The following is a 72,089-nucleotide window of genomic DNA, read 5'->3' on the forward strand; positions in this document are numbered from 1 at the left end:
GCCTGAAGCAGTCCGTAGCTCGTATTGGCGCAGCGGCGTCCTCCCAGGTAGGCCCCGCACGACGTCTGGTCTGGCGATAGTGAGCATCGCCCCGGTGTCCACCAGTACTCTGCATGGACGGCCTCTTATCCGTCCTTCAGCAATCAGCCCATCGTCGCATCTTCTGTCGACCGGTTTCAGGACGAGCCGAGGGGACGGTGATGATGGCGCCGACGTGCTCCTCCGAGCATCGGCCCCCTCTCTCTCCTGACTGTAGCCAGGTCGGTCGCAACTCCTCCGCAAGTGCCCAGGTTCACCGCAGGACCTGCAGGTGGGCACCCGTCGTCCCCGTTGCTCAGGCGGCTGTTGACTCCTCTCGTTGTCAGCCATCTCTCTCTCCGGCCGGTGGCCAGAGCGGTCGCAGTCCCTCCTTAGGTGTCCCGGCCTCCCGCAGGACCAGCAGATGGGCGCCCGTCGTCTCCGCCGCCTCGTTGACTGTTGGCGCTCGTCGACGTCGGCCACCTCTCTCTCCTGCCTGTGACCGGATCGGTCACAGTCCCTTCTCAGGTGTCCTGGTCTGCCGCAGGACCAGCAGGTGGGCGCCCGTCGTCTCCGCCGCTCCGTTGACTGCTGGCGCTCCTCGACGTCGGCCACCTCTCTCTCCTGCCCGTGGCCGGATTGGTCACAGTCCCTTCTCAAGTGTCCCGGTTTGCCACAGGACCAGCAGGTGGGCGCACGTCGTCTCCGCCGCTCCGTTGACTGCCGCTCGGGTGGCTTCGGTTGGCGCCCCCCAGCATCCGTCGCCGTGACGCTCCTGATCCAGTGCGGTGTTGAGACTCCCGCCGCCGACTTGGCCGCCTCCATCCTGAGGGCCGCCGCCAGAGCTGCGTTGATAGTGCGATGCTCTGCCAGGAGTAGCTGTTGTCTTATTTCCGGGTCTCGAACTCCACTGCCGAAGGTGTAGGCCGCCTCTCCAGCGATGAAATCATTAGGTAGGCCCCTGAGGGCCTTATGGGCCAGTTGTTCCACCGCCATCGCGAATTCTTGTAGGGACTCGCCTGACTGTTGGACCCTCGTTTTTAGTTGGGTCCTAAATGCTGCAGCAAGTTGATTGTCACCATAACGTCCCTCCAGGGCCGCCATTATCTCAGCGGCTGTCCCATCTTCTGGAACGCTGTGAAGAATCTCCGACGCCTGTCCTTGAAGCGCGGTCAGCAGCTGAGTAGTCTTCTCCGCTGGGGTCCACCCATTATGTGCTGCGGTGGCCTCGAACTGGCGACGGAATATCGCCCAAGAACTCGTACCGTCGAACTTCGGCGTCTTGACGTTGTGATGTCTGGCTGAAGGCGATGATTCCGCAGGGTCACTATATGGAGTCCTCAACTCTGTGGCCGCTTCTTGCATGGCACGTCGAACCTCCTCGGCAACTATCTGTTTTTGTTCTCTAGCCTGGCGATCCACCAACGCGAGAATGTGCTTGTTTTCTTCAGCATGTCGGTCCATCAACGTGAGTATGTGCTTGTTTTCTTCAGCATGTCTGTCCATCACCTCACTCGTCTTGTCCAGCAACTCGCTCGTCTGCTCTTGACGACGCTCGAGATCGCGGATTTTGCCGTCGAAATGGTCTACCTCCTGTCTCAATTCGGTTACTGTCTCGTTTATAGTTGTAAAATTCTTGTTTAGGTTGTCAAGATCGGCTTTGAGTTCGTCTTTCACGATGGCGACAATTCCATCTACGTGGGCTGAAACGCTTTCAATTTGCGTAGTGACGTCATCTTTCACTCCGCTTATGTCACTTTTCATCTCCGTTTTCACTTCACTTATGTCGCCTTTCACTTCACTTATGTCACTTTTCATCTCCTTTCTCACTTCACTTATGTCGCCTTTCACTTCACTTATATCGTTCTTCAACTCACTGATGTGCTTGTTCATGTCGTTCATGTCGTCTTTCATTTCTGCTTTTACGTCACTTATGTCCTTTTTCATTTCAGCTTTCATTTCCGCGATGGCTTGCAGGATCTGCTGTAGGTTCTCCATTGTCGATAATGTCCCGATTCTGACACCAATGTGAATTTTATTAGTTACAACAATATAATTTATTCGTCACAACAATAATTCCTTTCTACAATTCACCTTAAACGCTCTCGTCAACAATTGGATCTTCACTCAACACAGTATTCGTTATAGCACTCCACCGACGACAATGACAATTTACTTGGACTATTACGCACAACAATGAACTGTTAATCTTAACTAATATTTACAAAGCACTATTTACAAATCAGAACTACCAGTTCTCAGTTCACAGTTCTTCTATCTCAGTCACTCGAGTTCACGGTATCTCGAACCACAGACCTTCAGAGACAGTTCGCTGTACTCGAACTCGGGTCCCTCCAACTGCGGTCCACTGCACTCGAACTCAGGTCCCTCCAACTGCGGTCCACTGCACTCGAACTCAGGCCTTCGGATGCTGATACAGTTGCGGACGCACACTCGAGTCGAACTCCGGTACACAAGACTGGCTTGCTTGCTCTGGCTTTCTCACTGACTGGCTGACTAATCAACTGAAAACTGGAAACTGCTGTCGTTCCTTCGCGTCCGTAATTTATAACCACAGCGACGTAGCCTCGAAGGTTCCACGCGTCTCTAGAGATGGCACTCCAGAGAAATCCAGAGCCCTCTCCTCTCTACCAGCACCAGATGCGCGCGCACTCTCTCTCCACTTTCTCGCCGCGTTGGCCCTTTCCCCTCTTCGCCGCGCGCCATCCCATGGTGCTCCGCGCGATCTTCTCTCTTGCGGGACGGTGGTCGTGAGTTCGAATCTCACGTCGCTGTCACATTATTATTAATACATTGGATAAATTAAGCTTGAATTTAAATTTATATATATATATAGTTTATTTGGAAAACGTTGAGAGCAAGTATTAGCAAGTTGGTAGCGTTACTGAATTGAGTTAAAAGAGTACTTCACAAGTTGTGAAGCGAGGGCATTTTCTTTACGTCAGGTTTAAAGATTTATTAACGTAAGTGTATTAAGATAATATAGTAACGTGAGGTGGAAAATTCGCCATTATGTATTATTTTTCGAGAAAAATTTTCCGCCTTACAAACAGTTGCTTTCTTCCTTCCCTTACAACCTCAAGACCCCCATATGTATTCTTCACTCAATATTCTCATCACTTATCAGCTTATCAAATAAAAGTTGTGAGTCGTCTAACCATTGATGGCTGTGTTAGTACAGACTCCAAAACAACATCATTGTCATGTTTGTCTTGCCGTGAGAGTACTAATTAAGAAATAAGAGCAGGCGAATATCATATTTTGAGAACTTTACTAATATGATTTAAATTATCATGTCACTATTAGGTCCACATGATATGATGAAAGCCTTTCATTTTAAAATAATTACTATTGGCTGAGGAAAACATCATAACAGTTACGTTATATGATTCGTGATTTCTCTTCTTCGTTATATCTGTGGACTCCTCACTTTATTTTCCATAACGCATTCACAATCACAGCTCAATGAGCACCCGTACTGATCTGTGTTACTGAAACAAAAGCTGATCTGCTACTATAGGTACTGTACAGCCCTGTCGCGTTCCCCTCCAAGCCGATTCGCTCCCTCCAGGTAGGGGAATAGGAACTGCACGTTGCACAGAGACCAGTGCACAATGTGCAGGGTTTTGACATGCCTACTGTAAGTCATTATCAAAATGTAAGAAAATATAAATAACGTAAATCTGGATCCTGAGGCACACCAATATTTAGTGAGCATTCATGAATTCTTTGGCAAGTGTCATATAAGATCAAAAAATACAATATTTTGTGTAATAAACTCATTTCTTACTCACTGCATTAAAACAATCAATGACTGTATCATAAAAACGTTATAGTACATTTATTATATACCGAATTCCTATAGATACAGAGACAATCACATTCTGGTAAGCTTCTCTGACATGATCATTCTTGATATGGATCCCACTACGTGTCAGAGGGCGTTAGCCAGAGGCTCAATAGTGGCGCAGATAACTAAAACAATCAATCATTCAACTATGACAATCATGATCTCCTCTCGTGTCAACAACAGCTTAAAAATAATACAACTCAAGTTTCATGTACACTTTATTTTTACAGAGCAAAGTAAACACAAAGGGAATAAAAACAGTACATTGATTTCATATCACATTTGACGTATGGGTATGTGTACTTGCATATGGAAAGCCATACTGGGCGCAATTGTAATGCATAGTATTAACACTGCGTGGACGGTAGCCCCTCCTAGGGAGAGGAGGTTTGTCCATTGTCAATACTGTGTACTGTCTTTCTTTTTCATCCCTCATTTAGAGTTGCTATTATCAACTACATGGTTATAAATTTCCAAAAACCAATGCTGCTGGTACAGCATAAATAACTGAAGAAAAAAGTAAAATAATGTTCGTGCGAGATCGTGCGTATTTGCTTGGTTTCCGCACAAAACCAATCTGCGGAAAGTCTAAAATTCCACATTCAGTATTCCCAACCTAACACACATAACAATTTCCCTCTTCTTACCGCTTAAGTGACTTATTGATTATACTCCTTTAGGCTTTTAACATATTATTTTTAGAGACGTTCAATATAGTAATAATTATAAATTGGAAACTTACCACTGCAATTTCACCTAAATTGCGCTGTTAGCCTAATTAATGTTTTTAAATATTTGCAAAAATTAAGTAAACTCTACAACTCCACTAAAATGACTCTGAATAACTGCACAAATGTAACAATTAATTTCAATGTGCAGAATTAGATGTCAAAGATATTTTCCATTTCTAAACATCTCCTTGACCGGCAAAATTAAACTTGCCGATGTTATTACTGCAATATGTTATATAAATAATATTGTTAAAATATTAAAATGAAAAATAAATCATTACATAACCTTACCGTTTGTTTTAAGTTCGCATTTATAGACTGGGGAAAAAAAAGACAGACGTATATCACGGCCTGCTGGAGTATAGTAAACACAGAAAACATTTTAAAGCAACAATGTTGAAGATAGATATTTTTGTTTTGCAAATTTGCCGTCATTGAACAGAAACCAAGATGGAAATTTCAATGCAACTAATTAGAAATTACTTTTTCAGGTATGTAATAAACGATCTTCGCACAAAATAATGTACGATACACGAGCGGTATGTTTTCTTTCAATTCTCGGAAATTAAAATAGCTCAACTACGTTTCGCTTTTTCAAACGTTTCCTCGAACATAAAAACTTCAACATACCGCTCTTGTAACGCATATTACAATTTTCTGTAATTTTCAAGGTTATCTAAGAAGAAAAAAAGTGTTTTGTGCGTAACTTTCTTTCAAATAAGAATGTTTGTTGATGTTAAGTCAACTGTCCAAAGACAGGTTTGAAACGCACAAGTGATGCCAACAAGGCACCACTTATGAGGCAACTAGGCCAGGAAATAATGGAGTAGGGTGGCCAGTTCCTTTCCCCTTCCATTGAATACATCATCCACTAGTTACACATTACACTAGTCAGACTTCAAATGCATACAAACAATTAAAATAAGAATAGATAGTCTTCAACAAGGTGAAATAAATATTTATGTAAGTAAATTAATTTAGTTTATTTAGGAAGTTAATACGAACTGACAGAAATACCATACGCATCTTTAATTTATTGATTTCAATTAGGTAAAATCAAGTTGTATATATATGATCCTAAATCATATATGTAACAGATAACTCCTCGCTACGTTAAAATCGGCAGCACTTTGAAGAGAACAACCGCCAGGATCGCCACCCGTCCGTCGTAAACGAACACGAGATGGCAGCACAGTCGCTAGTGCAATTCAAATGGGTATTATGTTAAGGGTATTTGAGAATAAGGTTCTTAGGAAAATATTTGGGGCTAAAAGGGATGAAGTTACAGGAGAATGGAGAAAGTTACACAACGCAGAGCTGCACGCATTATATCCTTCACCTGACATAATTAGGAACATTAAATCCAGACGTTTGAGATGGGCAGGGCACGTATGGGGGAATCCAGAAATGCATATGGAGTGTTAGTTGGGAGGTCGGAGGAAAAAAGAGCTTTGGGGAGGCCGAGACGTAGATGGGAGGATAATATTAAAATGGGTTTGAGGAAGGTGGGATATGATGGTAGAGACTGGATTAATCTTGCTCAGGATAGGGACCAATGGCGGGCTTATGTGAGGGCGGCAATCAACCTCCGGGTTCCTTAAAAGCCAGTAAGTAAGTAAGTAAGTAAGTAAGTAAGTAAGTAAGTAAGTAAGTAGGTAAGTAAGTAGGTATTATGACGTGACTCCTTATGTAACAACTAGATGGCAGCGTAGTAAACCTGACAAAAGTCGTTAACCTCAAAGTCTATAACCCCGACATATCTGTTACATATATGATCTAGGATATAATGCAAAATACAGAGCACTCCGATCAATAATGAAGATTTGCTTGATATTATGGTTAGTATGTCTCTGAATTGAAGCTTTTCTATGTCTGTGTTTTCATAAAAATGATTTGAAGTATATGTTTTATGCTATTTGACTTTATTATTTTTAAATACTATATGTTGAAGTCATAGTTGTGGTTCTAGGAATAACATCCAATAACATAGACCCGTCCAAAAGGCTAATAATTGAATTCTCTCATACGAGGTTTATCATGGTGTATTCATATGTTGGTAGGCCTAAAGTCCGGAAAGTAACTATAACGTGAAATTCCATTTTCCGTACTGATTTGGAGTACGAAAAGAAGTCAAATTCGATATAGCGTAAGATTGCCTAATTCCGTGATACGTTTTTTTCACTGAATATCACAGGGTTGGGTATCTTACTAGGAAGTTCACCGATGTTTCAAAAGTAGGCGAAAGATGCAATCTTTCGAGAAAGATGTCTGACGCTAGGGTCGAACGACAAACCTTTGATTGGCGTTCAATTTAAACAAAGTATCAAGAGATTAGAGGTATCACGGAAATAGGCAACTTTACCCTAGTATGAAACAAAACTATTTTCATTTCTGTTCTATGGTACCACGAGTGACGTCAGAGCAAACTTATCAGCCAGAACATTAAAATATTTCTTCTTTACAGTTGGAACATGGACATTGCAAATTAAAAGTAACTTCAGTTTTATAAATATAGAAACTATACAGTGCATATCAAATTTTTAGTTATTTTAAGTAGAGGACTGATTCATTTCATAAAATTAAATTTAAGTTAAAAAAATAAATAAATATGTTAAAGTGTCTTCACCACATAAAAATAAATTAAACAGTAAATGACAATTTCCTAAGAACCGATTAATTAGAATGTCTACGGGCATTTACGAATTATATTTGTACTACAGTTAAAAAGGCGAATCATTATAAAGAATTATGACCGTGTCCTGCAGACTTAACTGCAAAGAATTAAACCGAGACTTACGTTCTTACATACAGAAACAAATTTCCATTGTGTCTTTCCCACAGCAGTTTGAACGACCATAGGCCACACGCGAAACAGCCATTGTAACAAATTGCAAATGCCATCAATCAGCCACCTGTCTTCTCAAGCTTACTTCGCGAAACTAGCTGGTCTCGCTCTCCGTGTACAGGTAGCGACGGTGGTGTTACCGCCAGTAAAATATGGAGCTCATTGATGCAATGTGAGGTTAACAAAAAGGGTTCGAGTTGAACTTACTCTTCAAGGGCTGCAATTGCCACAGTGCAGGAAATTTAGCAGCTGTTCGTTCTGTTCCCGGAAGGTGCAGACATGGCTGCCCGGAGATCGAAACTTTAACACACGTCTTGGGATTCTGTGAACAGGGATTGCTCTTGAGAATGTCTAGACACCATCTTATACGATCCAAAATTGCTGCCGCATTAAGAAATAAGGGCTGGATAGTACAAGAAGAAAACTCCTGTCTAGCTGAAAATGGGTCAACGAGACGAGTAGACATTTTAGCGTACAATCCTGACACTAAACAGGGCATCATTGTTGTTCCAACGATACGTTTTGAATTAGGACGTCATCAGTCAGACGAGGACCACCATGAGGAGAAGACTATCTATGAGCCTATAGTTAACTATGATGTCAAGTTCAAATATTTCTTAATTCACATTGAAATAATCGGTTTGCTCATAGGTGCTCCAGGAACTATCCCAGCTTTTTTATAGAAATGCGACGGCAATTTGCTCTGCCTACATATCTGAGGAATGACATTGTGATAACAGTGTTTGTCGAAATCTGATTAACCATATGGTGCCACATTAATGCAATTGTAATTTTTCATGCCTTTCCTTCGTTTATTTTTTATTAGTCACTACTTATTATTTAAATAAGTTATATATATATATATATATATATATTTTTTTTTATAATATACTGAGTCCTCGATGGAGGGCAGTTTGTAAATGAAATTATAAATAATAGGCCCTATGTATTACATACGGGATGCTATTAATGATTTCTTAGCCCATCATGGAGAAGTTACTATATCTTAAAACAAAATTATTTATTCAGCAAACGCTCTTTAACTTATATAGCTAGCAAAACGGTCACATATGCTTATAAATTCTAAGCGTTTGAGGCCACTGGAGAACACTTTTTTCATGTTAAAACATAATAATTTAAAATCGAGCATCTTTAATTGATTCTGAGCAATAATTATTCATCATCATTTTCTTATTAAATGTGTCTAAAATTAAAAACATAGTATCTGCAATTAACTTAGATCTAATTCCTAATTAATTCATAATACGTAAAATCATAATAGAACATAATGTTATAATTGTTATTATTGTAATTACTATTATTATTGTAATTAGCCTACTATTATTAGTGTAATTATTATTATTATTATTATTATTGTAATCATTATTATCATTATTGTTATTGTAATTACTGTCATTATTGTAATTACTATTATTATTGTAATTATTAGTATTATTATTATTGTTATTATTATTATTATTACTATTATTATTATTTCTATTATTATTGTAATTATTATTACTATTGTAATTACTATTATTATTGCAATTATTATTATTATTATTATTATTATTATTATTATTATTATTATTATTTCAGTACGTAGCATTCTGATTTTTCCCTCTTTGGTGATAACTGGTATTAGTTGGCAACACTGAAGAGACGGCGAAATTAGTCTTTTAGGAACTGCTCTTATGGGATCCACACTATACCTACTTCTCGCCTGCATTTCCTAGCAATTTACCTTCTCCCACCCGTGGGCAACATTACAAAGGGGTCCCAACCTGTTGATTTTAGAAGGATTCCTTATTACAAACCTCATACATAGGATGAGATCGTATGACGGAATTCTCAATTGTGCCCTTTGTGGGATAGAAGAGGAGACTGCCTGGCTTGTAATATATGAATGAGATTCATTAAGCTACAGAACGTATCAATTATTTGGCACGATAAATCCGGAGCAGAGAATATCATCAGAAGGGATAATGAGCAAACTCCTCAAATTGATTAAAGTTTCAGGCCTCTTTAATTGACTGAGCCTTTTGACATTAAAGTGATAGATGCAATAAGCGTGTTGGAACTCGTGTGCCCAAGGTTAACCTCAGTCACTTCATTTCCTGTAGGCTTATTATAAAATCAATACATATGATAGAAACTAATGTCGTGCAATGTTCGAAAATGAGAGGGAATATCAAGATACTACAAACTTCGCCCTACACCATAGGCATCCCAACAGTACGTGGAAGTGTAGCATGTAAACTAAAATAACCGAGTAGATTGAAAACCGGTAAGAGGCCTTACGTTCGGTTCATGTTTGCCGAGTCTCTGTAGAACTGAAGCTTCCTTTGCGTTTATTCAATATTTACCTTTCCTTACATATATTCGGTGCCATTCTCTTTAGTTGGCATCCTGCCTAGGTTTTTCCGTGGTTTTCCTAAGGCGCTAAGACAAATGTCGGGATGAGCCCTAAAAGAAATGGGCCACGGACCTGCACTCATATCCCCATTAATCTCCCTAATTCCTTTAAATTTATTAAATAAGTACATCTCTCCCCCCTCTTCGTAATTGAGCCATCATATAGCCAAATGGCTTGTCTCAAAATTGAGACGATTCAACAAGGCTCAGGACAACAATCACCTCCTACATAATAGCCAAATTGGCTAGTCTCTTATACATGAGACAACTCATCTCGCCTAAGGTATTGCGTGGTTTTCCTCAGGCGTAAGACAAATGTAGGGATGAGCCCTATAAGAAATGGGCCACGGACCTATATGCCCTTCCCCATATATATTCCACCCTTATTATAAACGATGTATGCCCTAGTTCAGATAATATAAATAGTCTATTAAATATACGAGGTCACTCAATAAGTCGCAAATTGAAAGGACAGGGACCTCTCAAATTGCAGATTAGATTTCACGGCGCTTCTTCCGACGGCCTTCACATGCTTTGTCATCGAACAACAGATGACGGCGTCTTGCCATCCTAACGGCAAATACCAGCCAACTCCTCCTCGCCCCGTTCCGTGATCAATTGATCAATCTCAGCCCCCCTCGCGTATTGGTACCTAAGAGGTTACGTCCAATTTCGGCTTCCCCTTCAAAATTTTCTAGAGCTCCCTCAGGGGAGCAGCGTAACCCGGAGTGAGACTAGTGGCCAACAGGCTTGGAGCTCACATATTTAGTTTTGTACAGCCCCCAACCCATTGCAAGGACGCGTTTTGCGTACCTTTTAAATTTTCCTCCCAATTCTCCTTCGATTTTTCATTTTTCGTTTTTTTTTAGTTGCTACTCTCCCTGCGCCTTTATGCTTTACCTGCAAAAAAGATATCAGCCCATATCTTTCGAAGTTACGCATAACGAGTTTAGGTAATTTTTCTGTTATTAATATGACTAAACATTCACACAAATATACGTATAAATAAATCAAACAAAATATATTTTAAAAAGTATATGTTCGAAGTACCGACTATTACGTGCAATGTAATGCTGTTATTCTTCACACCAGATAATGAAATGCGAATATCTCAAGATTTTTTACGAATTGCTAGTAAATTTTGAGACTTGTATAAGTGGCCTATAAAACACTTTTAAAGAATTAAAGTAAGCAAGAAAAGAATTTGACCGTATTTACTAGTTTTGATAAAATCTTTTCGAAATAAATAAATTTTATTTCCTGTTCACGCTAGGCGAATTTCTGACTGAAATAAAATCTACAGTCAATGATGAAGTTTGAAGCATCTTTCCACAACACTTAGGCCTAAGTGATTTACTACTCTTACCAAATACTGCTCTGCGAATAATGAGTCGTCATTTTGTGTACGCTTAAACCAATACATTTAAGGGAAATTTTTGAGAAGATTTTCTTCCTATAAGAAAATTGAAGAAGTGGATTCTAAACTGGTGTAACTCCGAATGATAAGTTATGAGAAAAATGACAAAAACTGGTAAAACAAATGTGACACTCCTATTCATTTTTTTTTTAAATATGATTTTACGTTTTTATAATTGATAATTGCTTAAGGTCTAAAGTAGTCCTCCACCAATTTTCATGCCCATAGACCTGTCTTAATCACCTGTCACAGTTAAAAGGATCTGCGTGCATTTACTTTCATCTATATAGTTACAAACTTTTAAATTCATTTTTCTCTACTTAGGTTTTTGTACAGTTCCCTTTACTAAAACTTCTACTCTTCCTACAAATGTTGTAGTAGGTGCATTATATTTTTGTAGACGTTTTTGAATGAGTGCTGAATAAAATTTCCAGCCTGCATATGTTTTTTTTTTCCTTCAAACGAATATAAGTCAAGACTTAGGAGAGTCTGTTAAATAAACTTACACAGTTATACAGAGTGTTTCAAAAATACGAGGCATAATTTCAAGTATGTATTTCCCACATGTAGACAATCAAAATAGTTCATTACAACATGTATCAGGAAATGCTTCATTTCCGAGTTATGGCCTTCACAACATTGAAATTCACCGGAAAGTTTTTCTTTCCTCCGGTCGTTGTCATTACAGAAGATGTTCAAAATGTCCACCTCCTGCTTGAATACAGAGCACACATCGATGTCTCATTGACCTGCGAACACGATCCCAAACTCCAGGAGTATTGCGTATGTCCTCAGAACATGCCACAATTCGATTCCGAAGAGATTCCAAATCAGGCACCGGAGACGAATAAAACAATGATTTTAAATGGCCCCACAAATAGAAATCGAGAGGGGTTCAGATCAGGTGAGCGTGGAGGCCAAGCAATTGGGCCACCTCTACCTATCCATCGATCAGGAAACCTTCGATCCAAGTACCGGCGAGCCGTACGACTGAAGTGTGCAGGAGCGCCATCATGCAAGAAGTGAATGTGTTGACGATTCATCAGTGGAATGTCTTCTAAAACATGAGGTATGGTGTTTTCCAGGAAGTTTGTGTACGCCTGCCCCGTAAGTCTGTTTACAAGTACATGGGGTCAAACTAATCGATCACCAATGATACCGGCCCACATGTTGAGGGAGAACCGCACCTGGTGATGAGATGGAACAGTTGCACGTGGGTTGGTTTTCATACGCCCATACATGCTGATTGTGGAAATTTGTTATGCCATCTCGTGTGAACTGTGCTTCATCTGTAAATAATACTAAGGCAGGAAAGTTCGGATTTACACCACACTGCTGCAAGAACCACTGACAGAACCTAACTCGTGCAGGGTAGCTAATCTGCTGGTGACAGGGCCTGTACACGTTGCAAATGATGAGGCTACAATTGATACTCTTTCAACAGTCTCCAGACATTCGTATGAGGAACATTGACTTGCAACGCTACCCTTCGTGTGCTGATAGAAGAAGTCATGTTCAGAGCCTCCAGAATCTCCTCCTGTACTTCTGGAGTTGTAGATCTTGGTCGTCCCCTTCCCAAAGCAGGAGAGTTAAATTTTCCATACTCGCACAGACGGTAATGGAGACGTACAAATATCTTCCGATCTGGACATTGTCGCTGTGGATACCTCTCCTGGTACAAACGACGAGCCAGCGCAGCATTGCCGTCCGCCTTACCGTACATGAAGTGTATCTCTGCCAGATCTTGATTTGAATACATTGCGCACAGTCTAACGCCTACACAACACTGAATGTAACCTTCGCCTCGGAATGAACTGTCAGAGTGCCCTCTTAATGTCTCCTTTGACGGCAACGACCTGCGGAAAGAAAAACGTTCCGGTGAATTTCAATGTTGTGAAGGCCATAACTCGGAAATAAAGCATTTCCGGACACATGTTGTAATGAACTATTTTGATTGTCTACATGTGGGAAATACATACCTGAAATTATGCCCCGTATTTTTGAAACACCCTATATATAGGTTTGAAAGGAATAAATTAAACGTAAATAAAACAAGTTAAAAAAAAGGACTTAGGACACTTTGGAATCCACCTCTTCCATTGAAAATGGAAGTTAATATAATCTTCTTTTCCATAATTTTGCCATAGACCTAGCAGTAGGGAGTGGCTTAATGTTGCTAAGCGTGCGTTTCGAGTGCTCCTTCGTATTTGTAAGAGACAGGATTGTCAATAGAAGAACCTCACAAACAAGTCATCTATAAAGTTATTCTGAGAAAGCAGCTATAAATTCAGAAACATGAAAGTTTAATCCCTTTTAGAGGCTTCTACTGGTAACGAGATATGTTCCACGGCAGAGCGAGATGCAGCAAAAAGCAAATTTAGGAAAAACTTCATATATAATACGAAGTGTCTACCTAGCTTCCCAGTATCATCTCCTATATTAAGGAAGTAGGATGATACACAGCGAAAGATCAAACCAATTAAATTTCAATGGTTGATTTCTTATATTTTGTTACTTTTTAACATTTGCTTTTATATGGTTATATAAAGGATATTTTCAGCTTCGACACTAACCCCTTGTGTTGTACTGGCATATTGTAAAACTCTTCTGTGTATATTTCAACTAGCTGTGACTATAATTGAAACTTTATAATACTATTATTTTTTTTAATGTTCAATATTTTAGCTGTGAAGCGATGTACGGATATACGAATACCATGGAATGTAAATAAGTACAATAAAATACAACGATCTAACGATTTTCGGGATATTTTGATAGACATTTCTCTGAAAGAAGGATAGGCCGTGGTAGACCAAATGCTGGCCCTCGAGCTCTCCTGATATCAACTTGAACTCTTTCCTTTAGGAATAAGTCAAGGATTGTGTATATTGTAACTTTAATTCAAAACAAGAATGTAACTTTTATTGTTACGGCAATAACCACTTTCTATAAATTGAATGTAAACACTCCCGTCAACAATGGGATTTCCACTCCACACAGTAACACAGTATTCGTTATTGCACTCCACAGACGACAATGACAATTTACTTGGATTATTGAGAACAACAATGTACTGTTAATCTTAACTAATGTTCACAAAGCACTATTTACAAATCAGAACTCTCAGTTCTCAGTTCACAGTTCGTTTGCCTTGGCTAGGTCTTCTAGCTCAGTCACTCGAGTTCACAGTATCTCGAACTCCAGACCTTCAGAGACAGTCCACTGAACTTCGAACTCAGGTCCCCCAACTGCGGTCCACTGCACTCAAACTCAGGACTTCCGGCTCCCACAGTTACGGACACAACTCAAGTCGAACTCCGGTCTCGAAGCTGGCTTCACTGCTACACAAGACTGCCTTGCTGTCCAAAACTAGCAACGACTGCAACTAACTAACTCAAGTTCACTCGCGTGTCGTATTTATAACAAAACCATAGTTTCCGGAAAGTACGATGCTGGAAATATCTACAGATGCCCAGAAGATGGTGCCTCTCGATTTCTCTGGATTTCTCTCATCAGTCGCAGGCGCATCACTTCCTCCTGTCTGCCGCGGTCGCCGTCTCTCCTCTCCTCTCTACGCCACAGCACATGCCCCAGGAAGCAGATGCGCGCGCAACTTCATTTGCCGCGCCGAGCCACCGCCGACCTTGCCCTCCTTCTGCCGGTCGCGAGATCGTATCCCGGCTGTCACAATATCAAATCTCTGTTTAAGTTCTTGTTACCATTCGTAGAAGGATAATAAAATTGAAGGTATGAGAACTGTTGTTGTCAGTAGCGGTTCCTCATTGATGTGTTTGAATCCCCGAGTCATCTATTGTTTTAATACAAACTTTTTAAAGTTAATGGATTCATTTATCCAGTAATACTTCTAGAAAACCTATTGCCCACCGCTGTGGATTAACGGCTAGTATTCTTGATCGTGAAAGGAGCGGACCCGGGATCAAATCCTGATTGAGTTTTTTTCGGCTTTTTCCCTCAACCCATTAAGAGCAAATGCTGAGTAACTTTCGGCCCTGGACCCTGGACTCATATCGCTGGCATTATCACCTTTATATCACTCCGACGATAGATAACCATAGCAGTTGATAAAATGTCGTAAAATAAACCAATTAAAGAACCTATTTCCTAGCGCTCGCTCTCGGCCGCTTAAACTTATACTACATTTACCAGCACCAGCAGACTATGATGCGTTTTCATACGATGAAATCTAGCGCATCCAAGAACGGTATAGCCAGTGCCAGCGATTTTGGCGCGTGTCCTTGAGTAAAAAGCCAGTCAGTGGGCACTTGTTGCCAGTGAAGCTGAGAACGGTACCAACCAACACGCCACTGCGTCAAAGTAATGACACTCGCACTTCGCATTTCTGGGGTATGTCCTTGAGTACACTGTTCAGTCAGTGCCATCTGTTGTTACTTCGGCTGAGAGTGGTACCACCTCCAAAACAGATTGAACGTCAGCAATCTGCGAATCACAGTTGTCAGCTTTCTCGCCCACATTTTGTGGCAAAGATAAGATACTCGCTTTCAACGTTCCCATTACTTATTTCACACGCCAGAAACGGTGGCACTGGCTGTATATCCAGCGAGAGGGGGGATAAGGAAGTAAGTCTTTAATGTTAGCACTTGGTATTTCTGTGATTATCGGGGTGCGAATTAACGAGGGGATAAGTGGAATTTCCCCCCTGTTGGAAAGTTATCCCCTATCATAAATTCATATTAACTTCCCTGCTAGGGATAACTTCTATCCCATAACTGTTTTAATACGAGTATACTTAATAAAGTATAAAGTAATCTAGGAAAATAATATTAATGTATTATCATTACCGGCAAGCTGACAACATACAATAACTTAGAAATTACACATCTTATCTTAAGCTTGCTCATGGATATAATTATCATTATGATCAAGATACAAGACAAGCAACTCAGTGCGATCAAGCGTTGAGCCGTAAAAGTGTGATCGTATAAAAAATATTATAATCATGGTTTATTCAACGACGCTCGCAACTGCCAGTGTCGTCGGTGTACCGGAATTTTGTCCCGCAGGAATTCTTCTACATACCATTAAATCTAGTGACATGAGCCTGTACCATTTAAGCACACTTAAATGCCATCGACCTGGGCCGGGATCGAACCCTCAACCTCGGGCACAGAAGACCAGCGCTATACCAACGGCACCACTCAGGGCGACGACCCAGTCGTGATACAGAGTTGAGTTTATTCATTACTTCACTATCCTAAGTTCCAATATTTACATTTCATCACAGGAATGTGAACAACTGCAATAATAATAATAATAATAATAATAATAATAATAATAATAATAATAATAATAATAATAATAATAATAATAATACTTACAAATGGCTTTTAAGGAACCCGAAGGTTCATTGCCGCCCTCACATAAGCCCGCCAGCGGTCCCTATCCTGTGCAAGATTAATCCAGTCTCTATCATCATACCCCACCTCCCTCAAATCCATTTTAATATTATCCTCCCATCTACGTCTCGGCCTTCCTAAAGGTCTTTTTCCCTCCGGTCTCCCAACTAACACTCTATATGCATTTCTGGATTCGCCCATACGTGCTACATGCCCTGCCCATCTCAAACATCTGGATTTAATGTTCCTAATTATGTCAGGTGAAGAATACAATGCGTGCAGTTCTGTGTTGTGTAACTTTCTCCATTCTCCTGTAACTTCATCCCTCTTAGCCCCCAATATTTTCCTAAGCATCTTATTCTCAAACACCCTTAACCTAAGTTCCTCTCTCAAAGTGAGAGTCCAAGTTTCACAACCATAAAGAACAACCGGTAATATAACTGTTTTATAAATTCTAACTTTCAGATTTTTTGACAGCAGACAGGATGATAAAAGCTCCTCAACCGAATATAAACAGGCATTTCCCATATTTATTCTGTGTTTAATTTCGTCCCGAGTATCATTTATATTTGTTACTGTTGCTCCAATATATTTGAATTTTTGCACCTCTTCAAAGGATAAATTTCCAATTTTTATATTTCAATTTCGTACAATATTCCCGTCACGAGTCATAATCATATACTTTGTCTTTTCGGGAATAATAATAATAATAATAATAATAATAATAATAATAATAATAATAATAATAGTAATAATGATAACAATCATAATAATAATAATAATAATAATAATAATAATAATTTTATGTACAGTAGAACCCCGATTATCCGTCAATCTATTAGCCGATTGGTGGATTATCCGTCAGTTTTTCGCTTTTTTTTCTGCACAAATATATAAAACACAAGTCTTTACCCTTACACAGTAGGCTGGTCTACTGATCGAATAGTCGTACTGTATAACTTCTATATAAAATGTCTTCTACTGTTGTCAAAAGAAATCTTCTTGTGTTAAGTATCGTTAAAAAAGTGTAAATAATTGAGTGGTTTGAGGAAAGAGAAACTGTGACTCATCTCGCAACAGGATACGAGTTTGGAATGTGTAAATTATGTAAATCTACAACACGAGACCTTCACTATTCATATCTTTCCACAGGCAGCTATTACAAGGAGTTGCCTTGCCCTTAAAAACCCGTCGTTGACAATGAGACTTAAATTAGTGAACTTGTGATCCACTACCTAGTGTCACAGTCTAGTATATACAGTCGCGAAACTCAATACGTAGTAAATATGCAAACATTAGATAGTTGCTCACCACTAGGATCGCTAATATCACCTCATTACAGGCAATGCAAAATAGAACCGTCACAGTCTATTGTTTCTAGCACCCTCAAAACTCAAGCTTCGTGACTATATAGTAGACTAAGCTAACGTGTTAAATACAAAGGCCATAGAGGAAATTACCAAAGTGTGTTATTCACTAAATTTATGATTTTTTTATGGAACGGATTATTCGATTTTTTCGATTAACCGTTCAGCCCACCCCCTTCATTACCACGGATAATAGAGGTTCTACTGTATACGGCAGCCGTGGCGAAAAGACCATGGTGCGCCGAGCCACTGTGTAAGCTGCAACGTGCATAGCACTTATGGAGAGAGGCGGACAATCGAAGGGGAAGTTGTTTAGGACGTGTAACGAAGAAAGAAATGAACAAGAAAACATAGGACACATTATCACAACCTAAAATTAACTGTCTTCAGAATGTCTCTGCGACAAAGTTTCAAAATCAGGAATTATGTCACTTACTGCCAATCGTAGTTGATCACGAAGGTATTTGTCTATCAGTCGTGATCTAAATTTGATTTTTACTATTTTCATTGTTGAAAATAATTTTTCACAAACGTAAGTTACAGCGAACATGGCTTCAACAGAGCAAGCGGAAGAACGAAGCTTCAAATATTTATTTTTTTCCAAAGATTTGAAAAGTTCAATATCTGTCAAGTCCTTACATCTAGCTTTCATTTAACGTCACATTGTAAATCTGTGAGTTTAAATTGAAAATCTAACCGCATTATTCGTACATCTGCTGTAAAAGGATCGACGTACAGAGATGATAATGATAATAATAATAATAATAATAATAATAATAATAATAATAATAATAACACAACCTTTTAATGTTTCATCAGTAACATGTAGTAACTTATAATGCCGTTTTATGTTATACAACCGTTTTCCTAGTAATATTTGTGAACAAATCATACATTTAATATTTTCATCATATTGTAAGCAAAAGAATGCATCCTCCCATCCTACTTGAAACTTTCGTTTTTTATAGAGGTACATGGTTTCGAGAGAGATATTGCGACGATACGCCACTCGCAGGTCCGAGACAAATACAAATAGAACGGAGTTTGACTCCAGTGAGTAAGAGGGTGGGGGTTGTAGGTAGGAAGCGAGAGAAAAGCACTGCGAGCCACAATGTGCTCGTGAGTCGCATTTTCGCCGCGGCTGGTATGCGGTATTCTCTAATTGTAGGTTCTCGTAAAGTAAATGTCCCCTGGCGCTGGGCAGGATAAGGATGGTAATGGGGCTGCCATACTTAGGATTCTATCCCCTTCCTCATCAGAAATCTTAATTCGCACCCTGGTGATATAGTGTTACTGTGCGATGATAATAGTTTCAGAAATTTTTTTATTATATTTTAAGTTTCTTTATGATGCGAAATATTCACGAAAATCCTTATTTGTTTCTTTTTTTACGAAATATTCAAGGAATTAAATCATATTAATCAGCGAAATCAGGGTAAAATAAAAACCATAAAATCACATCCCTACGTACTACTCATAGTCTTTTTATTTCTTTCAATTAATACAGTAACGTTAGTAGAGACGATATTTGATGCTTTATTTTCTATCCTTCAAATATTTGTTTTCCGAATAGCATGGATATTATTGACATATTGTTTGCCTTTACTCAAACTGATATACAGTTAAAACAAAGAGAGAATATCTGATAACTAACTCGCTGAATGCAGGCGTACTGAAGCAGACGAGAATTCTAAAAGTGGTGGAATGTGTCAATGAATTTTTTAAAAATATGGCTTATTGGTTCTGGTGCAAAGCATTTCACAATTATGTCATTGGCTCCTCTCAGCCGCTCTCTGCTTAAGGGGAGAAGATAATTAAATGTGGTGAAAAACCAGTACATATTTTCTTTCCTTTAGTGTAGCTACTCTTCGTAATGTGAAAAACATATTGTATAAATTTCAATGCGTCGTTAAGGCCCTATCAGACGCTGCTACGTCATTTTGAAATCTCTGGCGCACAGGACTTTCAAATGACACATAAGTTTTGTTGCAATTTCCGGTAACTTTTCTTTTTCTTATTTTTTCCTTTAAATATTTTTTGATACGTGAAATATTACACAATATTTAATACACTGCTTGTCAACTGCCGTGACGCCATTCTTAAATCTGTGGCGCACGGAGTGTGAAATGAAACATAACTTTAGTTGCAATTTCCCATAACATTAATTTTTTGTTTTATTTCAAAGAAAAAGTTATATCTCTTCGTAAGTAATAACATTGACATTTGGTACAAACCGTCTTTAGGCTGCAAAAATAGCTTTCAGGTAAAGCTCCCTGTGAGGCAGACTTGAATAATTTTAAGGGCAAAATTGTTCCGGGGCTGCGTATCGATCCCGGTACCTTTGGCTGAGCGCACCAACGCTCTACCGACTGAGCTACTCAGGAACTTCATCCTACACCGTCAGCTCACTCGAGAAGTATGTGGATATAAAGGGAAAAATTGAGACGGTGTCGAGTGAAGTTCCTAGGCAGCTCAGTCGGTAGAGAGTTGGCGCGCTCAGCCAAAAGTACTGGGATCGATACCCGGCCCCTGAAGAATTTTTTCCTTGAAATTAGTCTTTAGGCTATTAGAAAATTATCTGTGGAATAAAAATTGATAATTTCAAGGGCAAAAATGTTTAATGAAGTGTGTATAGTTGGAACAACTGGTAACAAGACAACAACTAATCATAACAGACTACTGTCATCTAGTTGTATATAGTACAATACAATTTTCAAAACAGTTCAATGTTTTAGTAAGTCAATTAATATTTTATTTTATTAGAGTACTTTATTCCTTCTAATCTTTATATACTTTCTTCTAATCGTGTAATAGTCAATTAAATCCCACTCGAGTTTTGGTTTTCTCTAGATAAATCAAAACCTCTAGTGAGATTACTTTAGATCAGCGGTTCCCAAAGTGTGCTCCGCGGAGCCCTAAACGGAAATTACTTCCATCAAGCGAAAAATACTTTCTGAGAAAGTAGTTTGCGTTCTTATTGCTACATGGAAGCATTAATATTAGATCTACTCGTCACTGGAACTATCTCGATCTTTCTTGCTTGCCAAGTACTCAGTGATTCAAGAAATTTATTTGTTTTTTTTTTTTATGTACTGGGCAGGCAGCGTTTGTTATTCGTGGTACGTGGAATCTACAATCTATTGACTGTTACGTTACCTCAACAATATATATACTGTGTATCTGCATGTTAATTTGATAGCAGATGTGTAAGCTAAACTTTCGTTGAACTGGAACTGTGGCTTAAGACGGGCTCCCTAAGACCTAAGAGTCATTAGCCATCAACCAGTGCTCAGTCAAAGGGAGATAACAACAGCTATAACCTTACTTCAAGGAAGATAATGCGAATTCCTGCGAATTGAGTTCGGAATATGTTGAACATGATCCTGTCTCAGAGTCTACGATGCCTAGTATAGAGGTATCGAAAGTAACAAACGAAAATATTGTGTGTGATTTATATTTGGACATGGGATTTACTGAGTTTGCTGATGAACATCTACAGTGTGTGATATGTAACAAAGTTTTTCCAAATAGTTCTATGTTCCCTGCCAAACTTAGATGGCATTACTCAATTAAAAAATTCACAAATAAAACTGCAGACTACTTCGAAAGAAAAAGTGACGAACTCCATGCAGTTCAGACAAAATTTCACCTCGTGTAAAAACATACAAGGAGAAAACACTGAAAACATCGTACTTGGTTAGTCATGATCAGGCTCTTACTGGTAAACCTTACCCTTGCTGAAACTCTTATGAAACCACTATTAGTGAAGGTAGTGAAGTGCATGGTGGACGAGAAAACTGCAAACTTGATTTCCAGTGTGCCCTTACCAAATAACACTGTGCATAATTGAATCCAGAATATATGAAAAGACGTAAAAATATCATGATTTCCCGTATGAGTTAAACTAAATTTTCGTTACAACTTGACAAATCCACGGTCTTTGCCGGATTAGCTATGTTAATGATGTTTGTGCGATATGAATTATCAGGTTTTTTTCCTGCAGCCATTGCCATCCTCTACAAGCGATACTGAATTTTTTTCCTTCTTCATTGGAAACTCGATACCGTGGGACAATTGCATTGACGTGTGCACAGATAGCGCAAAGGCCATGGTACGTCCTGTTGCTGGCGCTATTGCAAGGATAAAGAAAGTTTTAAAAATTGCACAAGTAGACACTGTGTACTACACCAACACGCCCTCGCAACGAAAAAATGCCAGCGTTATTAAAGCAAGTACTAGACAACGCCGTCAAAATTATCAACTTTGTTAAGGCACGACCTTCGCAGTGTAGGCTACTTAAAATCCTGTGTGAAGGTAAGGGTAGTATACACAAGTCATTGTTAGTAATATTACACACAGAAGTGTGATGGTTGTCGCGCGGTAAAGCGTTGTCCCGATCACGTGAACTTCGAACGGAATTTTCTTCACTTTTGAATTACCAGAACAGTTTGCTAACAGATTATTTGAATGGTCAGGAATGGTTGTACAAATTATGTTACTTGGCAGACATTTTTCAAAAATGAATTCAGCACATACATACAAGGTAAACGGAAGACTATACTCGATGCTGATGACGACATTGTCGCACTGAAGAAAAAGATAGCGTTCTACATAGAAAGCGTCGACAATAAGGATCTTACGTTTCTCATTGACTTCAAACTTTATAGAAGAAAATAACATAACAATGAATGTCTCATTCATAGCAATAATGAAAGAACACCTTGACAATTTGCTTCAAAATATGAATTCATACTTTCCAAGGGATACTCAGGAATCGATTCTAAAGAAATATGAGTGATTTTAGATCCATTTCCAGTGACGTCAAAACCAGCAGCCCTCACTGCTTCAGATATGAGGTCCTTATAGACATGGTTTCGAACAGCCACTGTCAAGAATAATTTAAAAGCAAACCATTTCTCAAATTTTGGGCTAAGTTAGGGGAGGATCTTTTGATATTAAGTTCAAAAGCTAAATTTCTCTCACTGCCTTTTGGTACTGTGTACCTCAGTGAAACGACCTTTTCGAGGTACACGGCTACAAAAACAAAATATCGAACTTGTTTGGACACAGAAGACGTTATATGTCTTCAACTAACTTCTATGACACCGGAAATTGACAAACTCTGTCGCAAGAAACAGGCACATTCTTCACTTTAACTTCGGGTGTACATGTAACATTGTAACATTTTTTAAATATCTTAACTACTTGTTAATATCATTTTGTAGATCTGTTAATATCATTTTGTAGATTTAGTACTTTTTTATTATAGATATTCATATTCGTGTATGGGACCGGTGCCCACCTAGCATCGTGATGCACTTGGGGAGCTACGATAGGTAGCGAAATCCGGTTGCGAATACCAGCTATAACAGCTGGGGGGGGGATCATCGTGCTAACCATACGATACCTCCATTCTGGTTGGATGATCGTCCACCTCTGCTTCGGCATGTGGACGTGAGGCCAGCAGCCGGCTGGTCGGTCTAGACCGTTCAAGGGCTGTATTGCCACGGATTATTTATTATTAATATTATTATTATTATTATTATTATTATTATTATTATTATTATTATTTTTTATATTCATATTCATACTTCCATTTATGTATCGTGTGAAATATGCTTCATAGAACGTAAACAGATAAAACTAAAAAGTAAACATTTCTTGGGGCTCTACGAGAAACTTTTGCTTCAAAAAGGGCTCCGTGGCTGAAAAAGTTTGGGAATCGCTGCTTTAGATAAAACATTAAAAAAGGAGAAAAAATATTAAATATAGCACAAAATGTGGTAAATATAACGGTAATCAGAACGAACATTAATATTATACTAATTTATCTTTCATATTCTTACAGAACATGTTGTTTGTTGTTTAGTCAACTGTCCGAAGACGGGTCTGAATCTCACAAGTAATACCAACATGGCATCACTTATGGTCCTAGCTAATTCACTAGGTCACAGTAAGGAGTACTGTAAGTTATGTGCTCTTCAGAGTAAACATTTAAACGATTTCCGGTTTCTTGAAGCGAATATCATTTCCTTTCGCGAGCATAGTTCGCTCGTTATCATGGTTTAGAGCGCTCTTCGCTCGAAGGAAATGCCCTCGAATGCGAGACCTTCAAACGAATACGATGGAGCGAAACATTTCATTGCAGGACTCTGATCGCTACATTAAGACGCTTAGCAAATCATACAAAAGTTGTAGATCTGTACAGTCCGCGTCACCGTTTGAAATAAGTAATGGGAACGTTAAGTACATGTGTTTTACCTTTTCCGCAGTCAGTTTGACAACTGTGTTTGGCAAATGGCTGAACTGACGTGCATAGGAAGTGGTACCATTCTTAGCTGACTAGCAACATGCTCACCAACTGGGCATTATACTCTAGGACACACGTCAAAAACGCTGGCGCTAGCTGTATCTCATGAATTGACACTTTAACGGGCACAACACAGAGTGGATATTTGTCGTCAGCTTATCGCTAATCCCGTGTATGATAGATTTGTCAGGAGAATTGTCACATTCGATGAAACAATGTTATATTATCATTACCCTAACACCTCAAAACAGTGGTTCGATCACCACTAGGCTGCCGTAGATAATGGAATAGCGATTTTATTGGTGATGAAAAACGGGAGAATCCCGATAAGAATCTCCTCGCACCTGCTTTGTCCACCCCAAATTTCTTCATAATCACACGGGGATCAAACCCGGATCGCCACAGTGGAATGCAGAGAGGCTAATCACTCGGCATGGGCGATGGTGCATACAAATCATGGCTCTAAAATATAAATTTAACCAACAAAGAAACTGACAATAAGACCAGAGTTGACTGTCCTAAGGGCAAGTATCCATTTGCGCATATACAGTACATTCTAAAATGTGACAGGTAGGGATAGAAAATCCTCTTCATAGTTTTGTACGACAATGTTTCTCGAACTATCAGTCCAAGCCCTCTTTTCGGGCGCCCCTACCCTTTCCAATGATTTGACAAGCTTTGATCCACCTGACTGTTTTCGACTGACCATTGGCTAATGTTGGTACCTAGCGGGGTTATTGCATTCGAGCATGGCATGCGTTCAAATTCATTTGACAATTTCCACAAACGTGCAACAGCATTTCTATTTAATTTATTGAACGCGCGGGAAATTTTTGAGCGTGACAGAATCCTAGCCATGCGAATTGGTAGAACACTGTTGCCAGGCCAGGGAGCTATAAAACAACTCCAACATCTATTTTTCGTGTGTTGATAACTACAAATATTAATCATTCTATTGCATCTTCAATCATTTTGTCTCAGTATTTCATTTCTTGAAAATTGTTTACTAAAATTATTTAATAAATCTGTTTTATATTGCGTTACTCCAGTGAAGCAGATTTTCATGAAAATATGAGTTGCATAGAATCGTAATATAAGCAGCCGATTATAGGAGATATACGACTGTTTCTATGTTATTTCTGTGACAATGTAGATTTTGATAAACGAAATCATCCTGAAATTTTATGTCATCTAATTCCTAGTAAGAATTCTCTCTTTCACTAAACAAACTTCACGCTCACCATCATTTCTATCCAAGTAATTCAAGTACTGTACAATAATAATCGTCTTCGAAGTAATCACATGTGGATTTGGCAGCCATTTTGTTTTACTTGGCCTACTAATCACTGCTTATCTCCTTTAACTGCTTGAATACGGCCGGTTAGATATTACCGTGGTTAATCTCCTATTTAAATCATAACCGAGGTCGATGCACCGTAAAAATGCTTAATCAGGGGTTAGATGGCAATTTTAACCGGCGGTTACAATAACCGACGTTGATGCACGTGGGCACTTAAACCAGAAGCAAGTCAATGCACAGATCGACGCATACTTAAAGAACTACGCCATTAAGCTTTCAAAACTTGGACTACTCATTCATTACATGGTAAGGACATTATTATTTACTTTGAACTTCTAGAATAGAAATGGGAATGGACATTATCATGAGTATAATCCTAGTTAGAAACACACAATATTTAATTAAAAGAGTCCAAAGTGACCAAAATACGTTTATGAAACTATATTTATTAAATCAAATTGCAAATACGACAGAAATGGCAATCGTAAAAATTAAAAATAGCATTTTTAATATAGGATTAGGATGGTTATGGGATAACTTTGCTATTAGAAACAGCGCAGCAAGTCTAAACTTAATTAAATCAAGATGTAAAAATAAATTATTTCAGTAGTATCAATGAAATGCGCTTCCTAATATTTTTAATGAATACAAAAAGATATGGGAACCGAGTAGTTATATAGATAATATGAAAATGAAAGAAAGATTTGGACTAGCCTGCTTCAGACTGAGAATTTGGAGATTAAGAACTAATAGAGGTAATAGACCTCAAGGCACGTGTCCATTGTGTGGACATAGAGAGGATGACATTCATATTGTTCTTTAATATCAATATACAAAAGAAATATGGATGAAACTTATAAATGAAAAGATCCTACAAATGAATAAAGAAATAGCTATAACAAAACTTATGAATAATAACATAAAGTTACAAGGGCAAATAGGTCTATAGCCTATCTTTTTTTGGTCCAAAAATTAGAATGGAGAGATTAAATAAAATAGCTAGTATTGAATGAGAAAAAATTGGATAAGGAAAAAGATTTAGTTTTTGAATAGTACTATCAATAAATAAAATAAAATAAAGGCATATATATTTAAAAGTTTTAAATACACTAGAATAATGGAAGATTTATATATGAAAGCTGCACATTGCAGATTGAAACGTGAAGTACAACTTAGGCAGGTGAACAAAGGCTGATTGTATCAACATACTAAAATGAGTTGAGGCTTGCACAAAACTAGACGCAAGTGCAAGATAAAACATCTTATATTAAATAGTTAAGTTTAGAAATTATATTAAAAATTGTATATCTATATGTAAATTATAAAGTATGTAATGTAAGGTTTCAATTATTAAATGTATATATTTTTTTTGTCTGTGAACTATAATAAATATCATATCATATTCTGAGCTTCCAAAAACGAACTCCGGGTCAGTAATAGAAAATGACTATCCTCTTCTGAATGGACCACCGTCCTGAAGATGTCGTGCAATATCTCTGCAGTTCGAGCAATACAGGGCAGAAGTTTCAGCACAACCCGCTGTTGTTTTCCTGATTGCAGCAAGATAGAAACACTTGGACATGTGCTGAGATCGTGTTCTAGAAGCGAACTTTTGACATCACAGAGTGAGACATTCGTTAACATCCACTTTATAACCCTCAGAATGAGAAGTCCACGAAAAGATACATTGTGGGTCTTCAGGTGGATGTTTTAGAAGAGCTACCATTGCGGTAAACAAGCGCGAGAAAAAACCCTTCGTCATTGATCCAACAATTCGTTTTGAGAGAGATTTAAATGGAGCAAAAAAAAGTTGATAAGGAGAAGAAAGCAATTTACGAGCCCTGTCTCCCCTGTCTCTCACAACATTATAACTTAGCACTAGACATATGGACAGTCATTGGTTTACTATTTTGTAACATGGGAGGAGTTTCAAAATTGACATGTCTTATTTAAAAAAAAATATTTGAAGGTTTGTCTCACTTGTTAAGTTATACTATATTAGACATAATCAGGAATTAATTGAAGATTCCACACACTCAAATATGTTTTTCTCATTAAAAAAAAATAAATAAAATAAAAAATTATGACAACCATTTCGTTTATATGACGCCACTCCATTTTCGGCCATTGAAGTGCAATGAAATTTTGAATTCGAACCAATCACAATCATAGGGAACATCGCGATAATTTCTGCAGCTTGACTTATCACTGTCAATTTATCGCATGGTCGTTCTTTTGTTTAGTCAGTGTCGCCAACTGTTTACACGTAAATCAATGAGCATGAATCCATTGTACTATATAAAGTGCGAAATCCTACTTCCACATCTACATCTTCATCTTCTAATTCCATGTCCATTGTATCTAAAGAAAATAATACTCCTTCATAACAATTGTCCATTTAATTAATGTATTAATCAGGTTATTTGTAATTTTACTATAAAATGTTTAAATTAAATTATGATTTCAGCAGATAATGAAAACGTATTTCTGTTATAATAACAAGAGAAAAGCGCAGTACATGTAATTAACATTTTTAAAACTGTATTTCGCTTTTCTCAATTGGCATTACTAAATAACATTTAATTTCCTTATTGCAGTAATCGTTATTCATCTTTTTCCACTTCACAATGTCTGAATAGGTTAAGTATTCATAAATGTACGATTATTCACATTCTGTGTGCGAATTTTAGGGATATACAGTGAACTCTCCTAAGTTTGACTGAACAGAATTGAAAGTTCAGTCCAAAAAGGGTAGTATTGTATTGTATTGTATTGTATTGTATTTATTAACATTCCATGGTATTCATACATGCTTACAGCAAGAATATGGAACAAGTCAAAAAACTTAATACTATTATAAAATCTTAATTTATAGTCACAGTCTAGATGAAATATATACAGACGAGATTTACAATATAATCTACTAGTACAACACATAGTTTTAGTATCAATTTCATGAAGTGTTATTGAATGTCATGAATTCACCAACAGAATAGAAGGCGTGAGAAATTAGGTACTTCTTTAATTTGGCCCTAAATAATTTTATGTTTTGAGTTTCATTTTTTATATCGATATGGAGGCTATTAAAAATTTTTACTGCCATATAACGCACTCCTTTTTGATAGCACGATAGTCTTGCCGATGGAGTATGAAAGTCATTTTTTTTACGTGTATTTATACTATGAACTGTTGAATTAGTTACAAAGTTTTCACGATTACATACGAGGAAGACTATTAATGAAAAGATATACTGACAAGCCATGTGCATTATTTGTAGTTTTTTGAAAATAGTCCTACACGACTCCCTAGATTTCGCACCTACTATTATTCTAATTACTCTTTTTTGTAATAGAAATATATTGTTACTATCTGTGGAATTTCCCCAGAATATTATTCCAAAACTCATTACCGAGTGGAAGTATGCAAAGTATATTGTTTTTAAGGTATTGATATTTACTATCTTTTGCATAGATCTAATAGCAAAACAAATCGTAATACAATCAACATTCAGTGTATTCAGTGTAGTGGGTGTGGCAGGTGAAATGAATACAAATTCTTACTGGTTATCCATCAACGAATACAGTACTATACTTGCATTTCCTGCCCGCCCCGAGACTTGTGTATGCGCTTCTAGTACCACAGTGGGTTTCGACAGTTCCGTCTCACAAACGACACAATTCTCAAATACAAAAAGAAGAGTTCATTAATTTAAAATCAGTGACTAATATGGATGTCCTAATCAATAAAATATTCTCTTTTCCTTTAACAAGAGTATCACTACAAGACACAGAACCAATTCCCATTCAAATGGCAAACCCATTTCTTAGTGCCCGCATAGAGGCGTGTGTAATTCTCCTACGTAAGCAGTCGAACTATGGGACATCGAAATTGTTTTTTGTCGAACTTAAGAGATTCCACTGTATTATTTACATTTTTATTTTATTTACGAAATAGTCCTAATAAATGTCACTCGAGGTCTGAGATTTCCCAAATAAAACCACTCGTTTCGCTCGTGGATTTATCGGGAAATCTCAGACCTCTTGTGACATTACTGTAGATAAATTCAAGATGAATACAAAAATCATTATTTAATTATATTATTTATATGTCTTTTAATATGTTATTACATTTCAGGATCCCTGAGGTCATCGATGTAAAATTCGCTGATGTGAAATTTTAATTTATATCCAAACCTAAGCTGTTGATAAAGCGTCGTAACATAACCTACTTAAAAAAATTAAAAATGTTTATAGCCTATCCTCTTAATGTTTTTTTTCTCTAAATTACGTGATAGTCTCACGGGACTACATCTGGAGAATTTGGGTAACTGGCGAAGGAATTCAAAGCCAACTTCGTCAACTTCCTGCAACGCTATCAGGGACTTGTAATTAGGCACATTGTCTTGCAATGTTTTTACTACGATAATTCTCCACAACCTTTCCTCTAAATTTAGTTGGTAATGAAGGTAATTATCAAAGTTTTCCGTTTTTCTAAGTAGTCCCTCTTAATAATTTCGTCCTTGCGAGAACATTTCTGCTGATGTTTTTATTGTTATTTTGTTTCTGGTCCGTAATGATGGAATTGTGTTTCGTCTGTAGTTACAGTACCGATTCACTACAACCAATTCACATTGTTTTAAAATGAATTCGTTTTTAATTTTGACAGGACAATTAATGTTGATATAGATAACATAGCCACCATGTCATACTTTATTCTAGTCAAGGTAGTTTTAAATGTAAGCTTGTATTGTAATTGATTTTAGATGATACTTATATTTGTACCTGAAGATGCCTCATTAGGGGCGAAAACGTTTGTATCAAGATTAAATAGGATGTAACACATCAATATATTTTTTCTCATATGTTTTTATTTCATATGTAATGCAATGCTTAAGCCATATTGACTGAATAATAATTAATCATATTTTGATATTTGTTATTGAAACAATCTTGTTCAGGATAGGGACCGATGTCGGGCTTAGGCCTATATGAGGATGGCAATGAACCTCCGGGTTTTTTTAAAGCCATTTGTAAGTAATTAAGTAGTAGGGTAAATGTTGGTAATATTGTGATACTAATTATATTATGATAGTTCTTTTTGAGAATATTTTTACAATTTTACTGAACGAGAGGAAGATCGGTTTTTAGCGTCAACGTATTAAGGGAATATTTTTGGACAGGTTTCTGCACAAAATCGGTCCTTCTCTCGCTCAGTAAAATTGTAAAAAATTCTCAAATACTACTATCATAATATTATTAGTATCACAATATTAACAATCTTTACCCTACTACTATTAATTACCGGAAAGCTCGGAGTAGAGAATGGTAATGGCAGATATTATAGAGAAGTACGTATTTTATCATGAGAAATTATAAGTAAATTTTGTTATAGAGGAGACTGTGGTACATTTAGCATAGTGTACCTTTGAACATTTTTTGTTTTTTGTTTGTTTTTTTTTTTTTTAATTTTTGCTGCTACCTAGAGGACTCAAACTGAAATAGATTGTAGAGAAAGCCGCTAAGTAGCTCTGGTCGTAGTTTCGGTTTGATTTATTACAAAGTGTGAGTTCTGTGAATAAAAGTATTTTTAGTACCAAAAGTAAACATTTAGTTCATTGATATTATGTTTTCTAACACAAAACCAGATTGTATTTATTACTCTCTTTCAAGTACAGTGTATTCCCTATCTTCTGGTGAGTAATAACATATTTTAATTTCCATGATTTATTCGAATCCCTAATTTTGGGAGCCATATTAATTGTTTAAACGTGCACCCTCTTGTACCATTGAACACAAAACATCTTGTACCATGGAACATGTTCCAAGATACACGATACTATCGGTTTCCGTTTTTCTTTTATTTTAAGATCATGCCACGAAGTAAGTCTGGAGTTAAGAGGCCCCCAGTTGATCCGGATATCTTGAAGAAAGCTGTTGAAGCAGTTATTGTTCCTCCAGGAAATCAGAGAAGCCTGCTCTGGTTTATGATTGCAAATGATTATTTCAAGCATTTTTTTCATTTTAAAAATTTCATTTCCCAATATAAAAAAATGTGAAAAGTGTTGAAAGGTCTCCCCTACTGCAAAATTCACTTATTGAATTCGTCGTCACACTTTCTGCGTATATTTCAACCACTAACCATCAAATACGTCTGCAGGCTGACCAACTGGGAAGATGAATGCCCTTATTATATATAAATCATTTTCAATTCAGGTGTGTACACCACCGCCGCAGTTCAGGCAAAAAAAGAATTCGTTTAACACGCTTTCTACCAAAAACAATTGACCTCGGATTCGCCCAACGGCATTATTCAACGGTTAATTGAACGAAATCAAATCAGTGAGGATGACAATTACAGACAACGCAGGTCAGTGAAAAGAAAAATGCAAACAATTTATTTAAAAATTCTTAACAGCGATGCCAAAATTAATTTGCATTGACACCAGTACAATGGCGGTACCATCACAATACGCAATAAAAGTTTGTCATCAGCACGCTTAGAATAATGAAAGGCAAAAACACGGAGATATTGAATACGAGTGTACAAGCCGAGAGAGTGGCTATTGTCCGTCAATTAAAAACAATGCTCGAATACAAATAATAGATTTTCTGCAGTAAATTAAGTCTGTAGTTTATTTGAGCTGATTTCGCAAGCATTTAATTATTGAAGAAAATAGAAAACAAACACACAGACAAACAGCAAGCGCTTTTTTTATTGACAACACATATTATATATCAATATTTACACACACATTTTCCGTTGTTTCAGATGAGTCAAACTTATAAGTTGTTTGTCACTAATAGGCCTCTATGCCATTCTGAAAATAATTTGGTATGGTGACATTATTAATTCATTCATGTTGGCTGGGGGCAACACGTTACTGACACAGCATGGAGAGCGTTACACTTTGTGATGACGATACTAAGAAAAGGCTCTGCTAAATCCAAAGAGATTGCACATAAATCACTAGAAACGTAGAAATTTTCATTCTTTTGTTCTCCTTTTCCAAGTCCTTCACACCTCTACACCTATCTACCTTGCCTCCCGTTTCAGTTATCTGTCATCATATCATAATCTCTTCACTCGCACGTAAAATAACCGCATACTAGCCATACCAACACATAAGACATCATCGTATTCATCATTATACACAATATCGCTCTCGCGCTTGTGGAATACCCTACCCAGTGACATCAGAGACTGTCGAAATTTAGTAGCGTTCAAAAGCAAACTTACTAAGCATTTTCTTATTGCGTAGAGTAGGTTTACTTTTTACTTAATTAATAAAAAAAATGTTCTCTCTTCTTAACTTTTACAAGAAACTGTCTAGCTATTATTAATGAGTTAATCTTTTAGTACATTGATTCTTTTTATTGTATTTGTAAATTTAATATTAATTGTAATTAGCCTATAAATTGTAATTGTATTCTTAATATTGTAGTTGTAATCCCTTGGTAGAGGAGAAGAGAAGGCCTGATGGTCTTATCTCTACCAGCTTAAATAAATAAATAAATAATTCGTCCAGTAATGGAATATGGTGCTGCATGTTGGGATCCTTACAGATTAGATTATACTCGTATTAAGACATTGGATAAGATTCAAAAACGGGCTCTCAAGCGTTGTCGCAATAATTCACCATTAAAATTGGACACACTCACGGACAGGAGAACGCGAATTCGATTATGTGCAATGTTCAAAACATACAGAGGTGAGCCTGCCTGGAGAGAGATAAAAATAGGTTGCAAATTACTCTTCAAGGAACGACCACTCATATAAATTGAGGAAAAGAAGACAGAGGACGGACACTGGAAAGTTTTCTTTTCTCAATCGTATTATCAGGGACTGGAATGGTTTACCTGGAGACTTAATAAAGATTTTACCAATAACCAAAAATGTATTTAGAGATAGGCTTAAGGACTATACTAATAGACGGTAGTATATTATACACACTATTTAAAGGATATAATTGATATTTTGTAATCTGAAGTGTTGCATCAGTGAAGAGGTGTGTTGTGTCAGTGAAGTGTGTTGGGTAAGTGAAGTGTGTTGTGTAAATGAAATGTGTTTGTGTCAGTGAAGTTTTGTAGTTTATAGTGGCAGTGCAAAATATTTGAAAAGTGAAATGTTTTTGGAGTGTCAGTGAAATCAGGACAAAATCAGTGAAAAGTGTCTTAGTTGCAGTGCAGTGAGTGAGTTGACAGCGAAATAAGTGTAGTGCTGAAAGGTACTTGTGCAGGTATGAACATATCATACTGGTGGGTTTTAGTTAGAACTTAGGGTTAAGATACAAATTAGATTTACTTTAAATGTTATTTTAAGTGATCGTGCTTCATTTAATTTAGAATGGTCCTGGTTGTTGTTGTTGTTGTTATTATTATTATTATTACTGTTATTATTATTATTATTATTATTATTATTATTATTATTATTATTATATTATTAGTAATACTACTATTAATTATTATTAGTAGTATTATTATTAATTTATTACTAATTCTATTTTTATTAGTTGTGTTTATTATTAATGATCATTATTGAGTGTAATTAGTTACCATTGCCACCGGGTATATACCCATTTGCAGTGTGAATACATGCATACATACATACATACATACATACATACATACATACATACATACATACATACGTGCTTTTTTCTGATTGAAGTAAACACTGTTATTTTACCAATGGAATGGAATGGTATTTGGGGAGTGGGTTATTATGACCTAGCACTGCGGCCTTTCACGATCTATCGTACTAACCCTCAAGCTAGGCCCATTCCCAAACTCACACTGGCTGACTACACTAGGGTTCGCTGTGTACCCAGGTTTCGAGTAGGCAACCCCCCCTCGCCCCCCTAGACCAGCCCCCACCGTGCGTCGCTATCCGGCGTTTGGGGAATGCTATAGAATAATGACGAAATGGAGAAAGTTATTTTATCAATACGAAAAAAATATACATATTTCACATAAGTGACTTTTATTGATTTATTTTACGACACTGCGATGGTTATCTAGCGTCTGAATGAGTTAAATGAATGTGATAATGAATAATTTCGAGGGAAAAATTGTTCCGGGGCTGGGCATCGAACCCAGGACCTTTGCTTAAACGTATCAACGTTCTACCAACTGAGCTACCCAGGAACTCTACCAGACACCGATCCAATTTTTCCCTCTATATCCACAGACCTCAATATGGGCTGACAACCGTCAAGCAACCAACATCGAGTGCACACTAAAGTGAGCTGGAGCGCTATCATACAGGTACCACATTCGGCAAATAACGTCTAGAGTAGTGATGGAGGAAATAAATTAAATACCGATATATTGATATTGCAATATATTGCAAACCTAATTTCGATAAACGATATATATCGCAGAAAATATATATCGCTATTCCGTAAGCAAATTGCATTTTCAGGCGTACATTTACTATATTACAATAAAATTACTTAAATTTTGATATTCCTTTTTACCATTGGAATTATCATCATAACAGTCAAAAGCATAAATATAAAATTGTAACAATAAACAATACATTTTCAATACCATATGATGCAGGTCCTAACCTAAATAAAAATTATGGTGGAGGTAAGGGAGCTTAAATGATATAGTGGGAAAGAGTCAAGTGAACTCTACATGGTTGAATATTTGATATTGGAACATGATTCAGTTATTCTAATGCTGTATAGGATTCAATCCAGGACACGGATATAATACTCTTTTCTACCTAATAACGTAATCATTTTTAAATGTAAGTAAACAGAACTTGTAATTATTTTTAAATGAAAGTAAACAGTACTTAGAATGTTACAAGTTTTAACAAACTTCGCAGTTGAATTGATACAATCCTTCTATAGTAAGTTCCCATTGCAAATTATTGTTACGCTCCAACATTCCAAACAACAATGGTGATGATTATAGGGGTAGAATGTTTATGCACTAAAAGATATAGTAAGAAAACAAAATGTCAGCACTAGGTTGTGCATAGAAATCATAAATGTAAACAAATGTCACATCGCTATTAAATCCTTGTTTCTCTTTCCATTTCAGAATATAGAAATAAAAGTTTTGATACCCGTTTTGAGGTCAGACGGTTCCCTTTCAGGGTGGGAGTTTCTCCTACCTTTGAGAATATTAATAACAATATTAAAACAGTAGTAGATAAACATGCTATCTGTCTCACGTTCGCACATGTTGCACTTTGAATTTGATGCTGCATATTAAAAAGTTTGAATTCGAATTCCAGTCCAGCCAATTAGAACAAGTTATTGCGTGAGGTTGCAGAATTATATAACAGTCCACCTTCATTAGCGCCATCTCTTGGGAATTATCGGAGTTGTCTAGAGTGGATTTTGTTGTTGTTGAAAATGATAAAAATTTCACAAAAAATCGATAAATTTATAAGTAAACCGATATATTATACGATATATTGAATCAAATTTCGATATCGATATATCGCTATATCGAAACGAAAATATCGGTATTACGTAAAAACCGATATATCGTTCCCATCTCTAGTCTAGAGGCACATCACCCAATAAATGGTGCAATTCGTCTCTGATAAACTGTCTAAACTCACTACATACACATTTGTTACTATGACAACAAGCAAACAAACAAAAGATAATCAAAGAAAGGAAAACAAATCTCATGGACTGTTCTAATGAAAAGTTACAACATGAAAGGAATTTTGAGTTACTACTGTTCAGGAATCATTGTAAGGACAAACTCCTTACTATAATTCCGTCGCTCTAATTTCCGGCAGCCAATCACGTTGCAGGTCGGCTACATTTAAACGTGTAGGTGTTGTGATTCGCTGATGAAGATGTTATGCATTTCCTAAGGCTCGATAAATACTTTATATAATCTCCCGCCATTTTGGCTATTTCGTTGGCGTTCGCAGAAAGCCGCTCAATTATTTGCTGAATTACAGTGCGTTTGATTTATTATCATAGGATGTACGACGTGATAATGTTTAACGGTGAGGCAAATAGATTCGTCTGGTAGCTCGGCAACAAAAGAACAAAAATGACGAACGATACTACCTATCTAGACTTTATAGAGCCTTCTCTTCCTAAGACGTAAGCAAAGAGGAGGAGTCAGACTGGGAATAACAGCGTCGCGATTGTAACTCTGAAACTAAACATTTTCAGGGTCATGTTTATACGAAAGTTTCCAATGTTATGTTAGGAGTACGTTCCAAATATTTTTGACATCAATTTGCATACAACCTGTAGGTACTACCGCTTTTACGACATAAATTTGTCAACCAGAAAGAAAGGATATGTACTGTACTCCAACCAGGAGGAAGTCTCAGAGGAATGAGACTCAGCGGGGTAATTCTGTGAATGAATGTTGATGTCATCAGATATCATAAGGTCACACATGTACTGTATGTACACGCATCTCCATTGGCTAACTCTCAAAGCACAAACGTTAACACTGATACACACATACTTATACTACCCTAATTACAAAATTAGATCACAGTTAATCTCCTGGTCTTTTAATCCCTCCTTACAGGAAATTACATATGCAGGAGAGCGTATGTTTTTTAAACTGACATTATAATGGTAATATTATCTATCTACCTCGCTCCAATAGATGACGCAATAGTAAGCATATTCCTTTCACTGTTAATCTCCTGGTTGGAGAACAGTATCGTCGTTCTTTGCAATATATATTACATGCTTTCAACGTCGGAAGTATCACGTTTGTATTCCAGAGGAACTGAATACAATATTTTGATTATGACGACGACGATGACGACAACAGATGTGTTTAAACATTTGCGTATTGTTACTTGGCATACACAGCACCGACAAAGGAACTGAGGCAGATAATGGCTGGGTAGGTAATCCGTTCGCTTCGGAGATTAGTACATTAACAGCAAGCACCGCTTTGAAGTCGCACTAAGTCCTTCTATTTTAGCAGCACTATTAGAAATAGGCCTACTTACATTCCCCTCATCAATATGATCCTTCACTTAGAATGGTTGACAGGTGCCAATCATATTCATGTGAATTTGCGATATTGTGATTAAATCCAGCAATTTGAATAGTTACTACTCTTAATTCACATAGGCTATGAGTGAATCCAGAAATGCATATAGAGTGTTAGAATACCTGAGGGAAAATACCTTTGGGAAGACGGAGATGTAGATGGGAGAATAACATTAAAATGGATTTGAGGGAGGACGTATATGATGCTAGGAACTGGAACAATCTTGTTCAGGATAGGGACCGATGTCGGGATTAGGCCTATATGAGGATGGCAATGAACCTCCGGGTTTTTTAAAAGCCATTTGTAAGTAATTAAGTAGTAGGGTAAAGGTTGGTAATATTGTGATACTAGTAATATTATGACAGTTCTTTTTGAGAATTTTTTACAATTTTACCGAGCGAGAAGAATATCGGTTTTTTTGCGTCAACGTATTAAGGAAATATTCGTGGACAAGTTTCTGCACAAAACCGGTCCTTCTCTCGCCAATAAAATTGTAAAAAAAATTCTCAAAAAGTACTATCATAATATTATTAGTATCACAATATTACCAACTTTTACCCTACTACTCTTAATTACCGGAAAGCTCGGAGTAGAGAATGGTAGTGGCAGATATTATAGAGAAGTATGCACTTTATCATGAGAAATTATAAGTAAATTTTGTTATAGAGGAGACTGTGGTACATTTAGCATAGTGTACCTTTGAACATTTTTTGTTTTCTTAATTATTGCTGCTACCTAGAGGACTCAATCTGAAATAGAGTGTAGAGAAAGCCGCTAAGTAGCTCTGGTCATAGTTTCGGTTTGATTTATTCCATAGTGTGAGTTCTGTGAATAAAAGTATTTTTTAGTACCAAAAGTAACCATTTAGTTCATTGATATTATGTTTTCTAACACAAAACCAGATTGTATTTATTACTCTCTATCAAGTACAGTGTATTCCCTATCTTCTGGTGTGTAATAACATATTTTAATTTCCATGATTTATTCGAATCCCTAATTTTGGGAGCCATATTAATTGTTTAAACGTGCACCCTCTTGTACCTTTGAACACAAAACATCATGTACCATGGAACATGTTCCAAGATACACGATACTATCGGTTTCTGTTTTTCTTTTATTTTAATATCATTCCACGAAGTAAGTCTAGAGTTAAGAGGCCCCCAGTTGATCCGGATATCTTGAAGAAAGCTGTTGAAGCAGTTATTGTCCCTCTAGGAAATAACATCTCAATCAGAGAAGCCCGCTCTGGTTTATGATTGCAAATACATTTTAAATATGATTGTCAGTTTTTACAGCTATATTCCCACCTATATGCCATGTGTTCCAAGGTAAAAGAGGGTATGTTCTAAGGTACATGAACCTGTTGTTCCGTTCAACATATTACATATCCCTTCATTTTATTTTTTTCATCCTTAATAGAACTGTAAAACAGGAAAATCTTACATACAGGAAGTTGTAAAGGAAGCTTCAATAATTATTTCAAGCATTTTTTTTTTCATTTTAAAAATTTTATTTCCCAAGAATAAAAAAAAAAATGTGAAAAGTGTTTAAAGGTCTGCTCTACTGCAAAACTCAAATTTCGCATTTTTCATGGATATACCTATATACTCAAAATATGTTTGCAATGAAATTATTTAAATACGTCAAATAATATTGGAGCCATAATGAGTGAGTTTTAATGGCGAGCAGTGTTTTAACCTCATGTCCCCATTTTTCTTAAATCGGTTACTTTACGACACTTTTTCAACTGCTATGATTATACAGCGTCCGAATTATATGGAGGTCTTAAGGCTAGCGAAATGAGTACAGGGTTCAGCGCCGAAAGTTACACAGAATTTGCTCATAATCGGTTGAGAGAAAACCCCGGAAAAACCTCAATCCGGTATACCTCGGAAGTTTGAGTTGTATATGGGTATAATGTATAGAACTGCAATGGATATTACTATTCCAATCAGGATTTGAACCCGAGCCCGCTCGTTTCAAGATCAGAAATGCTAACCTTCACTGCACAGTGCACTCATTTAGTCAGTACCCAGCTGCGAAGCCGTTTGCCCTGAATAACTTCCAGTTTAACTAGTCCCATACGCTTTAATTAAATTTTCATATGTAAAAAGCTGAAGGTTTTCAGCAAACGATGTCTTATATATTGAAATACTCTCTATATAAAAAGACACCACAAAAGAAAAACATAAACTGAGAAATGTGTCGAACATCTAGCAGTAAATCAGTTTCGTGATTCAGATTTAGCGAAAAATCACATCCTGAGAAGGTGTCGGTAATAATTATTGATGTATTGGTTTCATTTGTTTCTCAAGAAGTTGATGAATCGGAAAGTTGTTTGTTTATGACGTGTCCCTACGCAGATCCTTGTTCTTGGTAATGGGCGTTTGCTACACTGAACAGTCTTAACTCGTTCATGATAATTTCATAGATGCAGTGAGCTTATCAGATGATATCCTAGATTGTGTCTGTAGATTGCCATCAACTGATTATAGGTTGCTCTTCTTTGAAGTTATCATTTAATCGGTCGACCGACATACAAAGTAGTGGTCAAGCTAGTCCTTAATGTTATGGTCTAATCTTCAATTATTGAAGAAAGAATAATGTATCCAACATTGTTTAACAATACTTAGGCCTAATTATTTTCTTCCGTTACACATTTCCCCACTTTACCTTCAACTATCCCGATTTTTTCGAAATATTTATCAAAGTAGGCAGGAAACCGAAACTACATTTCATGTAGCATAATTTAACTTTGACGTGGATGACGAAGAAGATTTTGCATAATTTTAATTGAAATCGCATCATCGCACTTTAGTAGATAGGCCCTACATGAAAATTATTCTTTCCTTCTCTTATGTGTATATTTTCTTTTTGAGAGTTCCTATTATGTTGATAAAAATTTCACGCAAGTCACAAAAACGCATTTTATCTCAAATGCAAACAAACAATGCAGAAAATCATTAAAGTCTGTTCACACCAACGCAGTACGCGGGACACGTAACCGACAGCGAAAATTGCAATCCCGTGATCGCTGCGAAATTCGTTCTTGTCTTCTCACCAGAGGGGGACACAGTCGCGAATATGGATTTTTTTGATGAAATACTTCTTGTTCTTGCAGTTGCTGAAGATGATTACAGGTTCGTTCATACTATACTCTTTTCGCTGTAAGAAAAATCCTAATGTAAACACAAGCACGTGGCTATCATACCCGTGATTGGCTCCCAGTCGAAACACTCACACGACGCAGGAAAATATAGTTCCGTATTTGGAAACCATAACCTTGTATTATTTGAAATAAAAATTGAATTTTAGTTATTAAATGCGAGGAAACATACAACTTCACTCATATGTAAAGCGCTATGTAAAAGAAAAGCTACTTTTATATTTTGTTATTAACGTTATAAGCGGATGAATACTAAGAGTAATACCAAGGTAGTCTGTTCTTGTAATACGCTGGAGCCACTTGAGCTTGTTCTGGTAAATACGTGATAGTATGGCTTCTGCGTACTCAATGTGTGTGGTTACTAGAGTGGAAACCCTCTTAAAAGCGGATAGAAAGACAGTGTTGAATGTATGTAGTAAGTTCCAATTAATAAATTATAAAGTAACAATTTCCTAAGAAACCTAATGCATAGCAGTGAAGTTAGGCCTACTTGACGAGTAACGGGAAATGTTTAACATGAAACAGAATGTACAGGAATGGGCGGGATCATCAATACTGAGAATCTCTGGCGCCAAACTACGGCCAATCAAGCCTCACTTCAGTCACGTGCCATTGTTTACTGTAGTATTATTCTTACAACGAAAAGATTACTTCTACTGCTACTACATCACTCTTGCTGGCACTGTAGAACTTTCGCTAACCGAAATCCTTGTTAAGAGAACAGTATTTTTTCCATACAATATGTTCATGTATGAAAGATATAATATTAAATCGAATAAGACTTCTATCCAAAGGGTAAAAGGTGCAAAATCCTTCAAATGCTAGCCCAAGTCATTAACAATTTCTCTGGTACCATAACACAGAAGCTTTAGATTGACATATCTACTCCAAAGTAGTTTCCGCAGTATCAAGAGGAGTAGGCCTACTGGAACTACAGACTATGTAACCGCTCAGCACGTTCCAACAATCCGACACTGGAATTACTTGAAAGCGGCCCTTCTTTCTTCCTTCCTTCCCAGATTGACGATCAAAACAATTCATCCTCTCGCATTCGAGTTGTGTCGCTTTGTGCAATAGAGGCACGTTTAAAATAAAATGCCCATTTCTAATTCGAACCCATGGTCGTACTTCGTGTAACTTGAAAGTTGTGGCTTAATTCTATTTCCTATTTTATTTTATTTTCTCTTATAGGCCTATTAATATTATATCTGAACTGCGACCGAACACGAGCGCTGCTCATTCGGTCCCAAATTTTGTTAATACTACTCTATCTCCTTTTTTTATATTGTTTGTATTATTTTATTTCTATTTCTCTTGTTTGTTTGTTTGTTTGTTTGTAATTATATTCTTTATTCTGTATATTTAAATTTAAATAAATAAATTCCAGACTGTTTTCACTTTTTGATTCTGAGGTATATGTTTTGTCTCGATCGCTGTCATTATTGTAATTCATAAATCTGACAATAAATATCTCGGTTTGTTTTGTGATCTTTTAATCTTTGCGTTCATTTTATGGCCGCCTATCCATTGAATCTATCTACAGGGTGTATTAAAAGGTCAAGTCAATCCTTAAGGAGGTGATTGAGGACCTTATTTGCAACAAAATATCCTGATACACTTTTTCAATATTCATCCCCGTTTCCGAGTTACACGAATATCACGTACCGTATCTATCTCTATTTGATTCCACACCTAATGGAACTGTCTGCTTCAGAGAGGGTAGGCTAATTGTCAGTTGTCTAGAGCAGATGCTCAAAATGTCCCCCTCTCTAACGAACACACACTTCAGCGCGCCCAATGACCTCTCGCTGCATATTATCCAATCCGTGCTCCATTGCAGCTGTATAAATCTTTGCAACGAGCTCGTCCCTAATCGCTATCTCTGCTTGGTACACTTTCTACTTCATGCAGCCCCAGAGTAAGATATCTAATGGTGTTAGGTCTGGGGACCGGGCTGGCCATGCAATGGGCCCACCCCTTCCAATCCATCTACCTGGAAAATAACGATCTAACCATTGGCGTACTGGAAGTCTCAAATGTACTGGAGCACCGTCTAGTTAATACCCTAGTTACCTGGCCATCCCAGTCCCCAGACCTAACACCACTGGACTTCTTTCTCTGGGGCTGCATGAAGAAGAAAGTGTACCAAACGGAGATAGCAAGCAGGGACGAGTTCATTTCAAAGATTAACACGGTTGCAATGGAGATACACCAGCATGGATTGGATAATGTGCAGCGAGAGCTCTTACGGCGTGCTGAAGCGTGTGTTCGTGAGAGAGGGAGACATTTTGAGCATCTGCTCTGACAACTGACAATTACTGTTCTCCAACCAGGAGATAAACTGTGAAAGGTATGTGCTTACTATTGCGTCATCTATTGCGGCGAAGCAGATGGATGATATTACCGTTATAACGCCAGTTTAAAAATCATGCGCTCTCCTGCATATGTTATTTCCTTTATGGAGGGATTAAAAGACCAGGAAATTAACCGTTATCTAATTTTGTAACTAGGATAGTATAAAAATGTGTATATCAGTGTTATCGTTTGTGCTTTGAGAGATATCCACTAGAGATGCGAGTACCCACGACATCTTATGACATCAACATTCATTCACAGCATCACCCCGCTGCGTCTCATTCCCTGGAGACTTTCTCGTGGTTGGAGTACAGTAGTCGACCTTCTCTCAAGCACACATGTCCATTACGTGTGGAATCAAATGGGGATAAATACGGTACGTGATATTACTGTAACTCGGAAACGGGGATGAATATTGAAAAAAGTGTATTGTGATTTTTTGTTGCAAATGAGATCCTGAATCATCTCCTTAAGGATTGACCTGACCTTTTGATACATCCTCTATACAAACGTAATATCTTAAATAAACATTGTTATAGACTTCAAGCAAAGCGTAGAAGCTATCAAATAAATTAGAAGCATGTGTACAAATATTTGCTTTTGTAAATACGAGGGTATGTATTTGAGAATGCTAGGCTTCCATTAAAATGCTGTTTTACACAATCTCATACCCATTTGTGTTATTCGAAGTCTTCGTAGTGCTCCCTCCATGTAATTCATGTCGTTTTCCCCTTAGAAACTCTATCGTCTACACATGAATTCATATTCTAAACATTTCCCCTGAGGAAGTTATGACGATAAACACAGACGTAACAACTTTCCAGACTCGCGACTTTCAATTCTCGGAAAATTCGCCTGCAGACTTCTTGTAACTGCTATCTGCTATTATCTGTAGGCCTAACCGTTTTAATAGGCTCGTGTAAATTTTATTCGCATCATTCTTTCTCTCTAACTTCTTGACTGCGATCCACGTTATAACACTTTTAATGCTGTTATATAAAAATTAGAGATGAACAACGATCGAGAAAGCAAGACTAACAGCGCCTACAAAGCCGAAAACCCGCACGACAATTTTGTATTACTTCGCGTGTCGTTGACGTAAAGGCTGATTGTGAGTCTTCCGAGATTCGAAATTGATCACTCCCGAAGTCCCGAAGTCAAGCAGCCTTGAATCGCCACAGTTGTTCATACCTGACTAGACTTTTATCTATTTTGGCAACTGTTATATATGTATAAACAATCAAGTAGCCCATTTCAAACATCATGTCTATCTTTCAGTGTATAATAATCCGTTCCCCAGTCTTTATTTAATTACTAGGCACTTACTAAAAGGCTAGGAATTGTCTTTTCATATGTTTGAGATCAAGTGTGCAATCTCAAGTAAAAATATATTAATGTCATAGTTTTATGTTTTGTCAGAAATGCAAATTTATTTGAGAATTGTTTTTTTTTTTCCTACTTATATAACCATGGGTAACATCATATAATAGAACCAGAACATTTTGATAACTAAGGTACTGTTCTGTTTTGTCTTTTTGTCTCATTTAAACATTTATAATGTTATTTATTTCAATGATTTATGTCATTCAAAGTTACGAAATCTTTCCACGCAGACCAAATGCTATTTCGAGAATGATGAGCGAGACTCGAAGCGCAAGAGAATGACGAGACCAGACGAAACTCGAAAGACAAATAATGCAACGAAGACAGCGAGCGAGAGCGGCAGTTAGTTTTGTTCATCTCTAATAAAGATAATAAAATTTAAATTAATATAATGCTAGAATATTTAAGGGGTTACATACACCTTATTTTTATTATAATAATGTAATATGAAGTTTTAGCTTTATATCTACGTAAGAAATTATAATACATTTATAAAATTGACAAAGTTATGCATTTAAATCCTCTACATCCCTATGACAAGTATACGACACATCTATTTATTGTGCTGAGATATTTAAAGTTGTTACATGATTTTCTTTTATTTCAGAATCTAGTATGATATCAGTATTATCTGCGTCTATAGGCCTACACATGTATTCAGCAGCATTAAAGTATATATTTAAACCCCGTCACTGATATTCTTATTTTAATTTCCTGAGCATGTATGTCACATCTTCAAGATGATCTGCAAATATAATTTGGTAATTTGCAAAGTGCAAAAAGTGTAGGTTATCATCTTGTATTTCTACTCCCATTCTCGAGCACTTTGTATGTCAAGTTTCCAATGCTTGTTCTATATGAATGTTAAAAAGAAAAGGGGACAATCCACTGCCTTGCTTAAGTCCCTTTGTTATACTACCGTATTTACCCGTGTAATAGACGCACTAATTTTTTTAATTTTTATAACAAAAAAGTAGCGTGCGTCCTTTATGCGAGGAAAAAATTTTAGTGGAAAAAAAAAAACGTATTAAAGGTGCGCCAGCTCGAATGCTGAAATAATCGATACATTACGTAACGATATATGGGCAGCGACTAATTTATATATCAATCGCGTCGCACTTAAGACGATCGATAGTTAGCAGCAGTTGTATAAACAGATTATAACTCGTAACAATGAATACAGCGACAAACACACAAGACACTTTATTGTTATTATTAACACTAGCCTTACCTCATTCACTGTCATATTCAGTATCACTGCTATCATTTGTCACAGATTCACATTCCTCCATGCGTCTGTTACACGGGGATTTTTTTTTCTAAATTTTAACGCCAAAAATTGGGGTGCGTCCATTATGCGAGGGCGTCCATTAAGCGGATAAATACTGTAGTACTTGTGTTAGTTTACTACCTATTTTTATTTGTAGTTTATTGTCAATATAATTTTTGATCCATTTTCCATTTATCACTTTCTTGCTAACATAATATAAATGGGAATACACGGTGAAGAAATGAAATATTTGCTCAGAAATCATACGTAAATCTCAACATCTCGCTTTTTTATAGTCTAAGTCTCTAAGTTATAGAAAATATTCAGAGTCGCTGGAACAAACAAATTGTTATAATGGAAAAATATTGTCATTAAAATAGGAAATTAATAGACGTTCCACCGCAAAAGTCTACCTCTGCCATTCAACCACTACAAATCACACATGGCCTGCCAGAGATCGAACCAGGTGCATTTGCTCAGAATCTGAGAGGCTGTGAAGTTGTGCCAGGGCTCAACTGACATTATCTCTTATTATTAGGGAACGGAATTTGGAGTAGTAAAAGCTAGTATTGGCATCTACACAGCCATTTATTTACAACCCTTTATACCAAGTCCTCCCCTTCATGACATACTCGCAGATCTCTGCACGTCAACAGGTGAACGGGACAGTTGTCGCATAAGAACTTCAACATGCAGGTTTGCAGTTCAGCGTAGTGAAGTGCAGGTACAATACCGAAAGTGTACTATATATTTACAAATACTATATTTGTAAAAGCTAAGATCGCGTATCAAAATTCAGGAAACAATTCCCTAAATTATCGCTTCCCCATGTCCAGTTCTTATGAGATGGGGGTCATGGTTAGAAGCTTGCAATAATTATTATTACGCACATCACCTGCAATCTGTGAAGAAAGTGGTCCAGTCTTTGGATCTTGATGACGCGGCTGCGATTCAAATATGCCAGGAACTGCTAAATGATAGAATAATAAAAAAAGAAGTCATGGATATTAAGTCAAATTTTTTATATTTACCGGATGTCATTATTCGATTACTACAGTCAGGAGTAGAATTAGTTGAGCAAATAAATATTATGAGTACTATTGTAAATAAGCTCAGTGCAGTAGAAGGTGAAGTAGGAAAACGTGTTGGTGAAAAAATGAACAGAGTTTTGATTAAAAATGATAGGTACAGTATTCTTAGTCGGATTTCAGATGCACTAACAAACACGTGTCCCAATGACGTTATTCAACATGTGAATTTAATTGACGTGTTTTGTTTCAAGTACTCTCCAATTGTCTCTGCAGATGTAGAGCGGAGTTTTTCCATGTTAAAAAATTTCCTTCCTTGCAAAAGAGCAAAGTTGTGTTTGGAAAATTTGAAAATGATATTTACAATTTATTATAACAAGGCACAGCAGGAATAATTGGTTCATCACCAAAACATAGCATTAATTGAAAATACTATTTCGTTGATTCTGCATTTTGTTCAACATTTAATTTTATATATATATATATATATATATATATATATATATATTTCTAAATACTGTAGCGTACGTTGTGTACATATTATCATATTTCATGATATTGTAAATAAAGGTTTTAATTTAACGCGCTACTGACAGAAAAACACACATATTCAGAGGCGAGTTCCATATAGAAGACAACTATCAGCCATCAATATTTTCATTGACACGCGAGGACGCAGAGATTGATATTTAATTATGTATATTTGTAATGTTGTTTATTGATATCTTGTGCGTTGCCAGGAAAAACGCATGTAGTTCAAAGTGAAATGCAGATTATGTATGTAGGCCACTATATGTCATTAAACTATTCCATATGTTTATTCTGAAATACGTTTGCAGCACGTTGCGTGTAAGTTTGTATGAAGTGAACTGTACTCGTCCATGCTCTGTGACGCAGCTCGCTTGACAGTCACTGAGCTACGAATATCTATACTACGTTTCATCATTCTTTATAATACTCCAAATCCCTTTCCCTACTTATTATCGATCCATAATTGCACGTAAACATAATATTACAACCTTAAACTAACATGTGTTATCAGAATCATGTAACTTTAAAATATGCCTGGGCTGGAACATACGAAATAATTGAAACACGCCAAAATAATACATTAGGATATCATATCTTGCTACATCAATTAAAAATAATTTATCTCGCGATATGATGTGTTGAATTCATTTAATTTCTCTACAAACTACAACATAGTTCCATTGAACACATTTTGTCTCATTACAAAATGAAATGATGTTTTCGCAATTAGAGACGGTATCATTTCAATTTACCGTTATGCTAATTATTTTATACAACGAACATAATTATACTAATGCAGCTGAGTCATAATGAATATGCAACTTTGTTTTAGGTCTCAGCTGAAGCTATATTTAATATACATATATGAAATTTTAGGTTTCGCGGTGTTCTGTTATGAAAAATATTCGTAATTGATTAACTAGTGGAACTTACTCGTGTTAATTATGTAAGTCTGTGCGGCTTACAGCTGTTTCGGTGTATCATCACACCATCTTCAGAGCCTAAGGCTCTGAGTAGCCGCACAGACTTACATAATTAACACGAGTAAGTTCCACTAGTTAATCAATTACTTATATTCAAGTGTTAAAAGTAGTGTACGCAAGATTCAAAATGGAAAAATATTCTTTCTTTTTATGTGTTGAGATTTAATATATCCCTCGTAACGGAATTGCTAAAGGACTCTATTGCAATAGTTAATAGCGCGGATTATTTTGATTTTATTTATAAACTAGCCGTACCCGTGCGCTCCCCTGCACCCGTTAGAATTAAATATAGTGTAATTACATAATTAAAATAGGACATTTGATCCAGGAAACATTCGTGTTTGATAGAAGGATAAATCGTTTATTATGTTACTAAATTTAAATTGTATTTAAAAAATTGAAATGCGATCATTTTGATCCAGAGACCACTCATTTGGTCATAAAAATTATTTTAGGAAATACAGGAAACGAATGTACAGAGTAGCCTATCAAGTTTTCTGTGCATAAGAAGCTATTTTAATCTTACCTGTCCTCGATTCACTCAGAAGTTACTGTAATAACATTATAGCATTATGTCCATCTAGACAAACTACACTTTCCAATGGTGAATTAATAATTAATTATACAAATCGGTTATTTTAGCTTCCGATATTACTTCATACAAACACAGAAACATTCTCTGTAGGCTATGTTTCACAGCTTTCGATTGTTGTTGTCCAAGGCCCCTTATAGACGAAGTCATTTGTTTTTTATTTCATTACACCGCCTTAGATGGCGTTGTTATTGTAATTTTGAAACTCATTTAGCTCATTAAATATCAGTCCTATCAAAATTTTGAATAGAATAAAACTTATCGGAAACTATTTTTAAATAAACGTTTGTTATGTAATATTTTTCATGAAAATCAATAATAAGGGAGATATTTAGATTTATTTAATTCAAGCCCCCTTATGACCCCCCTTTTAAATAAAATATTTTGAATGCCATATAGCCTAAAATCTAAGTTACAACGAACTTAATTTATATTCCAATTTTCATATAAATCGGTTCAGCCATTATCGCGTGAAAAGGTAACAAACATTCAGACAGACAGACAGACATACAAACAAAAATTTCAAAAAGCGATTTTCGGTTTCAGGATGGTTAATTATATATGTTAGGACCAATTATTTTTTGGAAAATCGAAAATTACCAGAAAAATTTGGGCTACAGATTTATTATTAGTATAGATTTACGAAAGACTTTAGTTATGAGTAAATTCAGGTGGGGAAGATTAAAACACAAATGACATTATTAGGTTTATTGTATGAATGGAATAATAAATAATGACAACAAATAAAATATTTAATTTACTACACTAGTATTATATTACAGGACCAAGACCACAGTTAATAGAAAAAAAATAACGAAGGTAGATGTTTTAATTCAAAATAAGGCAGTAGAAAAAGTAGACAGCTTCAAATACCTGGGGTGTACTATAATTAGAAACATGAGCTGCTGCCAGGAAGCCGAAAGGAGAATAGCAATGACAAAGGAAGTTTTAACAGAAAAAGGAGCATCTTCTGCAGACCTCTGGACATAGAATTAAGGAAGAGACTTCTCAAGTACTTTGTGTGGAATACAGCATTTTATCGAGTAGAAACATGAACATTACGACGAAGTGAAGAGAAACGACTAGAAGCATTTGAAATATGTAGATATGAAGAAGAATGGAGGATGTGACATGAACAGACAAAATAAGAAATCAAGCTGTGGTAGAAAGAATAGGTGAAGAAAGAATAATGCTGAAACTGATCAGGAAGAAAAATCGGGTGAATCACTGGCTAAGAAGAAACTGCCTACTGAAGGAAGTTCGGAGCAGAAGAGGTTATAAGTAATAGATATCAGTAATAGACATAAAGATGTGGATCATATGCGGAGACTAAGGGGAAGGCGTAAAATAGGAAAGATTGGGGAATGCTGGATTTGTAGTGAAAGACCTGTCCTTGGACAGAAAACTTTGAATGACAAAAATGAACGACAATATTAATTTTAAGTGAAACCAGCACTGGTCTTTTAAATTGGCTATATAGTAGGAAACAACTGCCAAGCACTACCGATAAAATAAAATCGATAATTGAAAACGATAACAATTGGAGTAATAGTTGACTCTGGATTGACCCAAATTAAACGTTTTATTACACTCCTTTGGCGAATATGTATGTAAATGAGTGGAATAATAAAGGTTATATGACCCACGCTCTGAATGATTGGCTAGCCTACTCTGTCAGTCCTTTATGCTATCAGTTTTGGCTAACCAAGAATAATGAACCTAATAGATTAGGCGATCCGTTAGTAGTTACAATATTTTATGTTTTAACAACAAAATTTTTTCTGCTTTAAAACCTAAAGTGGACTAGAAATGACTTAGAAATATTGCCTGAAGCTAACTAAAGGGATAAAGCTGTTTTAATTTCTGTAAATCTATTCTCTCTCCCTTTCAGAGGCATTTGCATAATGAGTACGCTCTATCATGATTGGCTGTATAGCTGGTTGGAGGTTAAAATGTCCATTTCAATACGTCCGCAAACAGAAATGTCTACTAGCAAAATGTCCACTTATATAATACTAATAATAATAATAATAATAATAATAATAATAATAATAGCCGTAAATCCCCAGTGAGGCAAGGCCTCCTGTCTGGGCAGGGGTGGCTCAAGTCTTGACCATCAGAAGAGGTGACCTGATGGTCTGTTTACATTCCTAGCTTTTTTTGTCCACAATTATACTAGTACTGGTTGTTGCTGGCGCTCGAAGTTGGTTGACTGCGTCCTTCCACCGTGTTCTTTGGCGTCCTATTCTGGTCCGCAGTCCTCCTAGCTGCAACTTGAACTCAGAGTCGAGCAAATCGGGCCAAGTCCACGGGCTAATACACCGCTGACGTCACTGGGCTAAGCAGTGTCGCACGGAACTAGCCCGTGACGTCACCCTGCACCACCGCACGGGTCGCGGCGGACTGCTTGTGGAGCGGTTTAGTGCGGTGAACTTGTTTCTATCAAAGCATGAGCCCAAGCTTCCGCTTCTATCAGTTACTTGAGTTGGCGCGGGTTTGTGCTTGTGTGTGCGGTTCGATCAACGATCAGCTACTGTTTCAAACGTTTTCGTTTTTGATTTCTGTTTTTCAAGATGAGTCCAAATAATGGTGCATCGCAAAGAAATACAGTCTCTGTGAGGCTGCTATTACACTATCAAAGTTCTTTGACAAAGAATATTATGATAAAATATTTCATCATAGATCTTTGATGAAAGATAGGATTTGGGGTATATTACACTACATAAAATCTTTTAAAACACGCCTTCCGTGGATTAGTTGATACTAATATTTACGCGTTAAGTTTATAACATCATGAATAAAGAACAGTATTATGCTTGTTTAGCTGCAATTAGTTCAATTAGGCTATTACAATATGCATGTTACTGAGAAAGAAACGCCTTTGGGTTAAACTCCTGATCACAATACAAATATGTGGTCAGGGGTTAAACCATGAATTGCAAGACGTGATAAGAGAGATATACATCAGAACTTATTGAAAGACCTACAATGATAGGACTTGAAAAGTTATACAAATTATTATAAATTATTATTTATTTAAAAATGGCTTTTAACGAACCCGCAGGTTTATTGCCGCCCTACATAACTCCGCCATCGGTCCCTATACTGTGCAAGATTAATCCAGTCTCTATCATCATATCCCACCTTCCTCAAATCCATTTTAATATTATCCTCCCATCTACGTCTCGGCCTCCCCAAAGATCTTTTTCCCTCCGGCCTCCCAACTAACACTCTATATGCATTTCCGGATTCGCCCAAATAATATTAATATTATATTATAAAAATTATTTATTTACATTTCATTTCCTTCATACTCCGATATCAGAATTTTTGTGATAGCAACAATCTAGTTATATTTGCGTTCCGCCATATTTCTTTCAAGCTATAGAAATCTTTTATCAAAGATAACAAGCTGCACTTACTTTTAATAAAAGATCTTTTATCAAAGGAACTTTTGCAAAAGAAAATCCATTACACTGTCATATATTGTATAATATATATTTTATAAAAAGATCTTTGCAAAAAACTTTGATAGTGTAATAGCAGCCCGCAAAAAATTCATCACAGACACCGGCCGTGAAAGCATACTTTCTAAAATACAACCTCTCTAGATAAAAAGTAGTGAAGGAGAAAATCGCTGCTAGAAAGTTTAAAAATACAAAGTTGGATGAAAATTTCAAAAAGTACCATAGGGACAGTTTTTAAATCTGTGTTCGATATCAGTGGAAAATATTTTAATTTTGTACTGTGTCCTGTATGCTTATGCCACACGCCAAGTGAAAGCACAACTAATGCGCGCAAGCAGGAAAGGAGTAGAATGCAATCAACTGGTGGCATGACGTCACCGCACTGAGCAGTGCGTGGGCTAAGTTGGGCTGCGTAACCCAGCGTGATGGGCTACGAAGCGGCCGCGCCAAGCAGTGTTGGTCTTGGGTGGACTGGGCTGATTAAGTATTAGGATTGACAGTACTGCGCTGAGGGCCAGTTTGCAGGACTCTGCTTGAACTTGTCTCCTCATCTGGTCCTCGGTCGTCCACAGTTTCTCCAGCCAATTCTTGGATGCTACAGTGTCGCCGTGTGTGCCCATCTGGTAGGTTGCATTTGTACCACGTGTCCTCCCCAGCGCCATTTCGTCCTATTAGCTAGTGTGACCACGTTCTCGCTTCGTCGCCGTACTTCTTCGTTTCTGATTCTGTCCTTCAGGCTTATTCTGAGTATTTTCCTTTCCATTCTTATTTGACATCTTCCTAATTTTAATCTCTGTTTCTGGGTGAGTGACCAGGATTCCGCCCCATACAGAAGTACAGGTGCAATGCACCTTGCTTGCATCCTCAAGGTAACTTGCGAAAGATCTCCTCCAAAACAGAATTAAAGATCTTCGGTGGAAAGGGATCTCCTTGTCTCACCCCTCGCTGTATGTTGGTGTTCCTGCTGTATCCAGTTTCACTTTTGTTGTGTTTCTTAGGTGTAGCACGCCAAGTAGTTTAATATATTTGCTGGAACACTCTGATTCTTAAGTGCCTTTAAAACACTAATATGTTCTATAGAATCGAAAGCTTTGCATATTCCACAAAGGCTACATACAATTTTAAATTGTGTTCTTCGGTTTTTTCCATGATCTGCGTCAATGTCTGAATGTGGTCCGCCGTTGAAAATCCAGAACGAAATCCAACTTGCTCCGGAGGTTGATTTTCTTCCAGCGTTCTAGTGATCCTGCGCAATATTATTTTCGAAAACACTTTATACAAGTTGGACATGAGGCTGATGGACCTGTAGTTATCTATATTGTCCCTTTTACCTTCCACTTATATAAATGTCCATAAAATTACATGTCCACTTATATAAATGTCCACTTGTTTAAATGTTCACAAATGTAAAATGTGCTATACACGAGATCATAATTTTTAATCTCCAATTTACAATGAATTTTTTATGTAAAATGTTCTATATGAGATCATAATTTTTATGTACGTATAAACACACAGAAATTTCTAATTTACAATTATTTTTTTATTCCATCTCTTGATCTTGACCTTTCTCTTCTCGTTGTCCATGCATTTTTAAGTGATGAGATATTGCACGAAGGTAGCGTTTTATATCATTCCTGTCTTTGTATTCATGATATCTCCTGACGATTGCCTCTATCCGTTGTTGGTTTCTTTGGTAGCCCATGTTTATTAACTGGAGGCCTAATATTTCGATGACTTACTCGAATTTGATGTATGACAGCTTCGTTCTCATATTGTTCATCTTTTATGTTTTGAATCAATCTCCAAACACTCGCATGATGAGCAGCGACCATCTTCTGAAATTTACTAGGAAAAGCTTCTTCCACTGTATAGTTTGTTCGTTGGTGTCCTTGAAGAGTCAGCATATACATGTTTCAAATTGAATGCGGACTTTTTTATACTGGACATTTTGTTGTGGACATTTTGCTACTGGACATTTTTTATACTGCCCATTTTGTTGTGGACATTTTTGTATGTGGACATTTTTTACTGGACTTTTTCTCTTGGACATTTTGATCTGGACATTTTTGTTTTTGCCATTTTCCTCGGGTCATTTTGAAGTGGACAATTTAACCTGGAAGCTTATAGCTGTATAGGATAGGGCCTCGACTTGTTTCATACTAAGTAAACACTACCCCTTTCCACTAGCTAAAACTTCTCCCAGTTTCAATTCTAGTACCTACGAAACTTCCAACCAGACCTTGACAGAGAGCGCAAAGGATAGATCCGATAGATGGAAAAATTAAACAAGCCCTAGCCTGTCCTCCCAATCTTCGCCCAATACTCCACTGATAAGTTAACGTGTATCTTTGGCTGGGACCCGAACTTCGAAGTCTGGTAATGACTGATGATAATAGTGTCGAGATGATGACTTATTATTGTAGCGGTATTGATGACAGTGGTGTCGATATGATGACTATGATTATAGTGAAAGCAACGATGTGTGATGACAATGGTGTCCAAATGATGACTATGATGATTGTAGTGATAGAGATGACTGATGACAATGGTGTCGAGATGACGAATAAGATAGCCATGCTGAATGATGGTAGTAGTGTCCATATGATGACTATGATATTAGTGACAGCAATGAATGATCAAAATGGTGTTCAGGTGATGACTACGACGTTTGTAATGACAGCGATGATGAGTGACGATATAGGTGTTCAGATAATGACTATGATAATTATATTGCAGTAATGGCAATAATGAATAAAGACAGTGATGTCGAGGCCATAACTGATGACTACAGTGATATCTATGAGTGATGACAATAGTGTTGAGGAAATAATGATTATTTTGGTCTTTGTGATGATTATATTGATGCTAAATTCTGTTTATATTAATGGAGTGCAGATGTGTTCACTGTTAGTCATCACTCATCATATATTATGCTAGATGAGCTCTATTTTCGCAAGTCCTCTGGGCCCACTTAATAACTGGAGAAGCTCTTGTTGAAGCCACAGCAAACTCACTGACACAGATGAAGTTTGCAAGGCTGGAGTGACGCCATATTTGTATTTGTGTTTATGCAACATCGCTCGAAGGCCGCTGGATACACATACACACGAGAGACTGGAGCTACTGACGCTACAGTAAATTCTGAAGAGAGTGCATTGAATCCACATTCCAAGAAAATATCATTATTATGAATTCATCACTGCACAAACTTATTGCAAAAAATAAAAGTTTGTCGCATTGACCAGTGCTCCAGTGTGGTATTTAAATTACATTGACTATTACGCTTATATTACGTCACACTACTTTTGACCAATAAAACGGTACGAAGGAACGTCTTTAAACCAATCATGGCTGCTTATTGCACAATTTTATCGCTTCCCTAACAATTGTTCAATTTTATCGCTTCTCTAGCATTTCTTTGTTTCTATCACTACCCTAGCACTTGTTTCTTTGTTTGCCAACATTTCGAACTGCAAATTCTTTACGGTACTATAAAACATGCTTTCCGATCGTAATTTGTTTCCCGCATAGATAGTCGAGTGAAATGGCGGCTCCGTTCAAATATTTTGCTGACGGTAACATTAGTGAAATATAATTTTAGTGAGTAAATTAATACCTATTTTATTATATTAGAGTAAGTTACTTTATTTCAAAATATTTGGGGCTAGAAGGAATGAAGTTATAGGAGAATGGAGAAAGTTACACAACGCAGAACTGCACACTCTTCACCTGACATTATTAGAAACATTAATCCAGACGTTTGAGATGGGTAGGACATGTAGCACGTATGAGCGAATCCAGAAATGCATACAGAATGTTAGTTGGGAGGCCGGAGGGAAAAAGGCCTTTGGGGAGGCCGAGAGATAGATGGGAGGATAATGTTAAAATGGATTTGAGGGAGGTGGAATATGATGATAGAGACTGGATTAATCTTGCACAGGATAGGGACCGATGACGGGCTTATGTGAAGGCGGCAATGAACATCCGGGTTCCTTAAAATCCATGTGTAAGTATGTAAGAGTAAGAGTACTTTATTTCTTTTAATCTATATACTTTCTCCTGTTTTTATCACCTTTCTACCATTTGTTTCTTTGTTTTCCAACATTTCAAACTGCAAATTCTTTACGGTACTATAAAACATGCTTTGCGATCGTTATTTGTTTACAGCATAGACAGTCAACTGAAAATGGCGGTTCCGTTCAAATATTTTGGTGAAGCTAACATTAGTGAAATAAAATTTCAGAAAGTCAATTAATATTTTATTGTATTAGAGTACTTATTTCTTCTAATCTTTATATACTTTCTTCTAATCGTGTAATAGTCAATTAAATCCCACTCGAGTTTTGATTTTCTCTAGATAAATCAAAACCTCTAGTGAGATTACTGTTGACAAAACTAAGAAACATGCAACTCAAAGTGAAATTGGTAGATATGACATTTTTTCTTCAGACTGATTTTCTTTCTATTATTTCTACCATATATTTGTGTGTATACCATGTGTATTTCATATTGTAATACATAGGGAATTAACACAGTCAGTCACAAATCCATGTATAAAAATTGAAAGTGCGAATAAATCGCTATATAGCGAACGCCAGTAGGGGAAGTTATCCCCACCCACATGAAATGTGCATTCGACACAACACTCGCCTATCACGTAGCGTGTCTGGTGAGCTAGTAGGGGAAAAGTGGAAGGGGTCGTGGGCGGAGCTTCTACGTTCGCTATATTGCGATTTGCCCGAAAGTGCAGTTTCATGTAGCTGTCCATGTCTAATAAATTAGTAGTCTTTGTAGGAAAGGAGACTATCTACCAAACATATTATCAATTGTAGGTTAGATGATTCGAAATAATTATATCATGGTATTTCTATTATAATTTCAGTTGTGTATTTCCTTTTAAAGATTATTTTTCATAAAGACCAAATAAACAATAATTTTAGTCATATTATTAAGTTCACACAAGTCTGATCGTACTGTGGGATGGAGCTCTCCTACCGGGAAAGAGTCCAGCAAAAAGGTTTACTTTCTCAAAGAACTGTTTCCATACAGTTGAATAAATAAAATTTTTCTATGCAATCCTAGCATTAAAACACACTTGTTACGACGCTATAAATCGTGGCCTCATTCAGGCACTGGTGCCAGAAAAGTTCACCTAGCAACTAGTATTACATGACTTCATCACCGCCTTCACAACACAATTTTATATAACGTATTACTCAACCAAGCTCGGAATAGGATAGGCTAGCGGTGCTATTGTAGCCAGTGACAGGGCTGACAACCGGAATGCAAGTGTACGTGGGTCGTAGTTTCGGAACTCACCTATCTTATTCCGAGCTTCATCGCATAATAAGTACCTATACGAAAAAGCTTCAAAACAACAACAAAATAACATTGTCTTAGATACGGTTATTTAGCAACTATGCAATATATTACATCATATCCAGTACTCATGTCTCTGCTACGTTACAACATTACATTTCCGTAAATTTATATTAGTTTTTTTTTACTTATGTTAATGCTAGAATAGCATACACCGTTGTATATAACATGTGCATAATCTTCATAATAAACACTCATGCCATAATAAATCAAGTTTATACACTAGTTACCAGAGTGCTGCATTGGAGTTAGATCGCTCGCTTGAACTCGGTCGAATGTCGCACCCTCGAGTGAGATAAGATCGGTCGTGATACGCTCGTAATAAATAGCAGCACAGTACAAGGTCATCTCACCGACATGTCTTATCTTGTATGGAAGGCGACAGATAAGATACACATATGTTTTGCTCACACGGTAAAAATAAGGCTTTATTTTCTGCGTTTATGACAAACGTCTAACATGAAGTTATAAATAAAATAGTATGAAAAACTTCGATATACAGTTATTATTCCTAATTAATAATTATTCAATATTTGATTTACCACATATATAATATTATAGGTCCATACATAGTGTTCCGCCTATATACTGCGACAATGTAGAAACGTTTTACAAAATATTAATAGCAGTAAATTAAAAACAATATTAGTACAGAGATAACGTCACAGAAAATATAAAAAAACGAATAATCATGCTGCACAACTGTTACAGACGCAAAGACTGATACACTAATTATTAGAGACTATTATTATTATTATTATTATTATTATTATTATTATTATTATTATTATTATTTTTATTACTAGAAAACTTGATACATTTCTTGCATTATCGTGATTGTGTTCTCCGTTTATAATAATTACATTTACATCCAATAACATCTATCAGATATGGCAAAAACAAAATCACTCCTGTGTGGGGGGGGGGGACATTTACCTACAACATTTATATTACATTTTAAAGCAAGTTTTGTAGTTGTACTATGGAGAGGTTAGTTAAACACTGCAAAGTTTTGAAATGATAAACATCTATGATGTTACTACACAGTTCATCACTGTAACAAGAACGAATGTCTAATGCTCGGCTTATACCGTTCGAGGATTTATCGCTCGCGACAATTTTACCCATCATGCATGTGCGCTACCTATCGGATTATGCTATTAACTACTTGGCGCTCGAGCGAAAACGTCCGATGCAGACCTCTGCTAGTTACATACGTATATTATAGTTTCTGTAATATAATAATCCTGTTTCAATATTAATGCCATCAAATACAGTTTTAGTTGGCAATAATCAGTAGATAGTCTTCTTTTCTAGACGTGATCAGACATCCTCTTTTGTCCAGACATGTCCTTATATTTAGGCCTTTTTCCAGTGTCCGGGCGGAAAAAAAAAATCAAGAAATGTCCTCCTTTTCGTAAATTGTATGCCTGATATTTTGAAATTATCTGATTTGACACTTTTACAAGTAATTTGTCTGTAGGTGACAGCAGCATTGACGGAATATATTCTTTGCCAAAGATGTATAAATCTCACAGGGGTAGTTGCCCTTCAGTATGGATTGCCAAAAGACAGCATACTAAACAAATAAAAATAAAAATAGACATTTGTGTAATGATTGTTATTTTCAAATGGAAGCTACCCTTGGGAAAGTACGTTTATTCAATAATTTTTAGTAATCAGATAGAATATAAAGAAATTTAGGTGTACAGGTGATTACGTAAAATCTGAACAGAATATTGCATTACGTCTACAGCAATAATTTTCAAAATTTTTAAAAGAATTCCGAAAAACTTAAAACATTCAACTGAGAATTTTGCAGTTGTTCCCCTTGCTCCGAACAATAGTCCAAATATTTCAATCTGTCCTTGTATATGATAATAATCCCTAAAGTATTCAATTGTGAGGTCATAGATGATCTTCTTTTCTTCATGTACTGCTATGGGCAGTACACTTTCTTTGCTCCTACTTGCTATGGTCGTTGCTTTCATATGTAGTTTACTGTAATAGTAATATGCGTTACAAGAGCGATATGTTGAAGTTTTCATGTTCGAGGAAAAGTTTGAAAAAGCGAAACGTAGTTGAGCTTTTTTAATTTCCGAGAACATGAAAACAAACATACCGCTCGTGTATCGTACATTATTTTGTGCGAAGATCGTTCATTACATACATGAAAAAGGAATTTCTAATTAGTTGCAATGAAATCTCCATCTTGGTTTCTGTTCAATGACGGCAAATTTGCAAAACAAAAATATCTATCTTCAACATTGTTGCTTTAAAATGTTTTCTGTGTTTACTATACTCCAGCAGGCCGTGATATACGTCTGTCTCCCCCCCCCCAGTCTATAAATGCGAACTTAAAACAAACGGTAAGGTTATGTAATGATTTATTTTTCATTTTAATATTTTAACAATATTATTTGTATAACATATTGCAGTAATAACATCGGCAAGTTTAATTTTGCCGGTCAAGGAAATGTTTAGAAATGGAAAATATCTTTGATATCTAATTCCTTAATGTTACTTGCATCACGAATGCAGTAACTTAGTGGAGTTGTAGAGTTTACTTAATTTTTGCAAATATTTAAGAACAATAATTAACAGTGCAATTTAGGTGAAATTGCAGTGGTAAGTTTCCAATTTATAAGTATTACTATATTGAACGTCTCTAAAAATAGTATGTTAAAAACCTAAAGCAGTAAAATCAATATGTCACTTAAGCGGTAAGAAGAGGGAAATTGTTATGTGTGTTAGGTTGGGAATACTGAATATTGAATTTTAGACTTTCCGCGGATTGGTTTTGTGCGGAAACCAAGCAAATACGCACGATCTCGCACAAAGTAATTTTATATCATTAAGTTTCATCATAAGGATGCTGTAAGAAATATATATTGATATTATTTTATGTACAAAATAGGCCGCCTAAATCTATATAGATATTTTCTGTTCTCTTTAATATTACAGTTCCCTTGACTTTCATATTGTAACTAATTGTAAAATCATCATTATTATTATTATTATTATTATTATTATTATTATTATTATTATTATTATTAAGTTTTATCATAATTATTTTGTAATAAAATAGATATTAACATACTTTTAAATATGATGTAAGTCTAAATCTGTACTGTAAATATTTTGTAATAAAATACATAATGACAATGTAAAGTATAGTATAGGTGTAAGCCTAAATCTAAGTACATATTTTCTGTCCTCTTTTTTTCGAACAATGTCCTCCTTTTTGAAGCTTTGTGTCCTCTTTTTTTATCGATGTGAATATGGTCACCCTATTCTTTCCTGCAAGGCCTAATTTATCGCACACCAAATTTCATTTTCAATTTTTAATACATGGATTTGTTATGGCAATGTTAATTCCATATGTTTGAAATACACATGGTACCGTATTTCGATGGTGTTCGCGTAAAAGTGGTTAAATCATTTATGTAGTTTTGTTCCCCACGTGAATATACAAGTTAAATGCTACAAGTGGGTGTACAAAAAACAAAATAATACCAGTATTTCATGTATTTTATTTGTATAAAAAATTATTTGCAGTGAGTGTTCGAAGTTTAATTTTCATTTATCTCAGAACTCATTTTTATTACTTATTTCCCGTTTCCAAAATACCATCGATATAGCATATATATAATAGAGTAATAATATAGAAAAATCAGATGAACCTGAAACTGATGAATTACCACAATTAAATTTTCCTTAAGGCATACCAAAAATTAAAATAGTAAAATATTGGTATCATATTGCAAACAAACTAGCCTATATACCGGGTCATCATTTTGTTTGTACTAACATTTCTAATATTAACCTGGCTATATCTTTGGATTAACGGTTGAGAACCGCAAACACTATGTTACCCCCTTCCACGACCGGAGTGTGATGATTCTAGTGTAAAATACAAATAAATAACTTTACTAGGTATAGGATGGAAGAAAAGTAGTGCATCCATTTTCGTAAACTAGGAATTATTACGATTTTCAGTTTCATAATTTTCGTTAGGTTTTTATTTACTCAAAATACAGTACAGTATTCACAATAAGTGTCTTTACTCACTAACTGAACTATCCAGGCGGACGTATTTGTTATGCAATGTATATCATACTGTCTACAGCACATTAGTATACAATATGAAGAGTGCATTTAAATTGAAAAATAATCAAAATCTTGATATTTAATCAAAATATTGAAAATGATGGCCGTTCATTTCTATACTGGCTTCAGTTCTTTTGTGTACATATTATCGAAAACGTTTTTAAGCAAATCTTCTGAAATTGAATGTATTGTTTCTGGAATGTAATTCTTTAATTCTTCTATTGCTGTAGGATATTTAACAAACACAATTGTTTTACAGTAACTCCAAAAGGAATAATGCAAAGCATCAGTCGACATGGTGGGCATAATCCTGTGCCTCTTGAAATAATAATTCTGTACCTACTCTATAACATAGTACCTTACTTACATATTCTAATCACTTCACTTCTGCCCGATTCGCACAGATAAATTTACTCAGATTGCTGTCCACTGTCCAAGTAGTAATGTCGCAGGATCGTAGAAAGGGGGAAATCATGTGACAGTTACTTAACGAGGACCTTTTATTTTATTTATTTTTAACAGTTGTATAATATTACTTAGACATCCAGTTCCTGACAGCAAATGTTTTCAGAAAAGAGCTAAGACAACCCAGCAGCTAGTCTTTACAGAGGGGCCAGTAGAAACGGATGTTGGAAACAGGGAAGCGACGTAACCAAACGGACACAGTACTTGTGCGAAAGTATGATTCAATAATGAATGCACTTTATTAACCGGAAAATACGACCATATTTCTGGAACATACTATACTCACTCACTCAGCCACTCACTCACTGACTCACTACTGTATACTGTGACCGTAAGGCGACTTTGACTGCATATGCGGTCTTGGCTGGAAGTTCACTAGTAGAAAGAGTGGGAGTGAAGTACATTAAAAACCTCAGGTGCAATAAAAATTGAAGTAAAGATAAAATGATGTCCCTGTAGAAGACTTAACTAAGCACTAAAATAACATACATATTATTTTTAACAGTTTTCATTTCAAATTAAATTAAAGAATTGTTCTCAGTTAACAAGTCATTCCAACACATAGAGGCTATATGTACAATACACCTCCTTCATCCTCAACAGCTTTTGCATACTAATGTACTCGGGAGTCCATATCGGTCGCACGTACATTTCACATTATAGCACGGTTCATCAATTATTGTAATTCTGCATGCACAATGTACCTTATTCATCAGTCTATTTGGTGCAAGTCTCATGTCTGTCATAATTACAGATATTCATTTACCTACTGCCATCCCCATAGCATATAATTCAAAGCAGTTGTAACAAGATTTTTCCAAATGATGCACTGCAAATGCACTCGTAATAGATGGAATTTCGGTACGAAAAGATTTTTATGACAATCAATATCGTGTTCTTATCTAACTCTACTCGACTAATATGAAAGAAATTTTTTAGAAATACCATAAGATTGTCATTGAGATAGTTGATGTTTTTGCTGTGAAAAATTAAACCAGTTGTTTAAATTTACCATAAGGTTATCAATAAACAATGGTTTCATGTGATGTCATACGTCATGTCACATGACATAGATAGTATGTGATCGCATCACTAGATGGCAGTGTGACGTACTGTTATCTCACAGGAAGGGATGTAAGTTCAGTTGAGAGTCGACCGCCGTGTCATGCATTCATAATATGAGTATTATGGGGTCCCATCACTACGGAGATAGCAGTGTGTTATGGTTATCGCACAGACAGCGATGTTACGCGTAATGTAGTTGTGAGCCGACCGCCGTGCAGGATGGATATTATCCAATGGGTTTTAGAGTGGGTATGTGTGTTGCAGTGCTATTCCAACTACCGTAATATACATGGGTAGCATGATTCTGTGCCGTTTATGAATGTTTGCTCGATACCTAGCCTACTCTACTAGTACACAATGTCGTATACATATCCTGTCCCTTCAAATGCAGATGCTGTGTCGTTTGTCGATGTTTAATACTTATCCTACGCTACCCTTCTAGTACACATATCTTTCCCTATCTTTCGTATTTTCAAAATTTCGAATCGTCCCGTATGTTAAAAAGAAATAGTTGCCGTGATATAATCTATGTAGAATGTATGTGCGTATACACAGGGTAATTCACGAGGAGTTACCGCCATTTACGGAATTTATTGTCGAAGACATTCTGAGCAAAAAATGTCATATGAACATGTATCCTAATCTCAATATTTTCAGAGCTACACTAATTTGAAATTGTTAGTAAAACACCTTTCTTGTTTAGTTGTAAAGATAAAAGAATATTACAAATAGAGAATGAACTATTCGTAAGTATTCTTCTTCTTCCTCGTGTTTTAGGATAAATCCTGTATTTTCCAACTCTGCTGTCTTAATCCGATGTTGGTGTCCAACTTTCCTTCCACCGTTTAGGGGGTCGTCCCAAAGGTCTTGGGGTGTCCAACTTTCCTTTCATTGCGATTTTCGGGAGTCGATCTTCCGTCATCCTTAATACATGGTCCCGCCATCCTTTTCTTCTAGTCTTGATCCATTTTGTCACGTCCTGCACTCCACATTTTTCCCTAATCTCATCATTCGTCTGCCTGTCGTATAACGTAACGCCAGCAATACTTCGTAATGTCCTCATTTCTGTTGTTGTCATCATTTTTGCAGTTTTTTTTTTGTTTCTGCTCGAGTTTCCGTTCCGTATGTTAATACTGGCCTTATACACGTTTTATATATTCTGATCTTGCTTTCTATGTTCATGTATTTATTTTTCCAAATTATATCTCTTAGATATCCTGATATTATATTTGCTTTAGTATTCTGTTCTTTTACTTCTTCATCCAAATTTTTATTGCTTGTTATTTTTGTTCCTAAGTAACTGAAACTCATTACTTGTTCTATGGGTTTATCGTATACTGCGAGCTTACATCTGAGTGGCTGCCTTGAGATAGTTTGTGATTTTGTTTTATTTTCTGATATCTCCATGTTAAATCTATTCATAAGTATCATTTCTTTAATTAGTATAGCTGAATAGTTAATCCTTTATTTGTAACATTCTTTTATCCTTAAAACTAAAGAACAATTGTATTTTACAAACAACTTCAAATTAGTGTAACTCTGAAAATATCGAGAATAGAACTCATGTTTATTCGACTTTTTTTGCTCAAAATGCCTTTGGAAATTAGCTCCGTAATTGGCGGTAATTCCTCGTGAATCACCCTGTATATATATATATATATATATATATATATATATATATATATATATATATACATTAATTCACAGAAAGAATTGATCAAGTCAATGCGAACAAGTTTTATCAAGTAAGTTTCTTGATAGGTTTTAAGAATACTAAATGCAACGTGTTGCAACGCTGAAAAGAGTACCAGTGCTCCTGAAGGTCATTTCTCCGCAGTGGGTATGATTATACGAATAACAGCAATCATCCATTCCGCAAGACTTGAGAGAGGAGAGTCAAATTGCTGTATATCTAAACGTAAAGTATTCAATCAATATGAATTACGCAAGTCCTTTGGCTTTTAGTATTCTTTATTACGCTTTAATCTCTTTAAATCTAAATTTAATATCATGAAACTTATTTAATATTCAGAGTATCAATTGAATTCTGTGCTTTTACGTAATTATAAACTAGTAAAATATGTATATTTTTATAAGACAAAACTATTTCCATTAAAGATTCCTTTACTTTTGATATAAACTCAAAGTAACATTATTACGAATACTTACTTACTTACTGGCTTTTAAGGAACCCGGAGGTTCAGTGCCGCCCTCACATAAGCCCGCCAATGGTCCCTATCCTGAGCAAGATTAATCCATTCTCTATCATCATATCTCACCTCCCTCAAATCCATTTTAATATTATCTTCCCATCTACGTCTCGGCCTCCCTAAAGGTCTTTTTCCCTCCGGCCTCCCAACTAACACTCTATATGAATTTCTGGATTCGCCCATACGTGCTACATGCCCTGCCCATCTCAAACGTCTGGATTTTATATTCCTAATTATGTCAAGTGAAGAATACAATGCGTGCAGTTCTGTGTTGTGTAACTTTCTCCATTCTCCTGTAACTTCATCCCTCTTAGCCCCAAATATTTTCCTAAGCACCTTATTCTCAAACACCCTTAATCTCTGTTCCTCTCTCAAAGTGAGAGTCCAAGTTTCACAACCATAAAGAACAACCGGTAATATAACTGTTTTATAACTTCTATCTTTCAGATTTTTCGACAGCAGACTGGATGATAAAAGTTTCTCGACTGAATAATAACAGGCATTTCATTATTACTTACTTACTTACAAATGGCTTTTAAGGAACCCGAAGGTTCATTGCCGCTCTCACATAAGCCCGCCATCGGTCCCTATCCTGTGCAAGATTAATCCAGTCTCTATCTCATACCCCACCTCCCTCAAATCCATTTTAATATTATCCTCCCATCTACGTCTCGGCCTCCCCAAAGGTATTTTTCCCTCCGGTCTCCCAACTAACACTCTATATGCATTTCTGGATTCGCCCATACGTGCTATATGCCCTGCCCATCTCAAACGTCTGGATTTAATGTTCCTAATTATGTCAGGTGAAGAATACAATGCGTGCAGTTCTGCATTGTGTAACTTTCTCCATTCTCCTGTAACTTTATTTCGCTTAGCCCCAAATATTTTCCTAAGCACCTTACTCTCAAACACCCTTAACCTATGTTCCTCTCTGAGAGTGAGAGTCCAAGTTTCACAACCATACAGAACAACCGGTAATATAACTGTTTTATAAATTCTAACTTTCAGATTTTTTGACAGCAGACTAGATGATAAAAGCTTCTCAACCGAATAATAACAGCATTTCCCATATTTATTCTGCATTTAATTTCCTCCCGAGTGTCATTTATATTTGTTACTGTTGTTAATACGAATACACATCCTGTAATTTTATTAAATCTATATTTAAATTATTATCTATTAAAAAAATTAAAAATAAATTTGGAGAAGACATTAAGATTAGAATAATGTTAAGTAATATGTTACGAAAGTACAGTAATTTGAATTCACTCAGACCCCATATTTACTTAGCTATTATCCTAAAGACAGGAACTTCTTGCGTTTCAGAGGTTGAACATGCAGTCTCATGGAAGATATCGCAACCGATCAATAAATATATTCAAACAATGATAGTCTACATTTAATAATGACTGCTTTTTGGTTAAGAAACACACACAAATTAAACAAATTGCTTCAAGAACTATTATTTTATTGACTATTTCGTTTATATGACGTCATTCCATTTTCGACCAATGAAGTGTAATGAAATTTTGAATTCCAACCAATCACAGTCACACTTTGCGATAATTTTTGCAGATAGATTAATCGCTATCAATTTATCGCATGGTCATTCTTTTGTTTAGTCGTTGTCGCCAACTGTTTTCCCGTAACTTGATGATCATGAATAATTAAAATGCAACTACACGGTTTAACGTTTCTTTCAACTTTAAAGCAATGAATTCAATATTGATATTTAATATTGATTAATACAATTACATAGTGAAAACGACGTTCAAAACGGCGCACCATGTAGACACAAAATCTTCATGCATCTTAATTGAACGTAACTTTTAAACTTGATTCTTTCAATATTCTTCCCAGATTGCACGCATACGTGATTGGAATATTGAACTGTATAGATGCAGCTTTAGTTCCGTTACACACTACAGCGAGAATGCGTTTGTCGAGCTATAAAAATGCTTTCCTGTAGCACGAATAATGGTCGAAATAAGGCATAGCTGACATTGATTCTGCTCCCACAGGCAACTTAACATATAATTGTAACCTATAAAATTTTTATTTTGTGAATGAAATTAAACAATTAATAATAGAAAGTCATATGTTCAAATTTATGTAACATCATAGCATATCAAACCCAAAGACCTTGCATAGTAATAATAAGGTCTTTGATCAAGCTGTCTTTCGTATGGCGTAATAAAATTCGTGTTTTAATTAGGCCTATCTTTACAGAAATGGGTTCACTGCGTAGCAACATGTCTGGCTGTGAATACATAAGCATTAGTATATAGATGTCCCCACTGTTACTGTTAAATTAAATTATGATTTCAGCAGATAATGAAAATGTATTTATGTTACAATAATAAGAGAAAAGTGCAGTACATGTAATTAACATTGTTAAACCTGTATTTCGCCTTTCGCAATTGGCATTACTAAATACAGTAAATTCTCTGTGATCCGTTGCTATGTCGTCCGTCGGCTTCGTTGTCCGGCATTCACGTGATTTCATAGGCCACGCCTTACTGCAAGACGGTACGGAAATTAGTTAACTATCCCTCCATCGTCTGCATAATTGATATGAGTAAATATGATAAGAAAATATTTGTGAACATTTGAATAATACAGTAATTAAATCACCGATTACAATAGTTACAATCAGTATATTTTTAAATTTCTTCCAATTAACATCAAGGGAAGCTATTTGCCCCTGATGCATTGTAGCAAGCTAATACAGTCACACGTTCTTTTTGGATTTTGAAACCAGGCGCAGTTTTGTATGATGTAGATTCTAAAGTTCTTTTCGGTAAACATTTGATATTTAAACCGGTTTCGTCACAATTGTATATCTGCTGGGGAGATAATTCTGGTTTACTCACCAAATCTCGAAATGTAGTTTTATATTCTTCAGCTGCAACGGTATCAGCTGACATTGTCTCTCCACAAATTGCAAGCGGACGAACACCATACTTTTCCCTCCACATTGACAACCACCCATCACTAGCAGAGAAATTATCGCGTCCATGTTTCTTAAGCATATCAAGCGCTTTCTCTTTCAGAATCTGACCAGATATTGGAATAACTTTCCTTCTTTGTTCTTGAGACAATAGAATCAGTTCCTTATCGTATTTGAAAACACTAAGCTGCTTCAATGTACGACTCTTGTCATTAGAGCTCGTGGATGCACAATATTCTTCCAATGCAGCCCGATTACGCTTCCAGTCATGAACTGTACTTCTTGGGATACCAGAAATAGTTTCCCCTTCATCCAGCCTCTTCAAAATATCCAATTTGTCTTTTAAAAACTAAACTTCGAGCGTTTATCGGTAAATGTCTTAGAAAGCATTGTGAACTTCTTCCACACATAACCTGTGATTTACTGAAAGCACGACGGGGTTGCAAATAGGGGGAGGAAAAAAGTATATGGCGGGAAGGAAGAAGGCACGTACTGTACTGTGAGTAGCCAATAATAATTACCTACCCTACTGTCCGGATGAGAGAGAAGTTACTGTAATAACATCGAATTTCTTTATTGCAGTAATCGATATTCATCTACGACTATTTCAACTTCACAATGTCTGAATAGGTTAAGTATTCGTTAATATACAATTATTAACATTTTGTGATCGAATTTTAGGGATATATCATTTATATTTTTATTTTATTCAGGAAATAGTCCTAATAAATGTCACGAGAGATCTGAGATTTCCCAGATAAATCTCAAACCTCTCGTGACATTAGTACAGATAATTGAAGGGTTCAAAGCCATAGTGGGCCAAGCGTCATATATTAAAAACGGAGAAAACGAAGGTTAAAATTAAGTGTTCATCATAATTTAATGAAACATATAGCAAGTAGTATAAACTATACACATTAAAAGTAAATTATATGTCAATCTTCATTAAAATATGGTATTCACTTAACTTTAACCCTTGCTTTCTCCTTTTTTAATAAATGGTACTTGGCCCACTATGGCTCTGAACCCTCCATTATTTATGAAGCAATATCCTAAAGAAAATTGGTGTGGATTGGAAGGAGAGAAGACAGTTCAGTAATCTTCTTATGTCAAAGTCAGGATAGGAGAAGAAATGTCAGAAGGAAGTGAAATTGGGGGAGGAATACGTCAAGGATGTCATTGACCCGTTCAACATCTCTTGGAGGATTTAATAAAGAACTGTTTACAGAATATGGGAAGAGTGATAGCAGGAGGAATAAGAATAAAATGCATAAGATTTGCTGATGATATGGCGTTGTTAGCAGAAGAGGAGATGATACTAAAGGAAACGCTACAGCAGCCTAATGACAGCTGTGAGCAGTATGGGATGAAGATAAATGTAAATAAGACTAAGAGCATAGTCATAGGAAGAAAAATACACAAGATAAACTTGAGAATTCTGAATGAGGCAGTAGAGGAGGTGGACAGCTTCAAATACTTGGGGTGTACTATAAGCAGTAATGTGAACTGCTGTCAAGAAGTCAAAAGGAGGATAGCAATGGCAAAGAAAGAGGAGATGATACTAAAGGATATGCTACAGGAACTAAATGACAGCTGTGAGCAGTATGGGATGAAGATAAATGTAAATAAGAACAAAAGAGAAGAGTCATAGGAAGAAAAATACAGAAGATAAACTTGAGAATTCTGAATGAGGCACTAGAGCAAGTAGACAGCTTCAAATACTTGGGGTGTACTATAAGCAGTAACGTGAACTGCTGTCAAGAAGTCAAAAGGAGGATAGCAATGTTAAAGAAAGTTTTAAATACAAAAAGGAACATCTGCGGACATCTGGAAAAAAGAAGAAGAGACTAGTGAAGTGGAGTATGGCATTATACGGGGAAGAAACATGAAATGAAGAGAAGCGAATAGAAACATTTGAAATGTGGATATGGAGAAGAATGGAACGTGTGAAGTGGACAAACAGAATAAGAAATGAAGCTGTGTTGGAAGGAGTGGGTGAAGAAAGAATGATGATGAAATTGATCAGAAAGAGGAAAAGTAATTGGTTGGGTCACTGGCTGAGAAAAAATTGCCAACTGAAGGATGCAGTGGAAGGAATGATGAATGGAAGAAGATTTCGGGGCAGAAGAAGATATCACATGATAGACGACATTAAGATATATGGATCATTTGAGGAGACAAAGAGGAAGGCAGAAAATAGGAAAGATTTGAGAAAGCTGGGTTTGCAGTGAAAGGCTTGACCTTGGGCAGAAAACTAAATGAATAAAATAAGGATTAAATATAATTGAAAAAAATTAGGGGAATCCTTATTGCGATCGGGGAACTATCAATTTATAGTCGAACACACTAAGAGAGCTAGCTTTTAAAGTGACTATTACACTTTTACTACGTCACACTACTTTTGACCAATAAAACGGTACGAAAGGACGTCTTTCAACCAATCATGGCTGCTTATCGCGTCCCTAGCATTTGTTTAATTTTATCGCGTCCCTAGCATTTGTTTATTTTTATCACTACCCTAGCATTTGTTTAATTTTATCACTACCCTAGCAACATTTTAGCCAACATTTCAAACTGCACTGGTCTGGACGTCAAAAAACAGAAAATTACAAACCACTCCAGTCGATGCACAGCACTTTCAAATATGACTCGCATTGGCATTCAAGAACAAGAATTAATAAAGATCACTAGCCATATATGAAGAGCACCATTCGGAAATCGTGAATAAGTTGAGGGATACACCATATACATCAACGAGTTCACTTCTTTTACGCACACGTCTAATATAACATCAACTGAACCACCAACCACTAAAACATTCAAATTTAAAAATTGTACTTTCAATAATTGTTTCTTTTAAAATTATTCATGTTTATTTTTTATCTCATCACCGTAAATTAAAACGTTTCTTGTTTATTTTATCATCCGTAATTAAAAGAGAAGGCCTTACGGCCTTAACTCTGCCAGGTTAAATAAAGCCATTATTATTATTATTATTATTATTATTATTATTATTATTATTATTATTATTATAAAACTTTTCTAACGCTCGTCTATATTTAGTTTATGTTTGTTATAGCTTCTGCTATGTGATATTATGGATAATCACGTATCAGAGATTGTTTAATACTAAGATTAATTGAAAATCACCTGCCCAGTGACGTTATTACTGGGATCCGGATGATTGAAGTGGAATGCAAATATTTTAATAAAAATGAAACTGAATCAATAAAGATTTCTTGACTAGTAGCCGTCCACAGAGTTCAATGAAGATTCCATCGTTGGCACAACTGATAATAAGAAAACATAATCATAAAACACTACTGCTATCTAGAGTAATATTGAGATGGTAAAATAATACATTTGAAGACAGTTGTATTTTCGTAAGCCAATTAATATTTTATTGTATTGGAGTACTTTGTTACTTCTAATCTTTATATACTGTGCTTTCTTCTAATCGTGTTCCACTCAAAGATTT

Source organism: Periplaneta americana, chromosome 14 (genome assembly GCF_040183065.1).
Source record: "Periplaneta americana isolate PAMFEO1 chromosome 14, P.americana_PAMFEO1_priV1, whole genome shotgun sequence".
In the NCBI taxonomy this organism is placed as follows: domain Eukaryota; kingdom Metazoa; phylum Arthropoda; class Insecta; order Blattodea; family Blattidae; genus Periplaneta; species Periplaneta americana.